The sequence below is a fragment of the Loxodonta africana genome, chromosome 23, assembly GCF_030014295.1.
Source record: "Loxodonta africana isolate mLoxAfr1 chromosome 23, mLoxAfr1.hap2, whole genome shotgun sequence".
NCBI classification, from domain to species: Eukaryota; Metazoa; Chordata; class Mammalia; order Proboscidea; family Elephantidae; genus Loxodonta; species Loxodonta africana.
The window spans coordinates 11,049,511-11,121,599 of record NC_087364.1 but is presented as its reverse complement, the minus strand read 5'-3'; positions in this window follow the sequence as shown (position 1 = coordinate 11,121,599).

The window sequence follows — 72,089 nt, the reverse complement described above, 5'->3', positions numbered from 1 at the left end:
GATTGTCTTCTGAGGCAATTCTGGGTGGATTTGAACCAGCAGCCTTGTGGCTAGTAGTCAAGCGCTTAAACATTTGCACCACCCAGCAACACATCCTTCATAAACACAGCACCAAAAAATGTGAACCTAACATTCCAGGTGTGGGTGAGCAGCATAAAGAGAAGTGGGGCCGTCACATTCTTTGGTTTTTATTGCTACTCTCCTATTAAAGGGACTTCATGAAGATTTTAGTGTATCTACCTTTTTTTTTTACCTTTTATTAATTTATAATGTCTCTATTTTCCAGATTGCAGTTGAAACTTCTTTGCTATCCAAGTTCCATAAAAATATCAATTGTTAGAAATAATATTCTGGAAGACTGGATGGCAGCTTTGAAAGCATGCTTTCCATTAGTCTGCTCTGTTTTTCTTCAAAGATGGTCCTCAAAACACCTGCACCAGAATCTTGAGTGGTGCTTGTTAAACAAGACATATCTATTTCTTTTCTCCACTTACTTAGTCAGAATCTTTGCAAGTGGGACCCAGCAATCTGCCTTTTGTAACCACACTCCAACACATTCTTAAACACGCTAAAGCTGTTTTTTATATGGTCCATTGGTTCTTTGGGTTAATTGGTTTATCGGGTCTTCAGTTTTCTTCCTATTTCTTTGTTCCTGGTGGGAAGAGAACCACCGCTTCTTCTTAGATGGCCACGCATAAGCTTTTAAGTCCCCAGATGCTACTCACCAGGCTAGGATGTAGAACATTATCTTTATGAACTGTGTTTTGCCAATGACATAAAGGTCTCCAGAGATTATAGTCCTTAGCCTTCATGTCCAGAAGTTTAGTCCTGATGTTAAGTAGTTTCTATAACTGTGACTCTTATACAGTCTATTATATACATGAGTATACATGCAGCATTTATAAATATGCATGAAAAAATATCCACAACCATACCTGTATATGTACACGGGTATAGGCCCATAGCTATTTAGCATATGTATTAGCCCATGTCCAAAAAGAAAAAAAAAAACAATCCATTGCCTTTGAGTTGATTCCAACTCATAGCGAACTGCCCTATGGGGTTCCAAAGAGCACCTGGTAGATTTGAACTGTCAACCTTTTGGTTAGCAGCTGTAGTTCTTAAACCACTACGCCACCAGGGTATCCACTTAGCCCATGTATCTACTCCCAAATTATTGATTATTATTATTACTGTTGTCTCAAGATTGTATATGTTATGGTTTTTACTGTAGTTGCCCTTTATTCTTGCATACCAGTGTCTTCCTTTGCAAGAACTATATGGTGCCCAGCTACCACTGCTGACTGCTCTAACTGGGATCACAGTAGAAGGTCCTGGGTAGAATGGGTAAAAAAAAAAGTAGAACAAGATTTATAAGTAAATAAATAAGATCAGACTTACTGGTCTGAAGAGACTGGAGGAACTCCCAAGACTGTTGCCCTAAGACGATCTTCTAACCTGAATCTATAGACGCTCCCAGAGGCTACCTTTCAGTCAAATAAAAAGTGAGGCTATAAAATCAACAGTAACATCCATGAAGAAGGTGCTTCTTAGAACAATCAACTAAATGAAACCAAAGGGAAACATTTGCACAAAACCAAGGATGAAAAGACTGGGAGGGACAGGGAAACTAACAAATGGACTTAGGGAACCCAAGGAGGAAATGGAGAGTCCTGACATATTATAGGGATTTCAGCCAAGGTCATGAAACAATTTGTGTAAGGATTATTGATTGGAAAATTAATTTGCTAAGTAAAACTTTTACTAAAGCATAATAAAATGTTACACACACGCACACTAAAGCTTAAGAAACATCGGTCTAGATTTTAACCTTTCCTATAGCTGATCATCAAATATTGTATACTGGGACTAAGTTGTTATCATGCCCTGCTGAGTTCCTTTCAGCAAAATGAGCTGAGTAAGTATACCTTCACCTTACTTCCAAGAACATTGTAAAGAATCACTTCCTGCTGTTAATGACTTCATTATGATAATACCATTGACAATATTGCAATTTTATCATTTAGCATCTCATTAAAATGAGCCAGACCATTAGTGTCCCAGAGCTCAGGGGTGCGAAGGCCTTACTTGCCCTGAGACACCCGTGTATGTGTGTGCGCATGTGCACACACACCTGTATACATCATAGTATGTGCACTGAGAGTTCTGTAATTGATAAGCACTTGAGTTGGTCATTTCTACTACTAAACTCGTGTACTTTAAAAATAGAAACATAGAATTTATTTTCATTTTCAAATGATTTATCTCCAGTGGAAAATATTCCTTAGCCCAGGAGGAGCAAAGCTCATATTAGGGATCAAATTTTTGAAAGTTTTAAATGTTAAAATAAGTCAGGTTGCTGAAGATATTAACAAATATCCATTCATATTGTTTTAGTTGAGAAAGGCAATCTCAAATTCAATCAGGAGTGGAAAAGTGGCCTCTTTGTGAGATCAGCTACTCTAGTCTTCTAAAAGGTCAACGGCATCTGCCCTTTTACAAACCACTTATACAACATGAGGAGGGAGGATAGCATCTGTGGGCTTATCTGGCTGGTCTTTATAAATAAATCATCTTATTAGAAGGCAGGGAAAGCAAAGAGTTTTTTATGTCAGCAGAGCAGAGATGATTTAAGACACTGTACAAAAAGTAAAGTGGGCCATTTCTAACGTGATTTCAGAAGTAGTCAAAATGGGGGGAAGTGAGGAATATTACTGAGCTTATATTTTCAGACATGTCATATTTTTAAAGGGTTTCATTTTCATTCATCACAATAATGCAAGACGCTCAGGCTGCTGGTGGCCATTTCAGATTATCTGAATGATTTCAGGTAGATGATGGGGTTTTGGGTTTGATAAGAAAAAGAAGACGGATTTTTTTTTTTTATTTTAATGGGACGTTTATAATTTCGGATTTTGTTAAGTGTAGACTATCGGAAAAGGTAGAGACCATGGAAACCTAGCCGGCTTACAGGTTTACTATCCCAAGAATGATTAGAAAATGCTGTAAAGTTGCTCAAAATCTCTGTTAACGTTGTAAAGTTGTTCAAAATTTTTGTTGTATAAATACCGTCAGATATGCACAGAAAAACAAAAGCAAACTGAAAATTGCGCATTGAAGCAAAAATTATATCCTTTTGATATAATTTAGAAAAAAATTCTTGATTTCTTGTGATACATATTGCCATTTTATGCGTTAACAATTAGAAATTATTCTGCAGTTGTGGAATAATTTCCTGATTTATATTTGAAATCTTGGCTTGAATTCCTTGAAATCATGTCTTCTTGAAGAATAAGAACACACTGTTATGGTTTTCTTTCTATTTGGAATGTTTCCTCATTTATTAAGTTTTGAGGTTGCACTAGGAATTTACAAACACACTGTAAATGTCCCTACTTTAAAAAATGAATGACACAAGCTTATTTCTTTAGTGTGACTACTGGAAATTTAGTCTTATGGTGCCCTATCAACACTTTGATATGTAGAATTTTCAAAAAATACTTAAAATCATTCGTTGTAGCATAATATAACAAATGCTAAACAATCATTATTACTTAGGAATATATCAATATAAAAATAGTGCCAATAAACAGCTTCTTTAAGGGATATAAAGTGAGACACTGCTCTGTGAAAGAGACCTTTCTGATAACATCAAAAAGGAAATATAGAAACAGTTCCTTATTGGCTATCAGAGCTAGCATTCATATAACTCTACCATACGCTGTATCTTTTTTTCTTCATTATGGTGTTATCCAGACAGACATGCTCGTGTGCACGTGTGTGCAAATAAAAAGCTTTGGTATTTTTACATCATTATAAATTCTGTAAAAGCAATGATTCTTCTTATTGTAGGAGTTGTATTTAAAATGATATTAACTGAGAAGCAAACAAACATTTTTCAGGATATACACAATTTAGTTTTCTAAGTTTATATGTTGGGGGGTTACTTTGCTGACATTGTCAGGTATGTGTGAGATAGGAATGGTAAATTGCCTGGTCAGCACACTAGTAAATACTGGAAAGAAGACTTCTGTTGATCAGAAGGTAGCTAGATTTCCATACCAATTTAATCTTTGACCTTTTAACTTGGTCATTGTTTTTATGATTCTGTGCTGTGGGCACCTGCTAACTTGGAATTCCATAGAGACTGTAGGTCTCCTTTCACTATCAATTGGGCATCAGATTGTAGCAATTTTTAGCTACTTTTAACAGAGGCTATATTCAAATTGTTGACCTGTAGGTCGGGGGCCTCTTACTATCCATGGAGCAATTCAGTCTCCTAGTTATTATGTGTCATTTAGTTGGCTTAATTCATGGGCCCATCTCCTAGCAACATCAATAAAACTTCTGTGTGGGGATCAAAAGTGATGAAGGGACCAGATTTTACTGAAAAAACACAATAGAAGAGCGGATTAGTTATGTGATTTGGAGACGTGATTATGAAGGGGGTATCTGTGTATGCGTTAAAACCAATGTGGTAGTACAAAAAATGGAGCATGATACAAACACACAGTTTTTTAAGAGTTTAGCACATGGGATTTTTTTCCACTCGCTAATGCAACCAACATATATATGTAAGTGTCTATTCAACTTTTAATCCTTATTTGCTGGAAAAGTTTTTCTATTTTAATAGATTTTTAGTAAACATCACTTTTCCAGTAATTGCTTTTGTAACAAAGACATTATTTATTCAGGTTAAATAAGACAGTATATTCCAGTTCCTTTGAGACTCCTTCTTTTGAGCAATAGGCATTTAGCGGCTATATGGATAGCTTTGGGAAAAGGCATTCTATTAGATTAGTTTTGTGTAAGAGGAGGAAAGTCACAGAATTGATTAAAAAGTAGAAATATACGGCTAGGAGGGTTTTTTTTTTTTTTAGGAGGGTTAGAGAGCAAAATGATTTACATTCAAGGCTATATTACAGAGCGACATGAGCAAACGTTTCCGTTTTCACAGAGATACACAGTGCAGGTCCAGTAAAAGACCTTAGACCCAAGATAGAATATGTTAAAGAAAAGACAGTTAAATGTCAGCTAATTAAATAACGGTAACAACAATGGCTGGCGTGTATTAAAGGTTTATTATGAGCTAGGTATTCAAAGCACTTAGTATGCATTAATCCAGTAAAGACTTGGAAAAAAAAAAACACTTGCCGTTGTTACTATTCTCTTCCCCAATTTTAAACAAGAGTCAGCTGAGGCACTGATGAGTTAAATCATTTTCCCAGAGTTATGTTGCCTTGTTTTGAACAGAAGCAGCCTGTTTCCAGAGCCTAAATTCTTAACCTCTACCTAAGAGGAGCCCTGGCGGCACAGTGGTTAAGAGCTCGGGTGCTAGCTGAAAAGTCGGCAGTTCGAATCCACCAGCCGCTCCTTGGAAACTCAATGGGGGCAGTTCTACTCTGTCCTATAGGGTCGTTATGAGTCAGAATTGACTTGATGGCAACAGATATGTTACCTAAGGAAGTCCTTTCTGCATTCTTTAGACTATAACTGAGAGTTGCCATGTAATCAGTCTCATCATTTCTTTCAGACTGACTTCCTAACTTCCATTTCTCTGTTTCGATTACCAGGTAATATTATAATCCTCAGAGTTACCTTCAAGTCCTTCTTGCTCCCTGAACCCTGCATTTAGTCATTCATAAAGTTCTATGCCTGACATATTCTCTGTCTATTCCTTTGTGTGCTTCCTTTTGCCACTTCTCTAGCCTCATTTTCATTATATTTCCCCTGGGAGGTTGCAACGTATTTTTGCGTTGTCTCCCTTCCTGAACCAAGATGAATCATTTCAAGGTTCAATTAAGTTTGTGTCACTTCTACGTTTAAAATTTTCAAAAATTCTCTATTGCCAGTAAAATAAAAAATAAAGTAATGGCTTAGCCCGAAATTTATTGTTCTTCATGACCTTCTAGACTCATCTCCCACTAGCCTTCTATATACTTTCTTTAATCAAACTGTAGTCTTCATACTTTTAGAATATGCTCTCAGTATTTCCATTTCTGTACTTCCACTCTTGTCCTTTGTATGAACTATACTTCACCCCGACGTTACTTCTCAAAATCCTTGCCATGTTTCTCCACTTTCCAGTGAAGCTCTTTGCCACTTCAGAGATCATGTGTGATTTTTCTGTTCTTTGACCTCCAAATGTCCAGTGTTTATAATCCGTTTACACTATAACCCACTTTTTTTTTTCATTGTCTGCAGTCTTTAAATGGAACCATAGACTGCTAGAGGAGAATACATGGAATATTAAGCTCTGTTTCTCCAAATAACCTGTGATCTTGCTGAAATTTCAAATTCTCAGACCTTTCCCAATATCTATCAAATGAGAATTTCTGGAATCTATAAGTCATCTCTCTTGGTAGGGCTTCATTCTTCCAAAGGGGTTACTTTTCTCTAATTTACATAAGGGCTAGCAGCTACCAGGGTGATTCCGTACCATTTTATTTGACAAGTGTTCACTGTCCCTTCCTACCTTTTGATTCTAAACTTGGTTTACTGATTTAAACACGGCCTGTGACAGGACAGGTAATAAAGCTGGCAACCCATGTCTCCACGACAATATTTAATTTACTGCATGATGTATCACAGATCATTTAATGGTTTTCCTCTTTGAGAAGTGTGGTTAATGAGTCACATTTTATTTTCCTACCACCATCCACACCCCCTCAGGGTCATTATTAGTGAAATCACATTTAGAATACAGATAGTAAAGTGGACCAAGAAAAACCATCCTCTTTTAACTCTAAGGCCAGACAGTGTGTTTATATTTATCGTGATTATTCAACACTGAACCTCTCATTCAAAAAGCCCATGCTTCTGATGTTTCCGGTACTGTCTGTGGACAGAGATGTCCCTGAGGCAAAATGTTGTTAGGGTTCCTGCTTTGGAAGTCTTCAAGCAGCTGAGTCCTAATTTAGGAAAGCAAACCTGTGTATGTAGTATAACTTGATGGGGTCCATGTTTTGGCTCCCGTATACAGGGTGTGTGCCTAATGGTTTCTTGATCTAAAGCAAAGGATCATGTACTCAAAATATGTGAATGGTTAATATTATATAATATAATGGCTTTTGGTGAAGCTAACTTCATTCTTTTGTTTACTTGAGAATAGACAAGAATAAAAACTCAGTCTACTTAGAACATCCAACACTTCTAATGTTCTCTGCTTACTCTATTTACATCTTCCCAAAGATAAGAGAAGGAAATGTTGGAAAGAGGGGATATGTGAAGACATTCTAGCAGTTAAGAAAACAGGGGTGAGAAGTGGTTTAGTATCTACAGCTTGGAAAAGATGGATGCAAGCTGACAACATTGGTATTTATACGGTTTCAACAGTAGTTAAGTCGGAGCTTTCCGCACACAGACAGGATTTCCTCTTTAATGCGGTTGATTGCATCTTATGATTTCAAAGTACTTTTTTGCTAAAATTTTATAGAAGAAATATAATTGTAGATGCAGATACTTCCTCTGATTGTATCAGCTGTCTAAAATGAATATGTTAGTGGCTTCATCTAAAAACAAACAATTTTCATCCCCAAATGCTTTCACATAAAATGAATTTTCTAGTAAACATAGGATGTTCCAGAAACTCTGGGTCTTTTAGTACTGAAGAAGAATATTAAACGATGTTCTAATCAACAACCAAAAAAGAACGTGGAGCATTTTCATCATTATTCTTATTGACTTAATGACAAGCTAATGGAGAAGGCAAGGGGTAAAAGATATCTGCCTCCATAAATATCATGAGTACCATGATAAGCGAACTGACTTGACCCTCTTAGTACACCATAGATGCACTGGAAATAGTGCTTGGTAACTTATAACCTTATTTCCACCTCACACAGTAACATGGCCACAACCAAAGCAAAAGTAAAAGGCACTTTAACTTGAGCACTGGCACTAAAGATATTAATTTCTTTTTATCAGACTAGGATATTGGATGGGTTCATTCATTATATTTCTTTTTATTACATGGGCTTATTGCTTTTTTTTTTTCTGCTGAACTTACTCATATTTTAGTTTCTGTTTATATTTTTAAGAGTGTGATGAATTTTAATAGTGCCCTATCATTTTAATGCCTTTTTATGAGTTTAATAGCAGAGGTACAGTATTAAATTATTTAGAAACTACCTGATGCTAAAAATTTTGTCTTGAGCAATACTGTTGGGCAGGCTAAGAAGCACTGAGTAAGTATGTTTTCTCGTGTAGAAATTGTTCATGCATCCATGTTTATTTACATTGTTTTTATTTGCCAAAGACAGCAGTATGCTATTTTTAATACAAATATTTTACTATCCACTTAATGCAGCAATTTAAACATTTTTCAAGCCAGCTATTTCTTTTGTCTGAGCTTGTATTTGAAAAAAAATTATCTACTGACTAGACGTTTATCTTACCTGCTTTTTAAAAATTTCATGAATAAAGCCACATCATTTCCTCTACATAGCCTCAGGGTGCAAATAAATATAAAGATATATAATGCCTGCTAATTCAATACAACAGGAACATCAGCGAGTCACAATGACTAAAACAGAATGGACGGAAGCTATCACACTCTAAGACCAGAGCAAACAACATGTTTCAATCGACTAACATGACAAACTCATACTATATATCACTTCTTTCCTTAACGGATAATATTAAAATAAAGCTATCTTTTATATAACTATTACTCATTTATCAGTGGCTTTAACAGTGGGTCCAAGCATAACAATGATTGTGAGGATGGTACAGGACCCGGCAGTTTTTCCTCCTGTTGCATATAGGCTTGCTATGAGTCAGAACCGACTCAAGAGCATCTAACAACAATAACTCTTTTATTCAGTAATTTCATCTATTGGTAAACCATTCAATTAACAAAAAATAAAGAGTAGATTGAGAATAAAAAAACAATTGTCTTCAAGTTGATTCCAACTCATGGTCATCTCATGCATGTCAGAGTAGAACTGTTCCACAGGGTTTTCAATGACGGATTTTTTCAGAAGTAGATCAGGCTATATCTATACAGGTTAGTGGACTCAAACCACCAGCCTTTCAGTTAGCAGCCAACTCTTAGCCCTTTGTACTACCCAGGGACCCTTGGTTGAGAATAACATGTCAAATAGTGATATATCATAAACTGTATTAAATTATTTTACTAACATTGGGTAGTTTAATTTATTGTTATTCCTCTGAATTTTGCTTTTCAATTTTTTTCCTGAATTGTAAGTTTTATATTTCCTATATTCCACTCAGTTTTTTACTTTAACATGGTTGCCACCCCAACATGGTGGCATCACAAAAACTAAAATTTCTCTAGTGATAGTTAGTACTTTGATTACAGTACAGGGGCATATACAAGTGAAAATGGACTATAATACTGAAACAAAACATTAAAAATTCAAAGTCAGTAATGTCAAATGTAAAATTCTGTATTTAAGTTAAAAGTCAGTTGCAAAGTACATATTTTAAATAAAAAATTTAAAGGATTTAAGATTTTTTTTTTTTACTCTGGTTAGACTATGCACTGACTGTGTCAGGATTAGCAAAATATTACTACAGTTTTAATCCATAATTAATAGGAGTAGAGCACACAGACCGAAGGGAAAGCTACCCTATGTTCTCCACTATTGAAACCATGCTCTGGATTTAGTGCACATTTTAAGAGAGTGCTGAAAATCCTGATAGTGAGCAGAAAGTGAATGCAGGTATGGTAGAGGATCTAGAAACAGGAAAAATGAGGAACATCTGAGGGAAGCAGGAGTGGAAATTTCCTAAAGAAGAGGTAGGATGAACATGATGGCTTCTGAAATGTTTCTGCGTCTGTCTGTTATAAATTATATTTACCCATGTAGATATTAAAAACAGAACTAAATGGAGAAATGGAAATTATAGAAAGACAAAATTTTGTTCATCTACAAAAAAAAAAAAAGATAGTGAGGCACCGGTGGTTCAGTAGTAGAATTACCACTTCCCATACGGGAGAACCAGGTTCGATTCCTAGCCAGTACACCTCATGTGCAGCCACCACTCATCCGTTAGCAGAGGCTTGCGTGCTGCTATAACACTGAACAGGTTCTGGTGGAGCTTCCAGACTAAGACAAACTAGGAAGAAAGGCCTGGCAGTCTATGTCTGAAAATCAGCGCTTGAAAACCTTATGAATCACAACAGCCTGAATTGCAGGAGTTCCTGGGCAAGGTGCAGGACTGGGCAACATTTTATTCTCTTGTGCCTGGGATCACTATGAGTCAGGTTGCTTAATTCCATGGCATCTAACGACAACATAAGAACTTCATTTTAATTAAAGTAATATAACCATGCGATGTGCTGTTTCCTGGGCGCCTAAGATCTTTGTCTCTGGAGACTAATAGTCTTAAATATTTCAGACGAGGTTCTTATATTGGGGGAAGAAGGTAGAGTTCACTTCCAAGATAACTTCAGTTTAAGCACCTCTGAGTCAAGCTTTGCTTTCCTTTGTCTTTCTGTTTATTTTTTTAAATTAATATATTTTTAACTATTTCTCACCATATTCTAACAACAGGTTTCTGCTCCTACCCTGGCTCCCTAACAGTTGATCAACCATGAAGTTGCCACAGTGAGTCTTTAAAAACTCTTAAAGAGCTTCCCTCCTATTTCTTTTACAATGGTCTACAATGTGCTTGAGGACCTGGATCCAAATTACCTCTTTAACTTCCTTTCCTGATTGTGTCCACTCAACTCACTTCATCCCACCCATGTTGACCTTCTGTCTGTTCCTCAGACATGCAGTGCCATTCCCATCTGATGCCTCTATACTGGCTATTCTTGACCCCTGGAATGCCTTTCATCTAGACAGCCGCATGGAAAACAACCTCACCCTTTTCAAGTCTTGGCTCATGTGTCATTTCCTCAAGGAGAACTATCCTGACCATCTTATTTAAAATTGCAATCCAGCCCCTTCCATTTCTGGCTGGCACTGCCCATTCACTTTACCTTGCCATACATTTTTATTTTTTCATAGCATTCATTGTCTTCTGGCATACTATAAAAGTTATTTGTTTTGTTCATTTTTTTCTTCCCTGGTAAGCAAAGATCATTTTCTTATTTGTTCACTCATGTGTCCTAAGTCCCCATAATAGCTTCCACCATTTAATCGGTGTCCAATAAATATTTGTTGAATAAATTATTTTTTTTGCCTTGTGAAAATGCCTTTGTCCCTTGAGTTTAATAATTTTGCAACTATATTCTAAGTGTCTTTACATGCATATTTTAATTATTAATTTCCATGCATATTTATTATTCATACAGCATGAAATCCACAGATCTTAAGTATACAGTTCAATGAGTATTGACAAAAGCATACACCCATGTGACCTATCACTCCAGCAAGTTTTAAAACATTTTCTTCATCCTAGAAAGTTGCCTTGTGCCTCTACTATTTAATCCCGAATGTTCAAACACCCCATCAGCACAAACACTGATTTGATTTTTTATCCCTTTTGATTAGCACATTGTAGAACTTCATTTAATCATATAATAAAATGGTACCACACTACTTTTTAAATCTTCTTTAACTCAGCCTAATGTTATTTATGGAAACCCTGGTGGCATAGTGAGTAAGTGCTACAGCTGCTAACCAAAGGGTCAGCAGTTCAAATCTGTCAGGCGCTCCTTGGAAACTCTATGGGGCAGTTCTACTCTGTCCTGTAGGGTCGCTATGAGTCGGAATCGACTGGACGGCGCTAGGTTTGGTTTAATGTTATTTATATATTTATTTATATATTTAACTCAACCATGGTGTTGTATGTATCCGTAGTTCATTCCTTGGGGCAATTTATACTTTTCTCATTTTTATTTTACTATACAAACAATGGGAGCCCTGGTGGCACAGTGGTTAAGCACGGTGGTTTAGTGCTTAGTTGCTCACCGATAGGTCGGCAGTTGGAACCCATCAGCTTCTCCGTGGGAGAAAGATCCGGCAGTCTGCTTCTGTAGAAATTTACAGCCTTGGAAACTCTATAGAACAGTTCTACTCTGTCCCATAGGGTCGCTATGTATCAGAATCCATTTAACAGCAGCGGGTTTCGTTTGGTCTTTGATATACAAACTATGGTTTGTAAATTAGAATTCTGGCCTTAAGATTTTTCAAAAGGATTTATTTACCCTTTGACTGCAGATCTTATATATGTATGCCATTTAGCATTTTTGATATAAGCAACATGCTGAAGGATAGGTACACAGACATAGTATTTGAGATTATCACAGCGTAGCAGTTTGCTTTTCTGTGATTACAAATTTTTCCACTTGTTTACATTTGTTCCATTCTTCAAAGGGATGATGGATGAAAATGTGCATGGATTTATCTAATCTGTCCCAGTGCTTTATGTCTTTTGATTACCTTAAAAGCTCTTGTTGCCATTTGCTCACAGAGTATCACCCATCCACTTCTTCAGCTTCCAAGGATCCTGGCTGTTACTCATTTTGTTTAACAAATATCAGTACTGACACTCGTATTTCCAGAAGCTCTGGCAATTTTACCCAAAAGAAGCCTACATAGTTTTAGCAACCTCACGTAAAGTGATCTTGAAAATTAATTTTCTATGTAACGTTTGCCATTCATGATCAAGTAGATTCAGGCTAAACTGATTTTTATCAAAATGCTTAACCCATGTTGGCCTCACTTATGTCCACTTAATTGAGGTTAGGTAGCAATGGAACAAATTTAAGGGGTAGAGCTTTGAAATGTAAGATTATTATTTGCTGATAACAATATATGGTGCTGTCCAGTCGGTTCTGACCCTGCGTACAACAGAAGGAAACACTGTTCAGTGCTTTGCCATCCTCACAATTGTTGCTATGTAGCCACTGTGTCAATCCATCTTGCCAGAGGTCTTCCTCTTTTTTATGGATCCTCTACCTTACCAAGCACAATGTCATTCTCTAGGGACTGGTCCCTCCTGATAACATGTCTAAAGTACTTGAGATGAAATCTCTGTATCCTTGCTTCCAAGGAGCACTCTGACTGTACTTCTCTCAAGACAGACTTGTTCTTTCTTCTGGCAGTCCGTGGTATATTCAATATTCTTTGCCAACACCATAACCCAAAGGCATCAATTCTTCTTTGGCCTTCCTTATTCATTACCCAGTTTTTGCATGCATATGAGGTGGTTAAAAATACCATGGCTTGAATCTAGTACACTTTAGTCCTCAAAGTAGATATCTTTGTTTTTAACACTTTAAAGAAGTCTTTTGCAGCAGATTTGCCCAATGCGATGTGTCTTTGATTTCTTGACTGCTGTTTCCATGAGCACTGATAGTGGATCCAAGTAAAATGAAACCCTTGACAACTTCAATCTTTTCTCCATTTTTCGTGATGTTGCTTATTGGTCTAGTTGTTTCGGTTTTCTTTATGTTGATGTATAATCCATACGGAAGGCTTTGATCTTTACCAGTAAGTGCTTCAAGTCCTCTTTACTTTCAGTGAACAGGGCTGTGTCATCTACATAACGGCGGTTGTTAATGAGTCTTCCTCCAATCCTGATGTCGAGTTTTTCTTCATATAGTCTAGCTTCTCAGGTTATTTGCTCAGCATACAGATTGAGTAAGTATGGTGAAAATATACAACCTCAATGCACACTTTTCCTGATTTTAAACCACAAAGTATGTCCTTGTTCTGTTCCAAGGACTGTTTCTTGTTCTAGGTACAGGCTTCTCATGAGCATAATTAAATTTTCTGCAATTCCCATGCTTTGAAATGTTATCCATAATTTGTTATGATTCACACAGTTGAATACCTTTTCATAGTCAGTAAAACACAGGTAATCATCTTGCTGGTATTATCTGGTTTCAACCATGATCCATCTGACATCAGCAATGATATCCCTTGTTCCATGTCCTCTTCTGAATCTGTCTTGAATTTCTGGCAGTTCCCTGTAGATGTACTGCTGCAACCATTTTTTAATTCTGTTCAGACAAATTTTACTTGGATGTGATATTAATGATATTGTTCAATAATTTCAGCATTCGGTTGTATCACCTTTCTTTGGAATGGTCACAGATATGGATCTCTTCTTGTCTGTTGGCCAGGTAGCTGTTTTCCACATTTCTTGGCATAGGGGGTTAAACACCTCCAGTGCTGTATCCATTTCTTGAAACATCTCAATAGATATCCCATCAAATCCTGGAGGCTTGTTTTTTGGCAATGCCTTCAGTGCAGCTTCAACTTCTTCCTTCGGTTCCATCAGTTCTTGATCATATGCAACCTCCTGAAATGTCTAAAAGTTGACCAGTTCTTTTTGATATAGTGACTCTGGGTATTCTTTCCATCTTCTTTTGCTTCTTTCTGCATCCTTCAGTATTTTGTCAATATAATCCTTTAATATTTTGACTCAGGTCTTGAATTTTTAATTCAGTTCTTTCAGGTTGAGAAATGCCAAGCATGATTTCCCTTTTGGTTTTCTAATTCCAGGCCTTTGTACATTTTATTATAATACTTTACTATGTCTTCTTGATCCATCCTGTGAAATCTCTTGTTCAGCTCTTTATGTCATCATTTTTTCCATTAGCTTTAGCTACTCCACTTATCTGTCAGCTTGTCATACTGTGGCTGTTTTCATGTTGTTGGAAACCAGGCCACCAGTATTTCAAATGCCAGTAAGGTCACCTATGCTGGACAGGTTTCAGTGGAGCTTCCAGGCTAAGACAGACTAAGAAGAAGAATCTGGTACTCTACTTTTGAAAAAGTTGGCCAATGAAAATCTTATGAATAACAGTGGAATATTGCCAATATATAAAGTTGGCCAATGAAAATCTTATGAATAACAGTGGAATATTGCCAATATATAGGTCTTTATAAATATTCCTTTCTCTGCCATCAAATACAACACTTTCTCATATTTAACCACTTCAAACAGATATTTTTGAATACACCATGATGTCACTTTTGGCAAAAGTAGTGTTGTAAATAAAAACACTATTTAAATGTAAATAAAATGACACTATTTTAAATAGTTAAATGTAATTATAGGGAATTGATGTTTACTACTGTAATATCACTTAAAAGCTTTTTCTTGGTACTAAAAAATGATTCATAGAGATAAGTGATTAGGGAACAACTTATATTTTCCCAAAGCCAGATTTCAAGAAATTGCTCATAAGAGTCTCCTTTTTCTTCCTTTATAGTTGATTGAACAAATACAAAATAATCTCTCAGCTAATTTTCTCAGTAGTAAATTTAAAGACTTTAGAAGTGACTAGAAAAATATTTGAATAGAGGCATACATTTTTATTGTCAAGAAGACTTGGCAAAATTGCTCATTTCAGCTGTGTTGGACCAGAACAGAGAAGAGGTTGAACCATGGGATACTCCTCCATTCAAACAAATTTGCCAATTGGGAGGATTACTGAAAAAGTTCTTGAAGCCAAGTTGTACAAGTGTATTACTCTAAGTAGTTTTGAAAACAAGTGCCATGATGGAAAAGACCAGTTATAAAGTAAAGATTAATGTAAGAAGTAAGAGATCTAGGGAAGCTGAATCATTTGGGACACAAAACTGGAAGACTTGGTATAGGTAGAAATTTAGGGAAACAATGCCAAAAGACTACAAGATGCAGGAAGAATGAGTCAAGTTGTGAGCAGTTTAAGGGCTATCTCAGCTACTACGGGTTAAGGGCTGTCTTAGTTACTTTAGTTACATTTCGCTTAGTTACAGACAAAATACCACAAAGTGGGTGGCTTTAAAGAACAGAAACTTATTGTCTCAGAGTTCTAGAGAGTAGAAACCCAAATTCAGGGCATCAGAGGGCCATGCTTTCTCTCTGTCCACTCTCACCCGTCCTCTTTTTTTCAGCTTTTGGTAGGCTCCGGCATTTCTGGGCAGTCCTTGACTTATAGATGTATCTTCACATGGCATCTACCCCTGTGTGTGACTCTTGCTCCCTGTCTGTTCTCCCCTTTTAGAAAAGACCACTCAAAAGGGATTAGGATTAGGGCCCACCCTACTCTGGTAAGGCTTAACTGATAATGTCCCCAAAGAAAGACCCTATTCCCCCAAACAAGATTACATTCACACGATTACATTACATTCTTTTGGGAAATGTTATGGATTGAATTGTGCCCCCCCCCCCAAAAATACGTGTTGTAAATCCTAACCCATGAACATAATCCCATCTAAGAATAGAGTTTTCTTTGTTACTGCAATGAGGTCATATCCGTACATGTCTAAAACCAATCACTTTCTGAGATCTAAAAAAGCAGACTGGGTTCAGAAACAAGCAAGCACAGAGGGGAGAAGACAGATAACATGCCACATGCAGATCACCAAGGAACCCAGGAACAGAAGCTGAAAGAGGCTAGGATTTTACCCCAGAGAGGACAAACAGAGCTTTCCCCTAGAGCTGGTGCCCTGAATTCAGACTCCTAGCCTCCTAAACTCTGAGAAAATAAATTTCCGGTAAAGCCACCAACCTGTGGTGTTTCTGTTATAGCAGCACTAAGAAACTAAGACAGAAAAAAAAAAGAAAACATAGCCATTGAGTCGATTTTGATCCAGAGTGACCCTACAGGACAGAGTAGAACTGCTCTACAGGGTTTCCAAGGCTGTAATCTTTATGAAAACAAACAGCCACATATTTCTCCTGTGTAACAACTGGTGTGTTCCAACTGCTGACCTTTTGGTCAGCAGCTGAGCACTTAACCACTGTGCCACCAGGACTGCTTAGAAACTAAGACAGGGGCACAATTCAGCATATAACAAGAGCCAATTCCCAAATCCTGAGGGCAGGACCATACACTTCTTCTTTTGAACACGGGCCTAAAGTTCCTATGTCATACCAGGCAGTACCTGCTTCATTCTTGAGTGTTGGATGTCTTACACACTGCTGTTGGGATATTGTGGGTAAATACGGTAAATGGCGCATTTCCTTGCTAGATAGAAAATTGCCACAGTGCTTACTTCACCTTAGAAGCTATTTTGGGATGTACTTTGCTGTCTGTCAGGTCCTGTTTGAATCTTGGCTCTCCTTTTTTTTGACATTGATTCTTGCATACAACAGTGATCCTGCGTGGTGAAGCTCATGGTTTAATAAATTCAAGGGGACGGTTCTGCCATTGCAAATTATCCAATCAGTTCAATTTCTACTGTAAGGCTAAACCCATTTCTCCCTTTACTTAAATGCGCTACGTATTATGCAGATCCACAGGAGAAAATATACGCTTATGTCCAGAGATAGATTCTCCCTCAAATGCCAGTCTTCAGGTTGACACACAGTGCCATACAGAGGTGGGCAAGCAGTGTGGCTATTTCGCGTGCGCTTGGTAGTGACAGAAGAAATTGAAAAACAGTCTATAGGGACCCTGCAATTTTCCTTCTGATAACATGTTCTTTAGGGTCTTAGGTCCAGATCTGACAGTACATGTTTCAACAAACTAACTCTTCAATATTTTTAAAACAATGGAGAAAGAAACTACCCTTCCTACAAGCATAAACGTGAGCCCACTGTCAGTGAACAGTCATTTTGATCTCTCTCCTATTCCACAAAAGAGAAAAAAAAGGCAGGGTTTTTACAATGCAAATAGTTACATCAAACGTATTCGTTTTTCTCTTCATTTGTCTTTCAATATTTCATTAACTGAATACCTGCCTCGGAAAATGATGGTGAACAGATCTTTTTCAGCTGCTTCTTTTGGGTTTGTATGTTAGAAAGGGCAACTATACATAAAACATCTCCGTTTTGCTCTTTAAGTTCAATTAAACAGCATGTTCTAGAAGCCGTAGCTATCAGTTACCCTTCTATTTATAAAGAAGTAAGAAAAAACATACATTGGTGAAAGGGCACTAGCTTTATTTGAGATTTATAAGCATACCTTAGCCTCAATCAAAATATGCCCCTTTTAAAAGTCCATTTGACATTCTATTATCTGAGCATGTTTTCTGAGTATCATGTTGCCACTTCGTCAGTGGGAAGGGCCGTCTTGACAGTGTGCCTTTGTGACAGATTTCATTAAAAATAAAACATTCTTTAAGGAAATGAGCAAAATAAAGAAGGGACACGTAGTGAGGGGGAGGGTTGAACAGGTGGAGCACAAGGGATTTTTAGGGCAGGGAAAGTGTTATGAACGGTACTCTAATGGCAAACACATGACATTATACAATTAGTAAAACCCATAGAACAGTGAACCCTAAACTATGAACTTTAGCTAGTAGTAATGCACCAATACCGCTCACCAATTGTAACAAATGTACCACACCAATACTAAAAAAACCCCAAAAAACCAAAAAAACCAAACCCAGTGCGGTCGAGTCGATTCCGACTCATAGTGACCATATAGGACAGAGTAGAACTGCCCCATAGAGTTTCCAAGGAGCGCCTGGTGGACTTGAGCTGCTGAACCTTCGGTTAGCAGCCGTAGCACTTAACCACTACGCCACCAGGGTTTCCAATACTAAATATTAATAATTAGAGAAACAGTGTGCTGGGGGAAGGGGATGTATGGGAATTCACTGTACTTTCTACACGATTTTTCCATAAACTTCAAACTGCTCTTAAAAATAAAGCCTATTAAAAGAAAAAAAGAAACTAAAGCAACACTGTGGTTTTGGGATGAGAGTTGGAGGTCTTGTGGTAAATGCTTGGTCTTCAATATAAAGACATAAATACGTACTTTTTTTTTTTAAATAGTACAAGCCAAGTAAATGACTTCTCCTGAAAGTCAGAGAGCTTTCTTTCTAAATTACTCAGTTTTCCTGATGACACACAGGCTGTGTGTTCGTTTTGTAAAGACCAAGTGTTTCAAATGAAGTCGCCTCCTGGAATTACTCTGCTCCTAGGTGTCCGTGGCAATGAATAGCAATATACACGCATATGAACAAGTAAATGGTGTGCACAAAATGGCCTTTTACATCACTGCCTAGAGTTATTGTAAAATATTGACTTTCTGGCAACAATAAGCCACTTTTCGGGTTCTCAGCCACCATCTGAATCCCAATGTAATGTAAATGAAGAAGCAAAGCTGGGTGATTGGCATTCTTGTCTGGCTGCCAGCCTCTCACTGGGCACCCACACATAGAATGCCATTGATTTGTATGCAGTGCTAAATCATGGTACCCACCAGCTAGCTCTGTGGCAGCTGTGTGTGACCACAGCCTCTGATAGGATTCAGTAAGTAATTTCTTGTTGAACTGTTTACTCAACTGCTTAACTTTTGGACTGTTTGCTAATAGCTCTGCAGACTGAGGCTATAAAATCTACCCAACTCTTTTCCCATTCTCAATTTTCCATTATAATTCCTTCAGGCACGTTGTGGACAATTGCTTTTCTTCCTGTAACAGACATGAATTTGACATTTTAATTTTTAAAAAATAGATAGGAACACAAAAATATGCTCCACCTTTTTTTTTTTTTTTTGATGACCATCTTTTATGTTACGGTTTCTATAATGTATAAAGGAACATCTTGGTTTTACCTAAATGTTGACAATGAATAAAAGATTAGATATTACTACTTTTACTTAACCTTTATAGACAAAATTTGCAGCATTTGCTCTGGTGAAAAATTGTAATACAAGAACAATAAAGATACACAAATACGGTTGTAACCTTTGAAACACTGAAGATGTTGCAGATAGCCTGTGATCATTAACTGCCAATGAGTTAGCCCCTACTCATGCAAACCCACGCACAGCAGAATCAGACAGTTGTAATCCATAGGGCTTTCACTGGCTGATTTTTGGAAGCTGTTAGCCAAGACTTTCTCCCTAATTTGTCTTACTCTGGGAGGTCCTCTGAAACTTATTCAGCACGACAGTAACACGCAAGCCTCCGCTGACAGATGAAAGGTGGCATAAATAGTCTATATGGAGGTAAAAGTAACGACCAAGTGTTGGATATTACCTTTCTTTCTCTAAGATGAGATGGAGCAGGTATATTGATTATTTTAACTTATTCCTGTGGAAAGTGTAGAGAATTTCAGATTTGCTCCGTTGAACCAATGTAGTGTATGTATTTACTCTTCTCTTAATTGATCAGATTTGGCAGAATTAGTGGGGGATAGGTATTAGACACTCAGAAAAAAATTTTTTTTGATTTTCAATTTACTTTTGACACTTAAAAAAAATTGAAGATAACGCTGAATAAAGCAATTATTTCTAGAATTTCCTTTGCAATGTATTAAGACACATATCTCCAGCAAACCAGGTCCTCTATGTGCTCAGCGTATTTCATGGTTGAAAGCCTCACGAGAAAGAGGCTTTAATAGAAAGGCTAACTCTTTAAGTTTGTCGTAGTGATATTTATACCAAGCTCTTTAATCAAAAGCAAATTCACAAAGGGAACACAGAAGGCTCTATCTGCACAAATCCATGACAGAGCTGGGACTCCTTGAAAAGAAAGTCCAAAGTCCAATAACAAATCTTAGGGTAAGTTTTCACATAATGGCAGGCACCCTAGGAGCTTCAGTTGTTAACAAATAACAATATATAGCTTAATGACTAAAGAAATGACCATTAGTTGTCTCCTAGTGTTCTCAGTCATTCTGGTAAATACAGTTTTGTTGTCAATTTTGAATACGTAAAAGAGCAATATACTTCCTCATCCATTGTTATATATCAGTACTGCACTATACTAGTATGCTGTGACAGGAAAGTTGCTATTATTTAGACTGTGTGCATCTGTAGTGACACGATTGATACTTGGGGCAAATTTCATAACTAGTTTCTGTAATGTATTTGGATATTTTAAAATGAGGGAGGCTTCTTTATTCGTCAGACATAACTGAGTATTTCCTGTAAATGAGTTAGTATATTTAAGTTTCTTAGAAGCACATCCAGTCCACAGTAACACTGTATGAGTCTTGGCTGGGATCACAACTTTAGGTCAGACCATGAGGTTGGTAGATTTTCCCAGGCCTCACCACGCTCGTAGTCTAAACAGAGATAAATAAATTCTCCCCCAGTAACTAGTTTAGTCTTCTGATTCATCCTAAGTTCTATCTTCCTCTTGAGCTGTAGCAATAGTCTTTGGGATAAACAATCTGATATCCTAGCTTCAGAGCCTGTTGACTCTTTCAAATGTAATGACACTCACTTCCAGGCCTCTTCATCTATGTTTCATTGAAACAATAAGCCGGGTTTTTGTTTGTTTCTGTTTCAATTTTTTTAAATGAAGATAAAATTTAAGGTCCTTGAGTTCTGACAAGTGTATAGACTTACTTGACAACCACTAAAATGTGAATAGAGAACATTTCCCAGAAAGTTGTTGGGTGCCCCCTTTTATTTAATTTCCACAACCTATTGGTAACCACTGTTCTTTCTAATTTTGTCTCTTCTTCAGATAAATGAAATCATAAAGTGTGTGCTTCATAGAGGTGAAATCAAAAAGCATGTATTCTTTAGTGTCTGGCTTCTTTTGTTCAGCATAATGTTTTTGAGACATAGGCACCTTGTTCAATGTCTTTTATTTTTTGTCAAATATAATTCTTTTGAAAGAATATATCAACATTTTTCATATATTCTTTGGTAAATATGAAGAATATATTCTTTTTTATTGTTGTTGTTGATAGACAATTATGTTGACTCCAGTTTTTGGTTATGTGGTAAAACTTTTTTTTTCAAGCAAGTCATTTTGTTGATACATATTTTCATTTCTCTTGGATAAATACCTAGGAGTGAAATTGCTGAGATACAGGCTTAATGCATGTTTAACCCTTATAAGGAACTGCCAAAGACTTTTCTAAAATAGTTACACCATTTTATAGTCCTAGAAGCAAACTACGAAAGTTCCAGTTGCTTCATATTATGACCAACATTTGATATGGTAATCTTTTTTTTTTAATTTTAGCCATAAAAAGGTTTAATTTGCATTTCTCTGGTGAATAATGGTGCTTAACCTCTATCATGTGTACATTCATATCTTCTTTAGTTAGGAGTCTATTCAGAGCTTTGGATTCTTTTTTTGTTTGGTTGTATGTCTTCTTATTAATAAGTTGTAATAATTAATTCATGTGTTCTAGATACAATATCTTTCATATTAATGCGTTGTGCATATTTTCTCCCACGCTGTGGGTTGCCTGTTTATTTTTTATGGTGCCTTTCAAAGATGATTTTAATGAAGTCCAGCTTTATCAACTTTTTCCTTTATGATTCAGGGTTTTTGTGTACTAGCTAGGAAATCATTCCTTAACCAAGGCTGCAGAGTTATCCTCCTATTTTTTTTAAGAAGCTTTATAGTTTAGTTTTCTATTTAAGTCTATAATACATTTTGGATTTACTTTTGCATATGGTGTGAATAAAGTCTTTTTTTTTTTTTTTTGTAGATACCCAGTTGTTTCAGCATCATTTATTGAAAAGACTTTCCTTTACACATTCAAGTACCTTGGAACCTTTGGCAATAATCGATTTATTATATACATGCAGATTTATTTCTGGACATTCTATTCTGTTCCTTTGATTCATTTATTTATCTTAACTCCAATATCATGCTGTCTTAATTTCTGTAGCTTTAGCTTTATAGTAATTCTGAAATCAGGTGGTATAAACCTGCCAACTTTGTTCTTCTTTATAAAATGTGTTATGCTTATTCTAGATCTATCTACTTTCATGTACATTTTTAGAATTAACTTGGAACATCTACAAGAATTCCTGAAGGAATTTTCGTTGAGATTGAAGTGAATCTAAAAAACAATTGGAGAGAACTTGCTTTGGAACAATATCAAGTCTTCCACAGTATAATAAATATATATCTCTGAAATTTTTAGTTTGTTATTTATCTCAGTGATTTTCCGTAATTTTCGATGAAGAAATTTTGCAACCATTTTCTTAAATTTATTCCTTAATATTTTATTTTGGGGCATAATAGTACATGCCACCTGCAAATAGAGACAGGTTTGCTTCTTTTCGAATATGTGTGCCTTCTACCCCCTTTCCTCCTTGGCTTATTACAGCACCTAGGATCTCCAGGAAAATATGGAATAGAGACAGTGAGGGGGAACAACTTTCCTTGTTGGTGAATTTAGGAAAAAGCATTCAATACTTAACCGTTAATTATGATGTTATCTATAAGTTTATATGGATCCCTTTTTATCAACAAGTAGAAGTTTTCTTCTATTTCTAATTTGCTGAGTTTGGAACAAGATGAAAGAATTAAATTTTATCCAGAGCTTGTTCTGCTGCTATTGCTGTTAGGCGCTGTTGAGTCAGTTGTGACTCGTAGTGACACTATGTAAAACAGAAAGAAACACTGCCCGGTCCTACGCCATCCCTATAATAGTTACTATGCTTTAGCTCATTGTTGCTGTCACTGAGTCAATCCATCTCCTTGAGGGTCTTCCTCTGTTTCGTTGACCCTGTACTTTATTAAGCATGATGTCCTTCCCCAGGAAATGGTCCCTTCTGATAACATGTCCAAATCACATAAATGAAGTCTCCCTATTCTCATTTCTTAGGAGCTTTCTGACTGTACTTCTTCCAAGACAGATTTGTTCATTCTTCTGGCAGCCCATGCTCTATTCTATACACTTCACTAACATCGTAATTCAAAGGCATCAGTTCTTCTTCGTACTTCCTGATTCATTGTCCAGCTTTCACATACTTGAGGCAATTGAAAATACTATGGTTTGGATCAAGCACACTTTAGTTCTCAGGGTGACATCTTGCTTTTTAACACTTCAGAGAGGCCTTTTGCAGCAGATTTCCCCAGTGTAATATGTTGTTTGATTTCTTGACTGCTGCTTCCGTGGGCATTGATTGTGAATCTAAACAAAACTAAATCCTTGGACAACTTCAATCTTTTCTCTATTTATCATGATGTTGCTTGTTGGTCCAGTTGTAGGGCTTTCTTTTTCTTTATATTGAGTTGTAATCCATGCTGAAGGCTGTAGCCCTTGATCTTCATCAGTAAGTGCTTCAAGTTCCCTCTGTTTCAGTAAGCAAGATTGTGCCATCTGTATATTACAGGTTGTTAATGAGTCATCCTAACAATCCTGATGCCCGTCTTCTTCATATAGTCCAGCTTCTCTGATTATTTACAGACTAAATACGTATGGCGAAAGAATACAACCCTGACACATACCTTTCCTAACTTTAGGTTCTGTTCTGTTTGAATAACTTGTTCTGTTCGAATGACTGTCTTTTGGTCTATACACAGTTTCCTCATGAGAATAATTAAGTATTCTGGAATTCCCATTCTTCACAATGTTATCCATAATTTCTTAAGATCCACACAGTCAAATGCCTTTGCAGTCAATAAAACACAGTAAACATCCTTCTGTTATTCTATGCTTTCAGCCAAGACTCATCCTACATCAGAAATGATATCCTTCTTTCCACATTATCTTCTGAATCCAGCTTGAATTTCTAGTGCAATTGAAGAAATAAGCATATGATTTCTTTTCTTATCCTTTCTGTTGTTGTGTGCCATCAAGTTGATTCTGACTCATACTGATCCCGTATAGGATTTCCTAGGTTGTAATCTTTAAGGATGCAACCCCAGGTCTTTTCTCCCTTGGAGAGCTGATTGGGTTGAAACTGTCCATCTTTTGGTTAGCAGTTGAGGGTTTAATTAGTTTGATGGATTTCCAAAAGTTAGATAAGCATTTTTTTCAAAGTACTGCTTTAGTGCCATTTTACACATTTCGATATGTTGTATTTTTATTACAGTACAGCTCAAAATATTTTTTAATTTCTTCTTTGACTCAGGTATTATTGAGAAGTGTGTTGTTCAATATCTAAATATTTCCAATATTCTAAATACATTTTATAAATTTCTTATAGTGTTGATTTCTAATTTATTTCCAGATAGCACACATTGTGTGGCTTATATCGACTGACACTTGTTTAAGAGCTCAATATATTGGTCTATCTTAGTGAGTATGGAACCCTGGTGGCACAGTTTGAATCCACCAGCCACTCCATGGAAACCCTACGGGGCAGTTCTACTCTGTCCTGTAGCGTCACTATGAGTCGGAATCAACTCGAAGGCAACAGGTTTGGTTTTGGTTTGGTTGGTGAATATAACCAGGTGAGCTTGAAAGGAATGTTTATTCTGCAGGTTTTGAGTGCAGTGTTCTATAAATATCAATTAAGTCATTCATATTTTTATAGACATTTTGTAGATATTTTATTAACTGCTTAGAGATGAGTGTTAAAATCTACTATGATTTGGGAATTTTATGTTTCCCCCTTTATCTTGTTCATTTTTGTTTCATATATTTGGACACTGTTATTAGGCAAATCTGCATTCATGACAGCTTTGTCTTCATGATGAACTGATCCTTGTATCATTATGTAACGGTCCTCTTTGATAATACTCTTTGTCTTTATGTCTAATTCAGCTGATATTATTATAGTCACTGCAGCCTTCTTATGCTTATGGTTTGCATGATCTAATTTTTTATCTATCTACTTTAAGCCAGATGTAATTACATTTAAAATGCATTTATATGAGTGGCCTATAGTTGTGTCTTGCATTTTCATCTATTCTGATAAGTGTTGCCTTTTAACGAAGTATTTAGTCCACTAAGGTTGAATATTGTTTATCACATTATTATATTTAGGTCTACTAGTTGGTTAGTGGGGCCCTGTTGTCCCCCTCCATTTTTTGTTTTCTTCTCTTCTGCTTTCTTTTGAAGTATTTGAATGTATTTTAGAATTTTATTTTATCTCTTGATATTTTACCCTTTGCATTCTATTTTTGGTGATTCTGCTAAGGATTACATCCTTACATTTTTTGCAATCTACTTACAGTTAGTATTATACCACGTTATTTTTTTTTTTTTATGTAATATATACAAAACTTGCAACCATGTGGAAACCCTGGTGGCATAGTGGTCAAGTGTTACGACTGTTAATGAAAAGGTCGGCAGTTCAAATCTACCAGGCTCTCCTTGGAAACTCTATGGGGCAGTTCTACTCTGTCCTATAGAATCACTATGTGTCAGAATCTACTTGATGACAGCAGGTTTGGTTTTTGGGTTGTAACCATGTAGGTATATTGACCACTCCACCATCTTTAGGTAGAGTTATCATACACATTGCATCTATATACATTGAAAACTCATAAGAAAAATAGTCTTTTATATTTGCCATGTATTTACCATTTCTGATGCTCTTCGTTCCTTTCTGAAGATACAAGTTCCCTCTGGTATCGTTTCCCTTCGGGCTTAAATATTGCCTTTAGGATTGTGGTGTGGGTACGATGGCAGTAAATTGTCTTTGATTTTCTATATTTGAAAATTTCTATATTTTGCCCTCATTGCTGAAGGATGTTTTCACTTGACAGAATTATGAAGTGATAGCATATTTTCTACGATCTCTGCGGGTCATAACAAGTTATAGATAACATTGCAAAGAATGGGAATTCAGAACACGTAATTGTGCTCATGTGGAGCCTGTACATAGATCAAGAGATAGTCATTAGAAAAGAATAAGGGTATACTGCATGGTTTAAAGTCAGGAAAGGTGTGCTTCAGGGTTGTATCCTTTCATTGTACTTATTCAATCTGTATGCTGAGCAAATAATCTGAGAAGCTGGACTGTATGAAGAACAGGGCATCAGGATTGGAGGGAGACTCATTAACAACCTGTGTTATGCAGATGACACAACCTTGCTTTCTGAAAGTGAAGAGGGCTTGAAGCAGTTACTGATGATCACAGACTACAGCCTTCAGTATGGATTACATCTCAACACAAAGAAAACAAAAATTCCCACAGCTGGACCCATAAGAAACAAAATGATAAATGGAGAAAAGATTGAAGTTGTCAAGAATTTCATTTTATTTGGATCCACAATCAATATCCATGGAAGCAGCAGTCAAGAAATCAAAAGATTCATTGCATTGGGCAAATTTTCTACAAAAGACTCCTTAAAGTGTTAAAAAGCAATGATGTCACCTTGAAGACTAAAGTGCACCTGACCCAAGCCATGGTATTTTCAATCACCTCATATGCATGTGAAAGCTGGACAATGAATAATGAAGACAGAAGAAAAATTGATGCCTTTCAATTGTGGTGTTGGCAAAGAATATTGAATATACCATGAACTGCCAAAAGAATGAACGAATCTGTCTTGGAAGGAGTACAACCAGAATGCTCCTTAGAAGCAAGGATGGCTAGACTACTCTCACATACTTTGGACATGTTATCACCAGAAATCAGTCCCTGGAGAATAATATCATGCTTGGTAAAGTAGAGGGTCAGAGAAAAAGAGGAAGACCCTCAAGGAGATGAACTGACGCAGTGACTGCAACAATGGGACCGAGAATAATAACAATTGTGAGGATGGATGACAAAGGACTGGGCAGTGTTTTGTTCTGTTGTACATAGAGTTGCTGTGAGTTGGACCTGATTCAAAGGCACCTAACAACAACAACAACTGAATAATTAAGGTTTCTAGATGGCACAAAGGAGCTCTGGTGGTGTAGTGGTTAAAATGCTCAGCTGCAAACCAGAAGGTCAGTGGCTCAAACCTACCCGCTGTTCCATGGGAGAAAGATGTGGCAGTTGGCTTCCATAAAGATTACAGCCTTGGAAACCCTACGGAAAATTTCTACTCTGTTCTATAGGGTCACTATGAGTTAGAATCGACCTGACAGCAGTGGATTTGGTTTCTGGTTTAGATCGCACAGTTTGTATTTGACTGCTAACCTAAAAGTTGGTGGTTCAAACCCACCCAGCAGTACTGCAGAAGAAAAGTCCTGGTAATCTGCTTCCATTCAGATTACAGCCAAGAAGGCTCTATAAAGCAGTTCTACTCTGCAACACACAGGGTAGCCATGAATCAGAATTGACTTGGCAGCAACTAACAAAAACAACAATAACTAAACTAGAAGGAAAATGCTATTTGGTAAATATGTGTAAGTTATTATTATTATTTTTTAATTCCACTTTATTGCTTAGAAGTGAAACAATTATGGAAGCTTATTTGTATGAATGTACATGTGTTTTTTGGGGGTTATTCTATTAGTACAAAGAATTACGTGCTTCATTTGAGAAGGTGGGGGAAGCATTTGAAAGGACAAAAGGAAGCATTTTACAAAGTTTGATACTTGAGTGCTGTAGCTTAGTGCTTCACATAAAAATGCTATGCGCTACTAAATATAATAGCTGAAGCGTATGTGATAAACCATACAACAAAATCAAATGAGGTATAGAAGGATTCAGGAAGAAGTGCTATTTAATCTGGGCCTTTAGAGATAAGTTGATGTGAAAATGGCATGGTGGTGGCCTCTGACCTCCTGTAACTTCATGAGGGGAGAGGGAACCATTATCAGCATTAACAGCCCAAGGCTGATTCCTATGAGGGGCCGGACTTGCCTCTACCTTCCAAACTTTTTACCAGTTCTGACACCAACCACCCCTCCCACGGCACTCTCTACTTCTCTGCTGGGTTCAATAATTTGTTGCAATGGCCACACAGAACTCACAGAAAGTACTCACAGTTAGGTGATTTATTAGGGACGTAACAGGTTACAGTTCAGCTTCAGGAACACTAAGGATACAGTTTTTCCATCAGGGCAGTCTTTTCTCAGCCCTGCCCACAGGCATGCCTGTTTCTAGAGCTTCAGCCTCTGTCCTGCTGGGGCAAATGTTACAAAGCTTTTTTAGCTCTGCCCTTAAGTGCCCAGAGGCACCCCACTCTACCAGTAAGCCTCGGCTCAAAGGTGCTCAGTTCTAGCTCCAGGGGGTCAGTGAGCTTAGTTCCACCAAATGCGTTAAGGCATCCCACCCCACTAGGAAGCCTCCTGCCTGAAGGCACTCAGCTCCTTCGCTGGGGTGGCATACCCTCTGTAACCAGCTTGCTCCATGGGCCAGGAGGCTCAACACACTGTCTCCTGCCAGTCTCCTCATTTGGCTGCCTCTCTCTGCTGCCACCATTTCTTTGCCACTGCTTCTCACTGTCTATCACTATCTCCAGTGTTATAGCTCTCTCTTTCTTTGTCTCCTAGGTCTAGAAGGTCTCAGTGCAGGTCTTATTTGTATGGTCCCACACCCTCTAGGTTGTCATGCACCTTATTTACAGTATTAGCAAGGTATACAATCCCTTTTGTGGGTTGCAAGCACTTAATTTGCATAGTCCCACCTAGTCCCACCCAGTCATTTGATGGGAGTTACAAAAACTGGCTAGAAGGGCCATATTAAGAAATTTACTGTACTGCAGTAGATTTTCAAAAAGTAGCCATACAAGGTGAGTGAACTGGCAAAAGCATAAAGGAAAGAAATAGGAAGAAATAGCAGGCTACAATCAAGAAATTGTGTATAACTTCTGGCACGATTTGGTAGGTAATGAAAGATAATTTAGAGTCAGATTTTAGAGGCCTTGACAGTCAGGCAAGGAGGTTAAACCATGTTGTCCAGGTATCAGGTGCTCTCAGAGGGTCTTGGACAAGGCAAGACTCACTCCAACTTACACTATAGAGGGTGGCATGATTGGAAATACATAGGACATATTGAGAAAAGAGGGTGTATGGAAATCTATTGTCGTACATATACGGAGTAATGTGGATGTGACCTAGGGCTTTAGCACTAAGAATGGAAGAGGGATATTTTCCAGTTCCTTCCTCCTAATAGCCTCACCTCATGTATCAACATTCAGAACATTTTGCAAGCCCTTAATTTTGCCATGTTTTCTCATACAACCTTGTCCATTTATATGCTTTTCAGAGCATCAGGAAGGCCCTTTTCTTCTATGCACCTTGTCAACCTCTGTTTATTATTTAACACAGTGCAGTTGTCATCTCTGAGAAGACATTCTCTCCGCATCCCACATTATTAGATACATTTCTGTGCTTTCTAGAAAAGAACACAAAGCAAACATAATTTGAATTTAATTTCTACGGAAAATCAATATTATTCAGCTATAGATTCAAAATTCACACTGCAATTCATGCAAGCAACTCATTTAAAAAGATTGCAATACTGAAATTAATTGGAAGGTTCAGCAGAATGCACCAACTATGAAAATACCATTGAAGTAGTTCATTACAGTTGGAGCCAACTCAGTGGCAACTAACAACGAGAATTCTTTATACAAAAGAAACAGAAAGATGAACTGTTTATGCCTGTAAAAAACTACTATATTTTCTGTGCCGTTGCATAGTAGAGTTACTTTTTACCCCTTACAGAATCTAGCACCTACTTCTGTCTGTTCTTTCTTCAAGACATAACTTGGCTTTTTCATTTCTTCTATGTACCATCAGCGTTCTGTAGTACGGCTAATGAGACCATAAATACAAACAAGCATAAATAAGTGCACTAAATATTGAGAAGAGCCCTGGTGGTGTAATGGTTAAGAGCTTGGCTTCTAACCAAAAGGTCAGCAGTTCGAATCTACCAGCCACTCCTTGGAAACCCTATGGGGCAGTTCTACTTTGTCCTATAGTGTTGCTATGAGTAGAAATCAACTCGATATGGCAATGGATACTATTGAGTGGCTGCACCTGGTCATAAATCTGTTTTAAATTATTGGTAATATACTTCTGTTGGTTTTCCACATAGTTATTGAAAGTTGTGGAAGTATAAAATTTTGAAAGCCTTACAGAGAAATTCAAAATCCATGAATATGTGTCCACACATCCCAATGCAGAAACAGTGCTCCATAACAATCATTTTAAGATAGATACTCTTCCCACAGAGTGTTTACTGTCTGGTAAGAGACATACACAAAAGGTATTGACTGCCTAGTTTTGATCATGCTGGATTGTAGAAAGCTTTGAAAGGATGCAGAACAACCAAACCTGCAAATGTAGGCAGGACTCAGGTCACTGGGGACTATGAACACCAGGCAAAGCAGTCTTATCTTTTTAGTGAATCAATGGGAATCCACTAAAGATTTTGAACAGTGTTTCTAAAAGTTTGTAATAGAAATGTTGTATATCATGTATTTGAGTGGGATAAAAAACTAGAGATATGGAGACCAGGCAAAAGGTCAACTAAATTCTAGGTATGAGAGTATAAGACCCCAGGTTAGATTACTGAAAACCCAAAACCAACCTCTTGCCATCAAGTTGATTCTGACTCATAGCGACCCTATAGGGCAGAGGAGAACTGCCCCACGGAGTTTCTAAGGAGCTCATGGTGGATTCCAACTGTCAACCTTTTGGTTAGGAGACGTAGCTCTTAAATCAACAAGCCTTAGCAATTAACTGGATATAGCAACGTTAATGTTAAGGTTCCACATCAGGAAATTGGATAAGTGATTGGGTACTGAATTCGTGTTCTATTGCTGTTTTAAAAAAATACCATGAACTTAGAACTCTAAAACAATGAAAATGTATTACCTCACAATTTCTGTAGGTCAGAAGTCTGAACTGATTTTTCTGCTCAGGGTCTCACTATGTTGAAACAGAGGGACCAATCACAGTTGCAGTTTCCTCTGGGCTCAAGATCATCTTCCACACTCACGGTGTTTTCGTCAAATTCATTTCATTGTGGTTTTGGGACTGAGGTCTCCACTTTCCTTCCAACTGTCATCCGGGGATGACTCTTAGTTTCCATAGGCTACCCTCTGTCCCTTGCTGCATGGGCAGATGGCAATTCACAACAGGAACGTTGGCTTTTTTCTGGACATGCTGGAGTACAATCACTAGTTTCCTCATCCACAAAAGATTCTCCAGTTTCTCAAAAAAAGCCCAACCAAACCCGTTGCCCTCAAGACGATTTTGACTCATAGCAACTCTATAGGACAGAGTAGAACTGCCCCATAGAGTTTCCAAGGAGCGGCTGGTGGACTCAAGTTGCCGACCTTTTGATTAGCTGCTGAATTCTATAAGCACTGTGCCAAAACTCTCTGCTTGTAAATGGCTCATGTGATTAGACCAAACCCACCTGAATAACCTCCCTATCTTAATGTCAACTGATTTGAGATCTTAATTACATCTGAAAATCCCTTCACAGCAGTACCTACATTAGTGTTTGATTGAATACCTTTGAGAAGCTGTGTGTACACCAAGGCCTGGGTATATTGGGGTGAGGTGTGGGCAACAATGTAGAAGTCTACCTAGCACAGGTACTTTAAGAGAAATACAAAATGTAGATGGATGGGCAGACATTCCCAAATAGTAGCTATAATTTTTCAAACATGGGACACAGACTCAAGTAATTATGGAAGGTCCACAGATAACGCAAATGAATAAAGCAAATTGTGTTAGGAAGGTATAACAAATGTAGAACGGCAGAGAAAGGACGGAATCTCAGTGAACCCAAGTGCCCTGAGTTTACACAGATTCACATTAGAGTTGCCATGAAGAAAGAAAGCCCAGCGTGCCAGATCTTCACAATTTTTTTAAAAAGAAGCCCCAAACCCAGGTTTTTATATATCTTCTGATTTTTAAATGTCAGCAACTATTTTGAAAGACTTACAATGTTGGACACGTTAAAATTACATGGGCCAAACAAAATGTATCTGAGGGCAAATTCTGGCCTATAGCCTGCCAGTTTTTGCCCTCTGCTCTACAATAATAAGACTTTTTTTAAATTGCTTATTAAATCACTCTCATTAATGTGTAGTCAGTCATACCTCTGGCTGATATTCAGAGTAACTCGGACTTTTCAGACTAATTGCCAATATTGAGATTCCTCAGATTCCACAGCCTGTGAGCCAGTGGCCTGAAAATTTCACTTTCCTACCTCCCTAAGTTAATTTAAAATGCCCTAAATATAGGTGGAAACCCTGGTTATGTAGTGGTTAAGAACTATGGCTGTTAACCAAAAGGTCGGCAGTTCGAATCCACCAGTCGCTCCTTGGAAACTCTATGGGGCAGTTCTGCTGTGTCCTATAGGGTCACTATGAGTCAAAATCAACTTGACGGCAACGGGTTTTTTTTTTTTTGGAATTATAGGTACTTCGCTATAGAAAACTGAAATTTAGAATCTTGCTGTTTTTTAGAAATTATGAGGAAGTCTCTGTATATTTAATTTGATCTGTGTTGCTGGTAATTGTTGATGAAAGTAGAATTGTAGAATTTGTCATACGGTTTAATTCGAATTTATGAATCTGTGTGCCAAGAGCAAGAGAAACAAGCTAAACCTGTAGCTATACATCTTGCTTTGTTTCAAAGCATTGTTCCATAACAGGGATTTGGCACACACTTCCTAACATCTGAATTGAGGTACAATGCATTTATGTAATGGGGTATACATAAGTGTGTGTGTGTGTGTATATGCACATATATATACTTCAATAGATATGGATATGGTAGAATATATACTGCCATGTTACAGTGATTAAGAATGAAGACCATTGAGTGAGACTAACTTTACCATCTTTCAGTCCTGACTTTGAGCAATGTCATTAAACTGTCTAATCTTGTGATGGTGAAGGTTGTGTGTCAACTTGGCTGGTGCATGATTCTCAGTGGTTTGGCAGTTACGATGTAGATTAGCAATTATATAATGATAAAACCAACTCCATGATGAGATTTGCTCTAGCAGCCAATCAGCTGAAAGGAAGTTTCTTTGGGGTGTGGCCTGCCACCAGTACATAAACGGATGTTCCAACAAGGCTCTCACTCTGGATCCTGCTTTTGGCTCTTCATCCTCTGACTACTGGTTCTTAGGACTTGAGTTAGCAGCTTATATGCTGATTTTGGAATTTGTCAGCCTCCACAGCCCGTGAGCCAGTGACCTGCCAGTCTGACCTGCCAATATTGGCTTCATCAGCCCCTGCAGCTACATGAGCCAGGAGACGCCTCCAGCCTGAAGCCTGACCCATGGATTTTGGACTTTCCAGGTTCTGCAACCACCTGAGCCGTTTCATTGAGGTAAATCTCTCTCTCTTTCTATATACATATACTTCACTGATTCTGCTTCTCTAGAGAGCCCACCCTAAGAAAAACTTCACTTTACTCATCTGAAGAAGTTGCTGATATTACCCATGTTTTATAGTTTAAATAGTGCATTACATCTAAAGCACTTAAAACAGTGCCTAGTCTGTAGCAGCAATCAACAAATATTAGATAATATAAATGCACATAACTATGTATATTCATGTAGATACATACATTTTAACTTATGAAAATACAGTTATGCTAATAAGGTATCATTTAGTCCAATTACCAGTGCCAGAGAAAATATCCTAACTTTTTTATCACTTTTCATATTAATATAAACATTACTATGTTAGCTCTTTTGATTAATGACCACAGCTAGGAAAAGAACATTTGAAGGAGAAAGACTGTTTTCAAGGTCATCATCAGTAATATTTATTGGAAAACCAGTATCGAGGGCAGCATTCAATTATGTAGAGTACATAACAAGAAATTTCATGCAGCATATATGGATGGGATCTCTGCAGACAATGACATCAGGGGACAAAATTCAGATGTAGAACAATGTCTTGGTGTATAAAAATCACAAAATAACAACTTCCTTTATGGAATATCACACCTATTGAGTCATTAGAAAAGGCATAATTTTTAAGTGTCAATAACAAGGCATTCAGGACATTCGCTTTCCCAGCCAAAGTCGATAAGACATCATATTTGCCCTTGAGAGGGAGCAGATTGGCACAAAGGTGAAATCAAATAATATCTAGGATGGATGATCTAAGTCTTTGGCACAGTGCTCAGGCTCTTTCAGGTCAAGGTTTTGCAGCAGTAAAATGTCAATTTCTGAAAACCTTTTCCTGTTGCATTTTCCATTACTGCTAAGTGTGATTTTTTTTTTTTGAAGAATTAGTACACTTGCATTATTCTAAGACTTTTTTTTTTTTCCTGCTTTTCGTATCCATTATTATTTTTATCCATTCTCTCTCTCTAGTTCAGGCCTTTATCACATACTACCTGAGTTTCTACCTGAGTTATTTCAACAGCATTATAATTGATTTCCCTGTCTCCAGCCTTTCCACTTTTAAATATGCCATTCTCTCTGCTATAGGAAGCATCTTTCAGAAAACAGAGATGACGAGGCAGGTCAATGCTCCTGCACCCTCAATAGCATTTTACTGTCCACATGATATAAATAAAGTCAGATTGCAGTGTACTCCTCTTGCCATTTACTTTGTACCTCAATCATATCAGGCTACTGAACTTATCCTGAAGATTCTGACTCTATGGCTTTGGACATTCTGGTCTATCAGCTTAGAATACACTTGTAATACATGATATACTTGCCTGCAGAAAGCTCAAAGTCTGTGTCACGTGACTTGTTCACTCCTTGTCCACCCTAATTCCCTCTGTCAGAATTTATATACGCTTCTTCTCATGATAAATCATCATCTATTACTTTATAAAATGCTATGTATCAGGCACTTGACTGAACACATGAATTGTCTTTATTTTAATCTTCATAACCATTATATGAGGCGATATTATTTCTATCCTCATTTTATTTCCCAATGTGGAAAACATACTCTGGAGATAGTAATAATATGTCCAATGACACAGAGTTAATAAATGGCAAAACCAAGACTTAAATTCAGGCCTGTTTAACAGTAATGCCCTGCTCCCACAGTGTAAGATGTGGCTTCCATCAAAATTTGTGTATCTCCTAAACATATTCTGCTTCATCCTCTTACCCTTTATTGAACGTGTACGGGCCTATCAGTCTCTCCAATTAAACCATCTACCTTAAAGATAGAAACTGATCCCTTTGTTCTTCCCTTGCATACAAAATTGTGCTCAATATTTTTTAAATCAATTATGCCAGGTACATTTTTATATCATCTTATATTAAAAGATGGAGGCAATATGAAAACCAGTCCATAATATTAAACATTTTCTTTAGTCTGGCCTTTAATTTTGAAAGTGCTACTCTATATGTTATCTTTCTGATTCTTATTGTGAGATAAACAACAGATGTTATCATGCCATTTAATAAGAAATTAAGGTTAAAGGATGACGTGTCCTTTCCAAGTTGCCATAGTAAGTGGTTGAGCAAGGATTTCAGTGAGATTATTTTGTTTTCTAATATAATGCTCTGTCATTTATTCTGAGCTTCTTCTTATTGCATGCCAAGATTCTATACATTTTAAATCATCTAGATATCAGAATAAAAAATGTCCCTGTTGTTAAGAATTTTGACAACACAAAGCTGGAAAGGAGAAACATTTTATACCTGGGGACTACAACTTACCCAAAGATCCCTATACAATGTTTAAATAAATCATACATTCAGAATTTATTTGTTTTTCATATGTTTCTTTGTTTAGAGAGAATAAATTTGTTCAGACCCCAGGTCATCTATAAATATGAACAATTTTAGCAAATAGATGTTAAAGAGCCTTTCAATTGAATAAGATAAATTAGATTCTATGTAGTTAGAATGGAGCAGAGGGCCAAATCCAACCCCAGGGTTACTCTAACATTTAAAAGTGGTTCAGGAGAGGAAAAGTTGGTATACGAGACTGGAAAGAAGTGTCCAGAGAGAAAGGAAAAAATGAAAGTGGGAGGCATGATAGAAGCCAAGATACATGCTTTCTTCAAGAACGTAGGGATGGCCAACTGTCAGTGCTGTTGAAATATAGAATAGAATGGGAGCTATGATTCAATAATTGTATCTGACTTGACATAAACTATTAGTAAACTTGGCAGGAGTAATTGTAAAATAGTTAGGATGGAAAACATTTTTAAATGGATTAAGAAGACTCTGTTGTTGAAGCATTTAAGAAAGAGGCCACCAGACAATTTTTAAGAAGTTTTACTCTTCAGAGAAGCAAAAATGATGGAATAGCCTTAGAAACATACGGTGTCAAATGGAGAATTTTTTTTTTTAATGGCTTTTATTAAAGCAGGAGGTCCCTAGGTGGCATAAATGGTTTTGTTCCTCTACTAACCTAAAAGTTGGTGGTTCAAACCCACCCAGGGCACTACAAAAGAAAGGAGTGGGGTTCTAATTCCATAAAGATTACAGCCAAGAAAATCTTATGTATCCATTCTACTTTGGAACACATGCGGTCACCAGAAGTCAGAATCAACTAGACAGCAAAAGGTTTGGTTTGGTTTATTAAAGCAGGATGTAGTAGAAAGGGGAAAATTGAAAATATGAAAGTGGGGCACAATTACCCAAGCAAAAGCCCTTGACTAAGTGAAAGAGGATAAGACCCAGGGAATGAGAGTGAAGACTTAAATTTGGAGAAAGATACTCAGGTAGAAAGATAAAGAAAGTCATTTATGCAGAGAGACTTAACCAAAAAAAAAAAAAAACCAAGCCCATTGCTGTCAAGTCAATTGTGACTCATAGCGACCCTATACGAAAGAGCAGAATTGCCCCATAGGATTTCCAAGGAGCGGCTGGTGGATTCGAACTACTGACCCTTTGGTTAGCAGCCAATCTCTTAACCAATGCACCACCGGGGCTCCAAGAAAAACATAAGCAGAGATGAAACAAAACAAAAGTTAAACTTTATTCGAGAAATACCTGCATCATTTTTTCTGTTAGGTTATTAATACTCAAGACCATCTTGTTGCTTTTTTCGTAACAACGAGCTTGCCTCCAGGGTTGGATAAAATAAAGTAGCGGAGATGTTCATTCTTCAAGGTTACCACCATCGGATTCAAATTTGCGGTTAAAATGCGAGAATGCCAAAATAATGCAGCTTCATGTCTTGGACAACATGAATAAATATTCATGTATATTTATAATGCACTATAGATGACAGAACTCCAATAAAAAATTTTACTTCCTTTGAAATGCCCCAAGAAAAGCATTGTTGCTGCAGCTTCTCATAGTTGCCATTGAATCGACTTTAATAGCAACCCTGTATGTTACAGAGTAGAACTTCCCTACAGATTTCCCAGGCTATAATCTTTATGGAGGATCCTTGGTGGCACAGGGGTTAAACATTCAGCTGGTTAAGCGTTCAACTGCTAATCAAAAGGTCAGTGGCTCGAATCGACCAGCTGCTTCTCAGGAGAAAGATGTGGCAGTCTGCTTCTGTAAATATTTAAAGCCTTGGAAATCTTATAGGGCAGTTCTATTCTGACCAACAGGGTCACTATGAGTTAGAATCGACTTGATGACAATGGGCTTGGTTTTGGTTAGGAATCTTTATGGGAGCAGATTGCCAGGTCTTTCTCACCGGGAGCCACGGTGTGAGTTATAACCAAAACCTTTTGATTAGCTGCTACTAGGGCTCCTTAAGACAAGAACAGACATTCTTATATTGTGTCCATTTAGAGGCATTTATTTTACGTAGCATTTGGTAAACCAACAACAATTAGCCTCTTTTTCTTTCTTGGCAGTTTTCAATTTTGTGAAATGTGAACATTTATATTTATTAACTACCTAAACTATTACTTTTCTTAGAATAATTTTTTCTCTTTTCTTGCTCTTCGGTCTTGGTCAAAAGAATGATCTCATTCAACCCAAGAACGATAGTCAACATTATTGGTTCTTTCAATGGCAGATAAGTTAGTCAGTTTAAGGGAATGAAATGCCAGTTCAGCTGTGAAGTGGTGTGATGTGATGTTGGAAGCTTCAGAGCATATTTTATGCTTGACAGTAATAATATTGAATTAATATGTTACCACAAGGCTTAGAAAATCTGGTTCAAATTTAGCCCAATTTATCAAGGTTTGGCAGAGTTATAAGAATTAACAAATCATGCTGTGACTTAAAATTAGCATTATGAATATTTAGAAGCTGTTAAAACTGTGGGCTAAATATATAAAATGTCACTGTCATTATATAAAAATACAGTTTCCAACATAAGAGAGACAGGCTTCTTACACAGTCCAGTGTAGTGCAAAATGCATCATTTGATTTTGCTTTTGACATAAATGTCTATAAGAATGTTCTCTTTTTAGTAATAAAAAGTCATCCACATCTGCTTCAAACATGTCAGCTCAGGATGTCTTTCCGTCCTCCGATTCTGGTCTTCCTTTTCCTTAGAAAACGCACAGTGACAATCCTCCCTTTTTAAAAAGCAGAACCCTTCCGGAGGGTGTTTCTCCCTCGTGTTATCGTAAAGTCTGTGGAGAATTAGAAGATTATATGCAGTTCTGTGGCCCCTCGGTCACTGGAGTTTAAAGTAAGAAATTTTTGATAAGTAAGTACATATGACATGCACTTGTGTCCTGAAAGTCAATGACTGACACATTGATACCAGCAAATTTTAGAACTTTTTTTTTCGTTTTACTTCTTCAGTCTTGAATTTAAAATGAGAAAAATAAAAAGGTACCCATGTGTAAAAAAAAAAAAATTATTTCTGTTCAGCAAAATGGGACCAACTTGAATGAAGTAATAGATACATTGTTACTTCCATAGAGAGCTTGTTAAAGGTTACTTGTGATAGGTAATGAGGATTGAGAAGCTTCTGGAAAGTGGATAACTTTACTTTTCAGTTGGGTTTTGTTCTTGTGAAGTTTCCCTATTTTATGAAGATAAAAATGAAGCTATTAAGATATTTTTAGACAAAAAAAAAGATGATTGCCTGACCGTTTCAAGCAAAACTCTTCTTTTTTCTCCATCTAGTCTGATATAAGTTATGTTACCATTTCATATTTTGTACATTTTTTTTTTAAAAAAAAAAAAGGTACATGGTTTAGCACTGCTTAAATTCTGATTTTTTTTCAAGCATGTAAGGAAAACTACTATGTAAATTTCAAACCTTGGACTTTGTAGGTGACATCAACTGTTATTGAATCTTTTGAAATTGCTCCTCTTTGGAAACACAACTGATGAGAAATCTTTGTTTGGTTAACAGAAAGATAAATAATAAGAGAAATGAAGTGAGGCAAAATAAGTTATGCATTACTATAAATGTAGTTACTAAAGAGGCAGAGTGACTTAATACTAATCGCAATGAGACATTTAGACCTATTTTCTGAAATTGTCAAAAAATTATGACCTATGAAGTTCAGTGCTAATGAATGGAATAAAACATGTAAAAAACAAACAAACAAAGACCTCTTCATAATCACTGAAGGGAATTAGGACACAGATCTAATTTTTTTTTAATGGAAAGTTTTTTTTTTTTGTTTGTTTGTTATCATTTAGCTGTAGCCCAGCCCTTGTGCAAGGGAGATGGATAAAAATGCCAGAATTATTTTCCAGTCATATCTAATTTCTTGGGTGATTAAAAAAAAAAAAATTACTGTCAAGATGATTCTGGCTCATGGTGACCCCAAGTGTGTCAAAGGAGAACTGCTCCAAAGGGTTTTCTTGGCTGTAATGTTTACAGAAGCAGCTATCAAGCCTTTCTTCTGTGATACCACAAGGTGGGTTCAAACCACCAACTTTTAGAGTAGTAGTGGAGTGCAAACAGTGCAGTAGTTAAGCGCTCAGTTGCTAACCAAAAGATCAGTGTTTGGAATCCGCCAGTCACTCCGTGGGAGAAAGATGTGGCAGTCTTCTCCTGTAAAGATTACAGCCTTGGAAATCCTATGGGGCAGTTCTACCCTGACCTACAGGGTCGCTATGAGTCGGAAATCCACTCCTTGAGAGTGGGTCAGTGAAAAAAATGAGGCAGCACCTTGGACAGTGCCAGGGCAGAGGCTTGCTTTCTAATTGTCCTGGTCTGAGGGGCCCAATTCCATGGGGAGAGAGGAGAAACTTGCAATCAAATTACAGAGTCTACTTTGCAAAAAGTGATCTGAGACCTCCGCTGTGGACCTGACCGAGTCTCTCTTTCATGGCTGTATCCCCTTGCCTGAGGTCTCTGAATACTGAAGGGGAAGTCTAAATATGTCAGGGAAGTGTCCCTGTTCTCTAGACACAGAGGACAAGGTATGGTAAAGGTATGCAGGTGCCATATTTACTCTGAGTATGACCTTGATTACAGTAGGAAACAAACTGTGTCTTGTCCGGAGGGGTTGAAATTATTTATTTACACTGACATGTGTTGTGCGAATGCCTTGTCAGATAGCGTACTGTAGATCTGGGAGAAATCAGAGGTTCCCAATATTGTCCTCCTGGGAACTTGAGCCAAAACCAGATTCACTATCAGCACTTGATTATTTGTGATCAATAGTGCTCGATTTTAAGCCCTCCAACACCTATCTTTTTTTTAAGATAGGTGTTGGATAAAATGAAATGGTTTGTTACGTAATAAGCCTATATTTGACAAAGGTTGATTTATATATTTCTTTATAGCTTGTATGTAGTTTTAATTATTAAGCTTGCAACCAAATGCTAGTTTAATTTTAAAGATGCTTTCTATGGGGGGGGGCATTTCATAGCACTCAAGTGATACATTCAACACACCAGCACAACATTTGCACAGCAGGTGAACACAGACTACTTGCATGGTAGAGCAGAAAAAATTGAGGTCTGCCTAGAGATGCTAAAACTAAGTCCAGGGAAGCAGCTTTCAAATATAATTTGTTCATTTTGCCTTTAGTAGATCTTATTTTTTTATGATGAGTAAATGGATTGGGAAATTTGCCACCAAATGGCCTAAAAGAATATCCAATATTTCCTTATTAGTGGTTTCAAATGCTGTCCCTTGAAACATCCAGAATGCTCTAATTTTTAGCATTGTTCCGTGGGATCTATTTTGTCTATACACTCTCTAATGTTGGGGATCAGATGCATGGTCCAGATAAAGAAGAGTGTTTACACAACTCTGAAGTTTCGTACCTCTATCCAAAATGTTGGCAGTCAGACAGATACCCGACAAGCTGGATAAAACATGGGTATATTCTGATTAGAAGAATGCCTCTGAAAACATTTTGCATGAGTTCGAGTGAAATTATTTTTTTAATGTGTATGCAATTCTCCAAGAGAAATCTAATTCAGAAACTAAACAAACAAAAAAACTCACAAATTATCTGTTGTGTATGTTTCTATAACCGAACCAAAAAATCCCATTGCCATCAGTTGATCCAACTCATAGTGACCCTATAGGACAGAGTAGAACTGTCCCGTAGAGTTTCCAAGGAGCAGCTGGTAGATTCGAACTGCTGACCTATTGATTAGCAGCCAAGCCCTTAACCACTGTAGTGATCCCAAAGCATATAAGGTATAAGTCACTATTATGTTTTCAATATACATATGTGTAAGCACAAATAATATAAAATAATAGAAACCTGTCTACCTTTGTGAGGTTGTCTGACATTAATTACAAGTCATTAGGCACTGCAATTAATTGATTATGTCATTAGAAACAACCGAGGAAGTTATTTAGAAAATTTCTGGAGTTAGGCATAGAAACAGAGGTATGTGAAGAGTGTGGTAAACTACATTTATGTTGACTTTGACCTGACATACTGTGATAAAAGAAGATATAATGCAGTTCATCTCTGTAAAATAGCCTTAAGACATAAATCTAAACAAACTCCTAATTTCTAACCTTCAAAAAAAGATGTATTGCTCTGCTGATCTCTAACCCTGGAGAGAAGACTAGTCTTTGAAATCACATTGGCCCTTACCATGTGGAGCCGAGGTGACAAATTCACATATAAACCCTAAATTTCTGCTCACTCACTGGGAAAAGGCAGAAGGAAACTCCAGGTGCCTGATAAGACTCTGATGACCACCACCGACCACAGACCCTAGCTGCCTAGCTATGAAGGACCACCTCCAAGTCCAAGCCATGGTTAAGCCATCCTCCTGAGACCGCTTGTAAAATGCAAAAGCCTGAAGCCTAAAGATTTGGACTCTACTCATTGGACTAACACTGTGATTGTTAATTGTGATTCTCCTGTTCTAAATGAATGTCTTGAGGTCTTACTAACGAGCCTTGCCATGACTACCTTGCAATAAACCAAACAAATTCATGCATGACAAACCTGAGCATCTATTAATTTTCTAAGCTAAAATCCTATGTGGCATCATGATAACTACTATTTTATGCTTCCGATGAGACAGACGCAGTGTGGTGTAGTGGGACAGGGATTGTTTTGAAAGTCAGGTCTTTATCACGAACATGCTGCATGGCTTCAGTGACCTAATTTACCTTTGTGGCCTCCAAGGTATTGTCTGTAGAATAAAGGGATTTGGGATCAGATAAGCCCTAAGTAGGCTCAAGGCCAGACTCAGGCATACTGCAGACATTATTGTCATTTCAGTGTGAGAGAAAAAAAAATTATATACAACGGGTTTTATATGTATACATACATATATATATGTATGTATGTATCTCCAGGAAAGAGTGACTTAAGAAATTGTATTTTTTTTTACTTCTTCAATGTGTTTAACTATTTTGCAAGTGGGTTAGGCAAAGATAATGATGGAAAACTAGCAAATGTTTTATTTGAAAACAGAATTGGAATTTCTAGTCTTTCGTGTCTGTTTTAGTTTCTGAATAAAGTCTGATCACTTTTGGAAGTGTACCTAACTCAGCCTCAGAATTCATGCCAAAGACAGCACAGCCAACAAGGAGATGATTTTAGAACTGGAAGGAAAGGGGAGGGAAAGAATTAATTGGTGGAATCCAAGCATGTTTCTGGGTCAGAAACAGTGTTAAAGTTGGATGCTTTGCGAGGCAACAGTTCAAACAGTATGGAGTCAAAGGGGGCAGATCACCAGGATGATGAAATGTACCCACCCCAAACCCACTGCCGTTGAGTCGATTCCAACACATAGCGACCTATAGGACAGAGTAGAACTGCCCCATAAAGTTTCCGAGGAGCACCTGGCAGATTTGAACTGCCAACCTCTTGGTTAGCAGCCGTAGAACTTAACCACGACGCCACCAGGGTTTCCAAATGTAAATGTAGTTCCAACCTAAATGTACAGTGCAGAGTTCTACATTTACTTAAACGTGAATTTTGGCAGCTTTTCTTTTTTTTTTTTAATTTCTTACCCTATAGTTTAATATTTTAGCCCTAGTTTCCTAAACTTCCTTGATGCAGCCTTAAAAGAATGCCATAGAGATTAGAAAATAATAGACTCAAAGATGTAAAATTGACTTCAGAGAACTTCTAGTCTAACTTAATCTTTCTGGTTATCATGTTGTACAATTTTCCAAGTCAATGACTCCTATTTACAACTGCCTCTGCCTACATATGGGAGCCCTGATGGTGCAGTGGTTAAGAGCTTGGCTGCTAACCAAAGGGTCAGCAGTTTGAATCCACCAGCTGCTCCTTGGAAACCCTGTGGGGCAGCTCTACTCTGTCCGTACAGGGTCATTCTGAGTGGGAATTGACTGGATGGCAATGGGTTTGGTTCTTTGGTTTGCTGCCTAGATATACCATCCATTGCCTAAAATATTCCCAATTGACGTTTAACCACATCTCTCTTTGTTCTTGCTACCAAAACCAAACCAAACCACTGTGACGCAGTTGATTTCAACTCACAGAGACCCTTTACAACTGATGTGGAATTTTGTTCATCAACATATTTCACAGAACACTATTACTGCCTTTCTTACGTAAAACGCAAAAACAATGTTGTCATTGGCTTTGTATTAGAAGAATGGCCCTTGAGAGTTCCTGTAACACTTGTTGACTAGCTTTAGGGAAATGTTAGCTTACAGTATTTTTGTTTGTTTGTTTGTATTTTCTAATCCTTTTTGTAATTGCTACCACTTTCTTTTGAAAGCGTCCTCCATTTTTTTCCATATTGAGAGATCAGAGTCGTGCCAATTGACTTAAGAAATGTGTAACCCTTTACATAATATTTGCAAAGAGATCAACCTTTCCAAAAGAAAGCCTTGTCCTTCTTTAAATTCTTTCAACTATTTTATGCTACGTATTTACATTTTACTCCCTGGCTTCTTCTAGAAAAGAAATATGGTCGCTCAGTTGCACAGCTAGCAAATTCAACATCAGATTTCTCTGTGGAAGCCTGCAGATGCACAGAAATTAAATACAGTAGAATTATGCAGGAAATGAATGATCTGAAAATTCATTGGAAATACCCATAGGTACCCCTTCCAAATGGGGTAGTTTTAGTGATATGCTGCATTGATTTTCTTGTATGTCACATTACATTGAGTTTGCACATCTCATTATGCGATGTTATCACTTTGTGGTGCTATGGCTTACGTGGTGACGCTGTGAGCATAATGTAATGTGATGTGCCATGCCCGTGAAACACCATTAAACTATGACACTCTAGAGAGTCAGTGAATTATGCCATTTCACTAGCGCATTTTCAGAGGGCTGAGAGAACTGCAGGAAGCATCCGCCTTATAGGATTATCTGAATCTGTTTATCTCCCTCATTTGAGTCCTGTAAAGATATCCTTTGGTAGAATTACCAGTTCCACTGGATATTGTGTTGGAATTTGCTACTAGGAAACTGACCTGTCTGTAAACTGCGTTGTCATTACACTGTTTCATTTTTGCAATTGTGGAGAAATAATGAAAGAAAGTGTCTTATGTTGTCCAACCCAATATTTCTCTCTTGTTACACAAAGAAAAGAGAACAGCTCTTTTCTCACGTGGTGCTTGCAGGTGGAAGATGGGGCACAATGTTCTAGGGACGATTCAGTGGCTTGCGATTTCAATCTCTTGCTTTATCATGAATCTTCTAGTCCAAAGAGACCTGCAAAGTAGTATAACCTTGGGTTTTTCCTTCTTTTGAGGCTCCGCTGCAGTGGTTTCTTGCCGGAATAATTCTCATGTCACAGATAACACTGACTTGGAATAAGATACGTAACCTTCTGTGCTCATTGACGGTCTGGGCATCTTAAATTAAAAGGAAGTACTCCCTTAAAACCAATTTTTATTAAAAGCCTTTCAAAAGACGGGCTATACAATACAAGGAAGGTCAGCCTAATTGGACTGGACTAAAAGCAAAGAGGGTTCCAGGATAAAATGAAAGCTTCAAAGGTCATCGAAGCAGGGGCTGGGGTCTGGGGAACATGGTTTGAGGAGACTTCTAAGTCAATGGGCAAAATAATTCTATTATGAAAACATTCTGCGTCCCACTTTGAATTGTGGCACCTGGGGTCCTAAATGCCAACAAGCGGCCATCTAAGATACATCAATTGGTCTCAACCCACCTGGAACAAAGGCAAAGGAAGAACACCAAGGCCACACGACAACTAAGAACCCAAGAGACAGAAAGGGCCACATGAACCAGAGACCTACATTATCCTGAGACCAGAAGAACTAGTTGGTGCCTGGCCACAATCGATGTCTGCCCTGCTAGGGAGCACAACAGACAACTCCTGAGGGAGCAGGAGGCCAATGGGATACAGACCCCAAATTCTCATAAAAAGACCATACCTGATGATATGAATGCGACTAGAGGAATCCCAGAGACAATGCTCCCCAGAATTTCTGATGGCACAGGACAGGAACCATCCCCGAAGACAATTCATCAGGCATGAAAAGGACTGGTCAGCGGGGGGGAGAGAGATGCTGATGAAGAGTGAGCCAATTAAATTAGGTGGACACTGGAGAGTGTGTTGGCAACTCTTGACTGGAGGGGGGAGGGGAAGATAGAGAGAGAGGGAAGATGGCAAAATTGGCACGAAACGAGAGACTGAAAGGGCTGACTCAATAGGGGGAGAGCAAGTGGGAGAAGGGAGTAAGATGTATGTTAACCTACATGTGACAGACTGATTGGAATGGTAAATGTTCACTTGAAGCTTAATAAAAATTAATTAAAAAAAAAAAAAAAGACGAGCTACTGTATACATCCCCTGGTAGTTGCTATTTATATCAAAAAAAATTGATGGCTGTGGCTTAATTTAGAGGCTGAATAATTTAAAAACAGCCACAAAGGTGATATGTGAAGAATTTTTAAGACATCACTTCGTATAAACATAATCTAATTTAATGCTCAGAACAATCCCACTCAATGTATATACACGATTATTTGTATTCTATAGATGAAGCATCTACATTTCTCCTAGATTTATTTATTCTTTTCCCCATTGGTTCTGTTTTTTTCCTCTTCTAGGACCACATTCTTATTGTCGATGCTACTTTTCCCTGCCAAAAATTCTTAGGGAGGTTTTTCTACCTAAGTACGCACTTGTACGTTTGCCTTAAGTGTGATGGCAGCAAAGTATTCACGTGAGATCAAAAATATCAATTTGATGCATTTGTATAAAACAATCCAATCAGAGTAAATGTTGTCTAAGTTTGTTTTATCATCTAGCTGCAGGAAGTGTTCAAAGCCCCTGAAAACTATGTGTGTTTTATAAACCAGTGAAGTTACCAGCCCTTATTTTAAACTCCTTTCGGGACTTATGTGTGAAGGGAAGCACTTGGAGATCAGGGGAAACTCAGAGGGGAGATTTATCCTAATGTAAATTCTTCTCTCCTCATCAGATGTGTGCAAGTTTTCATTTTGCTTCCACTTTTGTTTCACAGATAGCCCACTTTACTACCTACAGAAATTTAAGGATAGTTCATCTTTATTTCTTTTTTTTAAATAATTTTTATTGTGCTTTAAGTGAAAATTTATAAATCAAGTCAGTCTCTCACACAAAAACCCATACACACCTTGCTACGCACTCCCAAATACTTTTAATGAGACAGCCCGCTCTCTCCCTCCACTCTCTCTTTTCGTGTCCATTTCTCCAGCTTCTAACCCCCTCCACCCTCTCATCTCCCCTCCAGGCAGGAGATGGCAACATAGTCTCAAGTGTCCACCTGACCCAAGAAGCTCACTCCTCACCAGCATCCCTCTCCAACCCATTGTCCAGTCCAATCCACGTCTGAAGAGTTGGCTTCGGGAATGGTTCCTGTCCTGGGCCAACAGAAGGTCTGGGGGCCATGACCACCGGGGTCCTTCCAGTCTCAGTCAGACCATTAAGCCTGGTCTTATGAGAATTTGGGGTCTGCATCCCACTGCTCTCCTGCTCCCTCAGGGGTTCTCTGTTGTGTTCCTTCTCAGGGCAGTCATTGGTTGTAGCCAGGCACCATCTAGTTCTGGTCTCAGGATGATGTAGTCGTTGGTTCATGTGGCCCTTTCTGTCTCTTGGGCTCGTAATCACCTTGTGTCCTTGGTGTTCTTCATTCTCCTTTGATCCAGGTGGGTTGAGACCAATTGATGCATCTTACATGGCTGCTTGCTAGCGTTTAAGACCCCAGAAGCCACTCTTCAAAGTGGGATGCAGAATGTTTTCTTAATAGATTTTATTATGCCAATTGACTTAGATGTCCCCTGAAACCATGGTCCCCAGACCCTTGCCCCTGCTACACTGGCCTTGGAAGCATTCAGTTTATTCAGGAAACTTCCTTGCTTTCGGTTTAGTCCAATTGTGCTGACCTCCCCTGTATTGTGTACTCTTTCCCTTCACCTAAAGTAATTCTTATCTACTATCTACTTCGTGAATAACCCTCTCCCACCCTCCCTCCCTCCCTGCTCTCGTAATCACAAAAGAATGTTTTCTTCTCAGTTTAAACTATTTCTCAAGTTCTTATAATATGGTCTTATACGATATTTGTTCTTTTGCAACTGACTAATTTCACTCAGCGTAATAGGTTCCTCCATGTTATGAAATGTTTCACAGATTCATCACTGTTCTTTATCGATGCGTAGTATTCCTTTGTGTGAATATACCATAATTTATTTATCCATTCATCCATTGATGGGCGCCTTGGTTGCTTCCATGTTTTTGCTATTCTAAATAGTGCTGCAATAAACATGGGTGTGCATATATCTGTTGGTGTAAAGGCTCTTATTTCTCTAGGATATATTCCAAGGACTGGGATTGATGGATCATATGGTAGATCTATTTCTAGCTTTTTCAGGAAGCGCCAAATCGATTTCCAAAGTGGTTGTACCATTTGACATTCCCACCAGCAGTGTAGAAGTGTTCCAATCTCTCCACAGCCTCTCCAACGTTTATTATTTTGTGTTTTTTGGATTAATGTCAGCCTTGCTGGAGTGAGATGAAATCTCATTGTAGTTTTGATCTTCATTTCTCTAATGGCTAATGATCGTGAACATTTCCTCATGTATCTGTTAGCTACCTGAATGTCTTCTTTAGTGAAGTGTCTATTCATATCTTTTGCCCATTTTTTAATAGGGTTATTTGTCTTTTTTGCAGTTGAGTTTTTGCAGCATTGTGTAGATTTTAGAGATCAGGCGCTGATCAGAAATGTCATAGCTAAAAACTTTTTCCCAGTCTGTTGGTAGTCTTTTCACTCTTTTGGTGAAGTCCTTGGATGAGCATAAATGTTTGATTTTTAGGAGCTCCCAGTTATCTAGTTTTTCTTCTACGTTCTTTATAATGTTTTGTATACTGTTTATGCCATGTATTAGGGCTCCTAACGTTGTCCCTATTTTTTCTTCCATGATCTTTATCGTTTTAGATTTTATATTTAGGTCTTTGACACATTTTGACTTAGTTTCTGTGCATGGAGTGAGGTGTGGGCCTTGTTTCATTTTTTTGCAGATGGTTATCCAGTTATGCCAGCACCATTTGTTAAAAAGACTGTCTTTTCCCCATTTAACTGTTTTGGGGCCTTTGTCTAATATCAACTGCTCGTATGTGGATGGATTTATGTCTGGATTCTCAATTCTGTTCCATTGGTCCATGTATCTGTTGTTGTACAAGTACCAGGCTGTTTGGACTACTGTGGCGGTATAATAGGTTCTACAACCGGGTGATGTTAAGTCCTCCCAATTTGTTCTTTTTCAGTAATGCCTTATTTATCCGGGGCCTCTTTCCCTTTCATGTGAAATTGGTGATTTGCTTCTCCATGTCATTAAAGAATGTCCTTGGGATTTGGATCCGAATTGCATTAAATGTAGAGATCGCTTTTGGTAGAACAGTCATTTTTATAATGTTAAGTCTTCCTATCCACGAGCAAGGTATGTTCTTCCACTTATGTACGTCTCTTTTGGTTTCTTGCAGAAGTGTACTGTAGCTTTCTTTGTATAAGTCTTTTACATCTCTGGTAAGATTTATTCCTAAGTATTTTATCTTCTTGGGGGCTACTGTTAATGCCATTGATTTGGTGATTTCCTCTTCGATGTTCTTTTTGTTGGTGTAGAGGAACCCAACTGATTTTTTTGTATGTTTATCTTGGATCCCGATACTCTGCTGAATTCTTCTATTAGTTTCAGTAGTTTTCTGGAGGATTCCTTAGAGTTTTCTGTGTATAAGATCATGTCATCTGCAAATAGAGACACTTTGACTTCTTCCTTGCCAATCTGGATGCCCTTTATTTCTTTATCTAGCCTAATTGCTCTGGCTAGGACTTCCAGCACAAAGTTGAATAAGAGTGATGATAAAGAGCATCCTTGTCTGGTTCCTGATCTCAATGGGAATGTTTTCAGACGCACTCCATTTAGGGTGATGATGGCCATTGGCTTTGTGTAAATGCCCTTTATTATGTTGAGAAATTTCCCGTTTATTCCTATTTTGCTGAGAGTTTTTATCATGAATGAGTGTTGAACTTTGTCAAATGCCTTTTCTGCATCAATTGATAAAATCATGTGATTTTTGTCTTTTGTTTTATTTCTGTGGTGGATTACATTAATTGTTTTTCTAATGTTGAACCATCCCTGCATACCTGATATGAATCCCACTTGGTCGTGGTAGATTATTTTTTTGATATGTTGTTGAATTCTATTGGCTAGAATTTTGTTGAGGATTTTTGCATCTACATTCATGAGGGATATAGGTCTATAATTTTCTTTTCTTGTGGTGTGTTTACCTGGTTTTGGTATCAGGGATATGGTGGCTTTATAGAATGAATTTGGTTGTATTCCATCCTTTTCTATGCTCTGAAATACCTTCAGTAGTAGTGGTGTTAACTCTTCTCTGAAAGTTTGGTAGAACTTTGCAGTGAAGCCGTCCGGACCAGGGCTTTTTTTGTTGGGAGTTTTTTGATTACCTTTTCAATCTCTTTTTTTGTTATGGGTTTATTTAGTTGTTCTACCTCTGATTGTGTTAGTTTAGGTAGATAGTGGGTTTCTAGGAATTCATCCATTTTTTCTAGGTTTTCAAATTGGTTTGAGTTTAGCTTTTCATAGTAATCTGATATGATTCTTTAAATTTCAGTTGGGTCTGTTGTAACATCACCCATTTCTTTTCTTAATCGGGTTATTTGCTTCCTCTCCTCTTTTTCTTTTGTCAGTTTGGCCAATGGTTTATCAATTTTGTTGAGTTTTTTAAAAAACCAGCTTTTGGTCTTGTTAATTCTTTCAACTGTTTTTCTGTTTTCTATTTCATTTAGTTCAGCTCTAATTTTTATTATTTGTTGTCTTCTGGTGCCTGTGGGTTTCTTTTGTTGCTCTCTTTCTCTTTGTTCAAGTTGTAGGGATAGTTCTTTGATTTTGGCCCTTTCATCTTTTTGGATGTGTGCATTTATTGGTATAAATTGGCCTCTGAGCACCGCTTTTGCTGTGTCCCAAAGGTTCAGATAGGAAGTGTTTTCATTCTCATTGGATTCTCTGAATTTCTTTATTCCATCCTTAATGTCTTCTCTAATCCAGTCTTTTTTGAGCAGGGTATTGTTCAGTTTCCAAGTGTTTGAGTTCTTTCCCTGCTTTTCCTGTTATTGATTTCCACTTCTATGGCCTTATGGTCAGAGAAGATGCTTTGCAATATTTCGATGTTTTGGACTCTGCTAAGGCTTGCTTTATGACCTAATATGTGGTCTATTCTAGAGAATGTTCCATGTGCACTAGAAAAGAAAGTATACTTGGTTGCTGTTGGGTGGAGTGTTCTGTATATGCCTACGAGGTCAAGTTGGTTGATTGTGGCGTTTAGGTCTTCCATGTCTTTATTGAGCTTCTTTCTGGATGTCCTGTCCTTCACCGAAAGTGGTGTATTGAAGTCTCCTACTATTATTGTGGAGCTGTCTATCTCACTTTTCAATGCTGATAGAGTTTGTTTTATGTATCTTGCAGCCCTGTCAGTGGGTGCATAAATATTTAATATGGTTTGATCTTCTTGGTGTATTGTGCCTTTAATCATTATATAGTGTCCTTCCTTATCTTTTCTGATGGATTTAACTTTAAAGTCTATTTTGTCAGAAATTAATATTGCCACTCCTGCTCTTTTTTGATTGTTGTTTGCTTGATATATTTTTTTCCATCCTTTTGAGTTTTAGTTTGTGTCTCTAAGTCTAAGGTGTGTCTCTTGTAGGCAGCATATAGACAGATCTTGTTTTTTAATCCATTCTGCCACTCTCTGTCTCTTTACTGGTGCATTTAGTCCATTTACATTCAGGATAATTATGGATAGGTATGAATTTAGTGCTATCATTTTGATGTCTTTTTTTGTGTGTTGACAGCTTCCTTTTCCCACTTGATTTTATGTGCTGAGTAGCTTTTCTTTATATATTGTCTTTTCCTCATATTTGTTGCTGTTGATTTTGTTTCTGCTGAGTCTGTGTTTCTCCCTCGTATTTTATTTTGATGAGTAGGATAGTTTGTCTCCTTTGTGGTTACCTTGTTATTTACCCCTATTTTTCTAAATTTATAACTAAGTTTTATTTCTTTGTATCACCGTGTCTTCCTCTCCACATGGAAGGTGTATGATTACATTGCTTAGTACCTCTTTATTATTTTAATGTTGTCTTCTTTTATATAATAACATTGCTGTTACTCTGTGTTGGGCTTTTTTTTTTTTTAATCTTACTTTTTTTGGGATTTCCCTGTCTGGGTTGACTTCTGGTTGCTCTGCCCAGTGTTCTAGTCTTGGGTCGATACCTGATATTATTGATTTTCTGACCAAAGAACTCCCTTTAGCATTTCTTGTAGTTTTGGTTTGGTTTTTATGAATTCCCTCAACTTGTGTTTATCTGGAAATGTCTTAATTTCACCTTCATATTTAAGAGACAGTTTTGATGGATATATGATTCTTGGCAGGCAATTTTTTTCCTTCAATTTTTTAAATATGTCATCCCATTGCCTTCTTGCCTGCATGTTTTCTGCCGAGTAGTCCGAGCTTATTCTTATTGGCTCTCCCTTGTAGGTGACTTTTCTTTTATACCTCGCTGCTCTTATAATTCTCTCTTTATCTTTGGTTTTGGCAAGCTTGATTATAATATGTCTTGGTGACTTTCTTTTAACTTCTACCTTATGTGGAGTTCGATGAGCATCTTGGATAGATACCTTCTCATCTTTCACAATATCAGGGAAGTTTTCTGCCAAGGAATCCTCAACAATTTTCTCTGTATTTTCTGTTATCCCTCCCTGTTCTGGTACTCCAATCACTCATAAGTTGTTTCTCTTGACAGAGTCCCACATGATTCTTAAGGTTTCTTCATTTTTTTAAATTCTTTTATCTGATTTTTCTTCAAATATATTAGTGCCAAGTGATTTATCTTCGAGTTCAGAAATTCTAGCTTCTACTTGCTCAATTCTGCTGCTCTGACTTTCTATTGGGTTATCTAATTCTGTAATTTTATTGTTAATCTTCTGAATTTCTGATTGCTGTCTATGGACTTGTCCAGCTTATTAAGCTTTTCATTATGTTCCTGAATAATCTTTCTGAGTTCTTCAGTTGCTTTATCTGTGTGTTCCTTGGCTTGTTCTGCATATTGCCTCATTTCCTTTCTGATGTCTTGAAGGATTCTGTATATTAAACTTTTGTATTCTGCATCTGGTAATTCCAGGAATGCACTTTCATCTAGAAGATCCCTGGATTCTTTGTTTTGAGAGCCTGTTGAGGTGATCATGGCCTGTTTCTTTATGTGACTTGATATTGACTGCTGTCTCCGAGCCATCTATAAGTTATTGTATTAGTTTATGCTTGCTTACTGTGTCATAGCTGCTTGCTTTGTTTTGTTTTGGTATTTATACCCCTATGGGTTGCTTGAGTGAGCTAGCTTGATAATTTTCACCTTCGGAGCTCTGGTGTCCTGTCCCCAGATGGCTAGACCTGTTATCAGGTATATCAGTCTAGGAGTCTATTCAGTTTTCTTATATGAATTCAGCTCAGGTTTCCAGGTAGCTGATCATCAAGTGTGTGGTACAGGCTCTGTCCTACAGTCTTAGAGGGGCAGGGGTGATTGGCGTATATACCGGTATCTGATTGCAGCAGGGGGTCATGCTCTGAACAAGGCAGGGGGCTGAGAACTGAGCCCCAAGTGTCTCTGAGGAAAACGCATCTCTGTTCCCTAGAGCATGCTGGTGGGTGGGCTCTGCAGAGGGACCACGGGCACCCAAAGATTTTGTCGTATGGACTGGGAGGTACCAGTTATCCTTGGTCCCCTGTCGTGGGTGGCTGGGCTACCCATGTGGAGCCACCAGTCCTTAGGTCCCTGTTTTGGGTAGGTGAGGACCTTGTTTAATAGGCAAAGCAATGTCAAAAGTCAAACACCCACCTCTCCACTGCACCGCTGAAATGGTTGGAGTTTGCCAACAAGGGCCTATTCTCCCAAAGTAGGCCCACACAGGTCCATGCAGAAGGGAAAGGTGCTCAAGGTCCATGGACGGTTTATGCCTGGACAGGAGCTGCTTCTGTCCTGAGCTCCCCCAGTTAATGGAGCTAGCAAATTATCTTTTCCCCCCAGTTGCAAATTTTTTCCTTCCCCAAGGCCGGGAGGACAGCTCCAGGTGCTCACCAGGGTCTACCTCAGGGCTAGGGATTCAGCCGCTGAAGCTGGCTTGGGGGTGGAGGGGGCAGTAAAATATACGTAAGTCCTTAGCTTTTGCCGAGAGCACAGTTCTCCTCAGGTGTGAGTGGGCTGTGCGGCTGGCTGCTTCTCCCTGAGGAAACTGCGGCCCAATGCTAGGACCAGCCCGCTGCTGCTGCCGCTCCAGGGATGGTGCCTGAGGGCTCCCGTGATTCAGGTCTGGTAACTCCTCTCCGCTTCTGAACTGTCTCTTCCTCCCCCTGCCCCTCAGTTCGTTGTCTAAGCTTGCCTTTGATGCTCAGGGCTCCCAGCTTGTCACAAATATACCCGTTTCACTTGTTTTTTCAGGTTTTTGTTGTAAAGAGGGCTCGATGGAAGCGTCTGTCTATGCCACCATCTTGGCCCTGCCTCCCTCTTTTCTCTTTCTGATTATCAGGCTAAATGACTTTGTTTTATCCCTATATCTAATTCCATAAATGATATATTTTCTGAATCAATTAAAATACTTTCTATGCCTTTGAATAAAAATGTAAGGTATAAGGCGGTCATGCACTCTTTTAAAACCTGACCTTTACTTGACCATTATTCCGTTTCAAGAGGCTTTTTCCTAAGCCCATTTAATTTGATGTTGCATTTTGTCAATGAATAAATGCATCCTAATTTTTCATGTTGACTTTCACATGCTTTTAATATTTCCTGTGACATAAATAACTTTAAAACATTCATATTGCATCCAGATTACTGGCATGATAATCTATTGTAGGAATATTGCCAATTAAAAGGGTTCCTACTCAGTTAATTGGTTGAATTGGATCTCATTTATCTCTATAGGATATAGAATTCCTGAATGAAAACATACAGTCAGTTGTAAAATTTTAGTAAAATAAATATAAAATTTTTTCATAGCTGTGATTCATTTTGTTCACCTATGAACCAATATGTGAGCTTGTGTGGGGGCGTTGCTATCTTTGTCAAGTCAGATAATAGGATTGTAAAGAGAGGTCTATCATGCCTAACTGGTATGAATCCATGACCCATGGAACTCCTTCATGTCACAGCTTGATTTCATAACCCTTCATGCATTAAATAACCAAGGTTTTACTACTACTTTTGTTGTTGTTAGGAGCCATCCAACTGCTTCCAACTCATAGAGACTCTATGTACAACAGAACAAAACACTGCCTGGTCCTATGCCATCCTCCCAATCATTGTTATGCATGAGTCCATTGTTGCAGCCAATGTGTCAATCCATTTCATTGAGGGTCTTCTCTTTTTCACTGGCCCTTTACTTTACCAAGCATGATGTCATTCTCCAGGCACTGGTCCCTCCGGATAACACGTCCAAACTATGTGAGAGGTAGTCTCGCCGTTCTCACTTCTTCTGAGGAGCATTCTGGCTGTACTTCTTCCAAGACAAATTTGTTCATTCTTTTGGCAGTCCATAGTATATTCAATATTTTTTGCCAACACCATAATTCAAGAGTGTCAATTCTACTACTTTAGGGACACCACTTATCTTACTGGCCACTATCCCTACATTAGTTTTCTATTGCTACATACCCAATTACCACACACTTAGTGGCTTAAAACCACACACGATTATTATCTCACAGTTTCTGTGGGTCAGGAGCCCAGGCTGAGGTTTTCTGGTCTTCTATTCAGGGTCTCACCAGGCTGCAGTCAAGGTGCTAGCTGGACAGTGTTCTTATTTGGAAGCTTGACAGGGGAGGAATCTACCTACAGGCTCATTTAAGCTGTTGGCAGAAATTCTTTGCAGCTGTGTGACTGAAAGTCTCAGTATCTTCTTTTTTTAATATAATTTATTTTATTTTTGTTGTTGAAAATATACATAGCAGAACATACACCAAATCAACACTTTCTATAGGCACGATTCAGTGACATTGATTACATCCTTCAAGTTGTGCAACCATTCTCATCAACGTTTTCTGAGTTGTTCCTCCCCAATTAACATAAATTCACTGCCCCCTAAGTTTTCTATCTAATCTTTAAAGTTGCTGTTCTCAGTTTGATCCCATATAGATAGATCTTAAAAGAGTACAATGCTAAAGACAGACATTCTTTACTAGTTAAGCTAAACTATTGTTGGTTTTAAGAAGACTTCAAGGAATCTTTTCGGTTTAAGGTTTAAGGATTTTTCTCAAGGCAATAGTTTCAGGGATTCATCCAATCTCCATGGCCCCAGAAAGTCTGACTTCCATTAAAATATGAAATTCTGTTCTGCATTTCCCCCCTTTTTATCAGGATTCTTTCACATAATCATTGGTCCAAATGTTCAGTTTCTTACTGGCTGTCAGCTGCAGATTACCCTTAGGTCCCAGAAACCTTTCATAGTTTCCTGCCATATGGCCCTCTTCCTATATCACAGCTGTTTGCTTCTTCAAAGGTAACAACAGAACCCTCCTCCTCAGTCTGTGAAGATCCAGCCTTATACAATTGGGTGACATATTATCTTTGCCATATGCTATTGGTTAGAAGCAAATCACAGGCCCACCTCCACTTAAGGGATTCACCTAAGGAAATGTCCCCCACAATCCCTCTTCCCTTGCTGTGTCAAGGAATTCTATCAACTTAAAATACATAAAGTACCAATTTTATTGACATTTCTCTGTGTTTTATATGGGAAGCAGGTTGGCCTTAGCTTACTGTTCATGCTGCTATAAAGAAGTCACTTTCTAAAAGGAAGCAAACCAGGCTAGAAATGTGGAGGCTTGAGAACACTAATCCATTTTTTTGGTTAGTTCTTTTTGATGCCTCGCTCTAGCACATAATTAGTATTCTTCAGAATTTCCTAATTTTATTTGCATAGATTTGAGTGGCTTATATTTTCTCATATGAAAATAGTGATGATGATAATAATAGCAATATAATTTAGTATTATTTTCTCCTTGTCGTCCTTCTTCATATTGTTATTTATTCTTTAGAGCAATGCTGAAATGAAAGCATCACATTACCCGTTTTCAGAGATAAAAAAAACTAGGACCAGGTTGTTTAGTGTATTTGCCTAAAGGAAAAAGCTCATCATCAGCCAAAAGAAAATTTTAACTGAGGCCTTGCTGAAACTAAGGAGCCCTGGTGGTGCAGTGGCTAACCCTTGACTTTTAACAAAAGGTTCATGATTCAAACCCACCAGCTGCTCCGTGGGAGAAAGATGTGGCAGTCTGCTTCCATAAAGATTACAGTCTTGGAAACCCTATGGGGCAGTTCTACTCTGGGTTGCTATGAGTCAGAACTGACATGATGGCAATAGGATTCATGCTTATTAAAGATGTTTTGATGTGATACAATATAAATTTTCCTTAGAAGCAAATCATCTTTCTTTAGCGTTTAAAGAAATTTTTCTCAATATTTTCAGAATCCAGTGCTATGGATTGAATTGTGTCCCCCCAAAATGTGCATTAATTGGCTAGGTCATGATTCCCAGTATTGTGTGACTGTCCACCATTTTGTCATCTAATGTGATTTTCCTATGTGTTATAAATCCTACCTCTATAATGTTAATGAGACAGGATTAGGGGAAGTTATGTTAATGAAGCAGGACCCAATCTACAAGATTAGATTGTGTCTTGAGCCAATCTCTTTTGAGATTTAAAAGAAAGAAGCAAGAAAAGAGACAGGGAGATCTCTTAGCACCAAGAAAGCAGAGCCAGGAGCATAACACATCCTTTGGACCCGGGGTCCCTATGCAGAGAAGCTCCTAGACCAGGGGAAAATTGATGACAAGGATCTTCCCCCAGAGCCGACAGAGAGACAAAGCCTCCTCCTGGGGCTGGTGCCCTCAGTGCAAACTTTCAGCCTCCTAGACTGTGGGAGAATAAAGCCATCTGCTTGTGGTATTTCTGTTCTAGCAGCACTAGATAACTAAGACATCTAGTATTTTTCTTTTTGGCTTTAGGAGCATAATCAATATGTGCCATTCTGGAATTCCGGAGCTATCTGTAGTAAAGTCTCTCAACCTGAGCACTTTCAACATTTTGGGCTGGATAATGTTTTATTCTGGAGACTATACTGTGGATTGCAGGTTGTTTAACAGCATCTTTGTCCTCTACCCAGTGTAACAACCAAAAATATCTCCAGATACTGACAAATGTCCCCGGATGTGGGGTAGGATGGGGCAAAATCACTCTTGGCTGAGAACTACTTGTCTGTGGTGAACTTAACCACTTTAAAGCTCATGATTTAGCTCTAAGCCCTTCTACCTGTGGGTAATCTTAAGATTATGTTTCTCTGAATGTGACATACCTGCAACTTTTACTTTTTATCTGTACCTTTTCAAAAACAATATTTTTCAACCATTGTTCAATCTAACTTGCCATTTAACTACTCATATATTTATTTGACAGATATTTAAGTGACGGTTTGAAAACTCAGTGACTTTGAGATCTGAAAATCCATCCCTGTAAAGACAAAACCTTGGACCTTCAGAAGAGACCTCTCTGTACAGACTGGGCATGCACCCCCATTTTCTGCCATTTTAGCAGTCTTTCCAGATTTGTCCCAAAACTGATTTTTAGACTCCCACATGTTGGCTGTGTCAACAGCTGTTTTGCAAATTTCATATCTGACCTGGACTCAAAAATAATTTTTGTTTTATCAACTGAGTCTGTGAACCCTCCCCGAGCTTGCTCTGCAAAACTACTTTAGTCCCAACCTTAGTTTTTGCTTACTAACTTTGTTTCTCCATGGTAATATTACATTGAACTTGATTGGCTCTATGAGGGTGGAGAAGATCGGTGTCATCTAGATGGAAGTGAGAGAGCTGGCCTCCCTGAGAATGTCTTCAAGTAGGAACCTCATTAGCTTGGACCTTACTAATTTTATTTCCTATCTAATCTGAAAGATAAATCTCATTATTTGTGGGTAGATGCCATTCTGCAGTTTAAGCTTTTAAAATCAAATGAAAAGAATTAAAAGACAGAATAAAAAAAAAAAAAAGCATTACGGAGTTTAAAGGAGAACTGTATGATTCACAAACTTAGAGCTTTCTCAGTGGTCACTTTTCAAAGCATATATCAAAGCGATAAATGAGATTTTATTGGGAGTTTTTCTTCATTCAGAGAAATGAGCATTTAGTTCTATTCTTCACTTACTTTGTCCCCAGCATTTCTTTAACCAAAACAAAATAGCTCCTTTTTTCCCAAATTTTATGCTAATTTTGTATTTTTTTTTTATTATTTATTTCAAGTAATGTTTTTGTTTTTTGACTATCCTTCTTTATCATGATTATTTATTTCTTTGGTATGTTAGCTAAGCAAATTATCCCTTTAGAAAAATTAAGTCAGGTTTTTTATCTTATTCATCTTCTTGGAGAAATAAAAATGTGTATTAATTCTGAAAAGCTGGATAGAAGCTTTGCCTTTGTACTGTTACTGAAAAGAGGAAAATCGCTAAGAGATACTAATGTAAATCAGATTATATTGGGAATATTTCATCTCTTAAGAGAAAGCAAATATAAAGAGCTTGAATATAGTGATAGAAAAGAACTGGTTGTTTGTTTAGATGAGTCGGTAGATAAGGGAGTTACAAGTCAATACTCACCTGTGAGCCTAAGATGAAACTTGTCTGAGAAAGGCTCCAGTTACTTTCGATAGAATTCATAAAATTAACTATAAAATGAATTTCAATTTTGAGAAGTTTTAATGTTATTTGTCAATGTATTTCCAATTCAGAAAGACCTTCTCCCGTTTAACTTGTACTCATTGCTTTTCTGCGTGTGTGTGTAGGTTTTTATATACATGTAAATAAAAAGTAGAAGAGGGAATCCTGTGTTTGTGGTTCTCACTCTTTTGCTATTTGTGCAACCTAGGTAGAATTTAAGCTTAAATTCTAACCCATGTCATTATTTTATTTCCATAGTCATGCAAAGATTTCACCTAGATTTGCCCTTCTATTTGCAAGGTCAGGTCACATTGTTATGTAGCTCTGGCTCTTATGTTTGATCTAAAGTTTTAATTCTAAAAAGGTCATATCTCTCATTTCTCAGTATGATATCAACCTGTGTTTCTTCATCCTTATTCCCTTCTCTAACATACCCATAGCCTGCTATAATATGATTAGAAATTGAGCTTCAGGATATTTTTATCAGTCATGGGCTTGGTTACACTCTGCTGAAAACAATCATCTCCTAAACTCAGTAGCTTAAATTAACAAAGGTTTTATGCTTGTTCTTGTTGTGCGTCTAGCAAGGGTCAGTTGACGGTCTCATCTACATCACTGCCACTGTGGATCCTGCACTGGAGGAATAGCTGCTATCTGGAATATAGTTTGTGTCTGTGGCAGAGGAAAGAGACAGTGGTGAATTGCTCCTGGCTCTGAAACTTTTCTACCAAAAGTGACATTCACATTTCACTGGCCAAAAAAGTTAACTGGCCACTACTTATTTTCAGGGCACAGGAAGCAAAATTATCTTTTTCCCCTGGAGGACTGTTAGAAATATTCACGGACACCATTGTGAATTCTTGACTTCTACTTTCCAACTTTCAGGTCACAAAATTTTAAGTTCACTCTCGTATATACAGAACATACTAACGTTGCATCAAGGGAGAGAGCCAAAAAGTCCCATCCAGTCACTGAATCCAGCTCAAAGTCCCAGAGTTTTAAATTATGCCTAACTCATAGAAAGAAATGATGAAGTAAAAGAGCTGAATGGAATATTTCAAAGGGCAGCTCAAGAAGACAAAGTAAAGTATTATAATGACATGTAGGAAGACCTAGAGTTAGAAAAACAGGAGGAAGGAACATACTTGGCCTTTCTCAAGCTGAAAAAACTGAAGAAAAAAATTCAAGCCTCAAATTGCAGTACCGAAGGATTCTACGAGCAAAATACTAAACTGTGCAGAAGACAACAAAAGAAGATGGATGTACCAAAGAGAATTGGGCGATGTTCAGTCATTTCAGGAGGTAGTATATGATCAAAAACCAATGATATTAAAGGAAGAAGTCCAAGCTGCACTGAAGGTGTTGGTGAAAAATAAGGCGTCAGGAATTGACAGAATACCAACTGAGATGTTTCAACAAATAGATTCAGCACTGGAAGTACTCACTCATCTGTGCCAAGAGATTTGGAAGATAGCTACCCGGCCAACTAACTGGAAGAAATCCATATTTATGCCTATTCCAAAAAAAGGTGATTTAACTGAATGTGGAAATTATAGAACAAAATCATTACTATCACACATAAGTAAAGTTTTGCTGAAGATCACTCAAAAGTGGTTGCAGCAGTATATGGACAGGGAACTGCCAGATTTTCAGGCCAGATGCAGAAAAGGAAGTAAAATGAGGGATGTCATCACTGATGTCAGATGGATCCTGGCTGAAAGCTGAGAATACCAGAAAAACCTTTACATGTGTTTTATTGACTGTGCAAAGGCATTCGTGTAACATAACAAATTATGGGTAACATTGCAAAGAAGGAGAATACCAGTACACTTAATTGTGCTCATGAGGAATCTGTATATAGATCAAGAGGTAGTCATGCAAACAGAACAAGGGGAAATTGTATGGTTTCAAGTCAGGAAAGGTATGTGTCAAGGTTATATCCTTTCACTATACCTATTCAATCTGTATGGTGAGCAAATAACCTGAGAAGCTGAACTACATGAAGAAGAACGGGGTATCAGGATTGGAGGAAGACTCATTAACAACCTGCATTATGCAAATGACACAACCTTGTTTACTGAAAGTGAAGAGGACTTGAAGCACTTACTAATGAAGATCAAAGACTACAGCCTTCAGTATGGATTACACCTCAACATAAAGAAAACAAAAAGCCTCACAACTGGACCAGTAAGCAACATCATGACAAAAGGAGGAAAGATTAAAGTTGTCAAGGATTTCATTTTACTTGAATCCACAATTAACACCCAGGGAAGCAGCAGTCAAGAAATCACATGACACATTGCATTGGGCAAATCTGCTGCAAAAGACTTCTTTAAAGTGTTAGAAAGCAAAAGATGTCACTTTAAGGACTAAGATAAGCCTGACCCAAGCCATGGTGTTTTCAGTTTTCTCATATGCATGCAAAGCTGAACAATGACTAAGGAAGACCAAAGAAGAATTGATGCCTTTGAATTATGGAGTTAGCAACAAATACTGAATATTCCGTGGACTGTGTTTCCATAGTGTAGTGGTTATCAGGTTTGCCTAACATGTAAAAGGTCTCTGATTTGAAACTGAGTGGAAACAAACAAGTCATTCTTTTGGAAACCCTGGTGGCATAGTAGTTAAGAGCTATGGCTGTTAACCAGAAGGTCAGCAGTTCAAACCCACCAGGCACTGCTTGGAAACCGAATGGGGCAATTCTACTGTGTCCTATAAGGTCACTATGAGTTAGAATCAACTCCAGGGCACTGGGTTTGGTTTTTTGTTTGTTTGTTTTGGCTGGAAGAACGGACAAATCTGTCTTGGAAGGAGTGCAACCAGAATGTTCCTTAGAGGCCAAAATGGTGAGACTTCTCACGTACTTCAGATATGTTATCAGGAGGGACCTGTCCTTGGAGAAGGACATCATGCTTGGTAAAGTAAAGGGTCAGCGGAAAAGAGGAAGTCCCTCAATGAGGTGGATTGACACAGTGGCTGTAACAATGAGCTCAAGAATTACAATGATCATGATGATGGTACAGGACTGGGCAGTGTTTCGTTCTGTTGTGCACAGGGTTGCTACAAGTCAGAACCGACTTGATAGCAAGTAACAACAACAGCAGCTCATAGGGGTGTCCTGTAGGACCTGAGACCCTTCAACTAAGGAGACAAGAAAAGTACTCTCCCCACATTCACTTCATAGTCTCAATATGCGTTGTTAGAACAGGTACAGGATGACTGCAATAAATATTGTCATCCTAAAAGGGAAAAAATGGAAGGCAGCTATTATTAGCTCATAAGAATCTGGAGTGTCACTGTAATGTATTTGTGCCCCCTGCTGCAAGGATGAGGAACATTCTTGAAGACCTGGTTGCTCTTCAAGAGGACTTCCTACCTCATTGTTTTTCAAAGCGCTTTCTTTTCCATTATCCTGCTTGCCCTCATGCCCTTCTGGTGGCTGAGCAGCTTTATCAGTTTCCTGCTTATAGCTTTGACAGTAGAACACTACCTGTGGCTTTGACAGTAGAACACTAATAAAACTGAGTCACCTTCTTATTGATTTGATTCTAGTTCAGCTGCAAATAACAATAGGTACACCCTTAGTTTCTTTCTAATCATTTTTTCATTATTTCCTATATTTCTGACCTTTCTTGCCCTGTGTTACTCTCTTTTTATTCAATGGTGGGTAGCTGAGCTTATCAGTCTTTGAGGAGAGAGCTGCAGGCTTGTTTCTTTTTCCAGGAAAAGAAATTTTGTCCAATTGCAATGAGTTCCTGGACGCCACTCCTTTAATTTCATCTGTACCCAACATCTGCTTGAGGATTTATTGCTTGCAACTTGTGCACCTATTTTGAATACCATTTCCAAGAACAAAAGCTGATTCTGGCTGATTAAGCAGAAATGTTGTCTATTAAAAGAATATTGGGTAGCTCAAAAATTTTGGCATGAGAGAACTAAGCTTCAGGCTAACTTTCCAGGAATATTGCCAAAATCCTTACTGCAGAGTTCACCTGATGAGATATTACTGATGCAGTTGCCACCCTGTGGAGCAATGTCAGAAGCCACCATAAACACCACTGCCTCACTGAAGACAAGTCTGTTTCGGGGACTTGCAATCCCTGTTGCCACCATGATTCATTGCCTCTGGCAGTACTACCCTCAGTGACAAAATTAATTTCGGATGAGCGTACATTCTGAAGTTTTTAACTTCTGAATGGAAGTTCTTGAGCAGTTTTCTAGGCTCTGCCTTGAGGAAGCTGACTCATAAGTCTAGAAATTAACCAAACCTAACAAAGATGTTCAGAAAATGTCAGGCAGTCTTCTATACCCATGATGGCATTTTGTTTTCCACAGTTGTGCTGAAGGTGTTACAGATCCATATTAACACTGCAAGAATTTCCAAAAGCCTACATGCAACTTCTCAAGTTTGACAAGAATTTCATTTATTAACTAACTGTTAGGTCTGAAATTTTCAAATTAGAGTCATTTGTAATGGACATCCATTGCTGAGCATGGTAGCAACACTATTAATACTGACATTTAATAGGCAGAAAGCTTTTTCCATATCTACTTTCTCATTTCATCTTTACTACAACTCTGATGTTAGTGTTGTTATATCATTTCCACTTAACTGGAGGAAATAAATGCAGAGAGGATTTGTGATTTGCTCTGAGTCCATTTCTACTACACAACAGAGCTGGGAATTGAATCCAGCCTTTGGATTTCAAAAACATGTGCCACGAAAATCAGAATTAGTACTAGAAAAAGGGTTGGCTTCAGATGGAATGAGATAGAGGAGAACAAAACTTTAATATGCATGTCAGTAAGTTGTTGCTGTTAGGTTCAGTCAAGTCAATTTTTGACTCAGCAACTTCACGTGACAGAGTAGAACTGCCCCATAGTACTTTTAAGGCTGTAAATCTTTATGGAAGCAGACTGCCACATTTTTCTCCCATGGAGCAGGTGGTGGGTTCAGACAATGGACCTTTTGGTTAGAAGTTAAGTGCTTAACCATTGTGCCATCAGGGGTCCTTGTGCCATCAGGTGAAGAGGTAACAGTGAGATAGTAGGAAAAGTCTGGGGCATGGATAACTTTTGTTCTGATAGAGTGTTGAGGAATTTGAACTACTTATAGTGTAGGTCCATGTGGTTGTTGTTAGGTGCTCTTGTATCCATTCCAACTCATAGCACCCCATGTGACATAGTAGAACCGCCTCATAGAGTTTTCTAGGCTGTAACCTTTATGGAAGTAAACTGCCAGGTCTTTTCTCCTGCAGGGCTGCTAGGTGGGTTTGAGCCATCAACCTTTTGCTTAGCAACCAAGTGCTTAACAATTGTGCCACAGGGCTCCTTATAGGTCCAGAGAAGGGTGGGGGGAAGGAAGAGGGTGACGAGAGGGATGAAATAAATTAACATTATAGACCTGGTAATTAACCAAAGATTTCTGCGTACCATTTTCTAGAACCACACATTTTCATAAAACTTGATGTGACACATTATTACACTCACTCATCTTCCTAAAAGACATGTGGACTGTTTCCTCAAAATTCACTTTCCCCCCTACAATACTAATTGGTTGTCTATATATTAGCATTGTATGATTGTAGAATTTGGTGGCAGTTTTAAATTCATTCGAGTTTGCTACACAGTTGAAAACATGGTTTCAAACATGTTTTACTTTGTTAACACATTTTGCCCAATAGCACTCTTGTTACGTTCTTGGTTTCCAGTTATATTCTCCAACTATTGCTGCATTGTGACCTTTCCCAAATAAATCTTTGGTTTTCATAAAAGGCGTGTAATGCTTCTTGAAAAATGAAGTGAAAGAAGGTGAAAGTATTAGTTTCAATGTCAATTCATTTCTCAGATATAGTACACTGAGTAGAAGTTCAGCCATTTGAATTTATTTTTTGCTTAAGAAAATTGAGGACATTTGCAGTCAGCCAGCTCTGGTCACCACCTTCTCTCCTGACACTGAATCATATATTGATTTTGACTTGCCTAGTTCAGGTTCTACAGCCTGTATTGAAATTTCCACAACGTCTTTTATCACCAAGATAACGTAAGAGTAGCACAAAACTACCATCACAGTGTCTTAGTTATCTATTGCTGCTATAATGGAAATACCACAAGTGGATGGTTTTAACAAACAGAAATCTATTCTCTCACAGTCTAGGAGGTTAGAAGTCTAAGATCAGGGTGCTAGCTCTAGGGGAAGATCTTCCCTCTCTGCTGTGGCGGAAACTCCTTACCAGGCTTCCCCTTGGTCTAGGAGGTTCTCAGTGCGGGCACCCCAGGTCCAAAGGACATGCTTCACTTCTGGCTCTTCTTTCTTGATGGTAGTATGTCCCCTTCCTCTCTGCTCTCTTCTCTCTTTTATATTGCAAAAGAGAGTGACTCAAGATACAACCTAATTCTATAGATTGTGTTCTGCCTCATTAACATAACTGCCTCTAATCCTACCTTATTTATATCATAAATCTGTTGCCGTTGAATTGATTCCAACTCATAGCAACCCTACAGGGCAGAGTAGAACTGTCCCATAGGGTTTTCAAGGAGTGGCTGGTAGATTCAAACCACAACACATAGGATAATTATATCAGGTCACAAAATAGAGGACAAACAGAATACTGGGGATTATAGCCTAGCCAAGTTGATATACATTTCGGGGAACACAATTCAATCTATAACATTCCACCCTTTGGCCCCCAAAATTCATATCCTTGTCACTTTCTGCAAAAATTCTTCTTCATCTGTGAAATCTAGAATTCAAGTTATCTGCTTCCAAACTACAATGGTGGGATAGACACAAGGTAGACATTTCTATTACAAATGGGAAAAATTTGAGGGAAAGAAGAGATGTTGGGCATTAAGCAAGTCCAAAGCCCAGCAGAACAATTAACATTAGCTCTCAAAGCTTGAAAATAATCCTCTGTTCTCTGAGACCATCTGGGCAATGGCCCTGCCCTCTAGTCTCTGCATGTTGGTCATGCTCTCTGGACTCTGGGTGGAGGCCCCTTGGCTCTAGGCTTTAGCTCTGCCTTTTAGGCCCACTGGACAGCAACTCAGCTCCCTCAGCATTTGGTGGCCCCATTCTTCTAGTCCAGCTGAGTGGTGACCCCACCCCCTCAGCTTTGTCCAGTGGCTCTAGCCCCATTCCCCTGGCATTTGTGAGTGGTATCCCCACACTCCAGAATCGAGTTGGTGAAGATTTGACTCTTTGAAATCTAGGATTCTGGGCACCACCCTTTGAGAGCCAGTAGGCCATGGGTCCACCCTTTGAGATCAAGGTGGCTCTGCTTCCTGAGCTCCTTGTCTCTTCAGCTTCTGCTTCCTTGTTGCTTGGCTTCTTGGCCCCTTGGGCCTCTTGGGCTGGCCCAGCATCTTCCCTTCTTGGGCAAGGGTTACAAAGCTTTTTAGCTCTACCAATAAGTACCCAGAGGCACTCCACTCTGCAAGTGAGCCTCGGCCCTAAGGTGGTCAACTCTCTTGCTTCTTGAGTTGGCTCCTGCATGGTCTCTCACCAGTCCCCTGGTTGTGCTGCTGCCTTTCCTCTGCTGCTGTTTCTCACTGTCTGCACCATCTCCAGTGTTATTGCTCTCCTCACTTCCTTCTGAACCCTCACCAGAATTGCCTTTGATGTCCATAATACCACCAACAGTCTCTTCAAGGAAATCTAGGCTTTTTCTATTAGGCACTTTAAGGATAATTACAGCAGATCACAAAATTGAGGACAAACACACAACACTGGAAATCATGGCCTAGCCAAGTTGACATATATTTTGGGGGGGCACGATTCAGTCTATAACACTTGGTCTATTTCCAGTGAAGCTTTTGTGATAGCTCATAAGAGATCCTGTAGCTTTTAAGATCATTTGCATTACGATTTTATCAGGTAGTTATGCCTTTGATAATGCAGGGATCCTCCTGTCTTCAGAAAATTAATCAGGTTCTTTCTCTTTTTCAAATCCACCTTGTATTGAAATAGAGATGTAACTACATATTACAGTATGATAGTTTCAATTTGTGTGTCATATTGTATTCCTTAAATTAGATTCACTTAGAATTTGGGATTAGATATATCAAGTTATGATTTAAATGCCAAATTTAATTTGGTCCTGAAAAGATTTCTTATCTCAAGAAGAAGCTTATTATGTTCATTATGTTGACATTACACTGACCTTTTCACTGCGTGCCTAAGATTTTTATTTCTGTTTATTCCTTAACTGTGATTTCAGACTCAAGGTGTCTTGAAATTTCAGGGAATGTCTGAAGCACAAGATTAAATGTTTATGTGTGTGTGTATACATGTGTGTGTACATAGTACTTCCATGTTGAAATTTTACCTTACTTAATGGTCACCTCTGCTTTTGTTTCTTTAAATTTCACAAGTTCCCTAGTCATATTATTGAGCTTACTCACTAGAGCCTTTCCCCAGTATCTATGCTTCATTTGATTATCTTATTTACCATGATGATGCATTGTCTTTTTTTATGCAGATGATATACTGATTTATCTCTTTCAGTGAACTTTTCTGCAGCAATTTCAAAGTTGTCAGCCTGGCAGACTAAGATTAAAGACTAAAAGACTCAGCATTTCTACAACAAAGTATATACAAACACCACAGCCAGCTAGAGATCTTCCCTTAATTTAACTATCTTTTTTTTTTTTTTTGGTTGTGACTCTTTTTTTTTTATGAAAACACACTTCCATAGAAGTGCAAAACCAAGGTCATGATGCAATCGGCTCTAGAGATATTCTAGGGAGATGTTATTCACTGGTTGCTTAAATGTTTCATTTAACTTCTAAGGATCATTGATCAACCATGACTACTGTTCTCTGGAACTGATTTATAAGTACAGGAATTGTCCAAGAGCACCACATCACTAGATTAAAAATCACCAAATGAGGAAAATGTTATGAGAAGAAAAACATGAACATTCTGTGACCAGAGATATCTAAACCTCTGACTTTCTTTCTTTTTTTTTTTTTTAATTTAAATTCTTATTCTTCATCTTCCCTCCAGGTTGTCAAATTCATTCTTTTTGCTTAAATGCCACCAGTATCTTCTAATGCCTAAACTTATATCCCATACCGTGATATGTTTTTTGAGACACATCCTTACACTATGGCTTATTTGATTGAACATCACACAGAAACATCATAGCGTCGTATGTGATGCTTTTGCTTGCCTTTAGTCTCATGTTTCCTATCTCGATAAATGGCACTTCTAGCCACTTAATTGTTCTAGGAAAACACCTAAGAATTGTCCTTGGTACTTCACACATCTCATAACCTAGCAAGTTGATTGATTCTACCTACCAGATATTACCCAAATAATCTGTTTCTCCTTATTTTCAATGCCAACTCTCTATTCAAAGCACCACAATTTCTTATCTAATTTACTATAATGGTCATTAGTTTTCCATTTCATTCTTGCTGCACTTCATTCTATTTGCTACATAATAACCAGAAACACATTTGGAAAATTTTAGACATGTCTTGCTATTTCACTGCTTAGCAATCCTGTGATCACCTCTGTTAAACTTAGAACACAAACCAAAACCCTTTAAGAGTCAGTAAAGCATAATTGTTAATAGTGGTAACAACAGAGATTGACTGCATGGGCTCAATTTCTTGTTCTGCCACTTATATTTGTGTGAAATTCAGCATGTAATCTTGTTGTCCCTTAGCTTTCTCATTCTTTGGAATGGAAATGCTAATGATGAAAATGCATTTTGTGTAAGGTTGTTGAGAAAATTAAAGGAGTTAATTATGTAAACAGAATAGTGTCTAGAATCCACGCAAGGATTTGCTGTTACCATTACTTGACCATCCAAACCTTGCATGATCTCTGCCTTTCTCTTCAGTTTCATGGTGTACCACTCCCCGGTTCACTAAGAGCTAGCCACATTGTCTTTTGTTCATTTATTTTTTTATTTATTCAGTTTCTCTCATGAGCCAGCTTCTCCCCCATTTTCCTGCCTTTAGGACTCAACTTAAATATTATTTAAACATTACACCAAAACATAAAAAACAAACCAGTTACCATCAAGCCAATTCTGACTCATGGAGACCCCAGGTGTTCTGGAGTAGAATTGCTCTATAGGGTTTTCTTGGCTGCTATTTTACGGAAGCAGATTGCCAGGACTTTCTTCTGTAGTGCTCCTGTGTGGGTTTGAACTGCCAACCTTCAGGTTAGTAGTCGAGTGCAAACTGCTCCACCCAGGAGCTCTCTCTCCCTCCCTCCCTCCCTCTTTCTCTGTCATATATGTGAGTGTATATATACATACATGTATATACACATGTATATATACACGCATATATATACATATATGTGCTCACACACATTATACACATATATCATACCGAAATAATAAAAACCCACTGCCGTCGAGTTGAGTTTGACTCCTAGCGACCCCATAGGCTTTCCAAGGGTATAAATCTCTACGGAAGCAGACAGCCACATCTCTCTCCTGCAGAGCCACTGGTGGTTTTGACCCCCCAAACGTTCAGATAGCAGTTGATTACTTTAACCACTGTGCTACCAGCACTCCTCACATAAGTCATAACAGATATTATCTGCCATTTAAGCAAAGCCATTGAAACTTTATGAACTACAATTATCCCATCTTTAAAATAATAATAATTGTGACTGCGGAGCTTCTGTCAATGGCCACGGTGATGCTCCCGTGCAGGATTCTCTCTTGTCAATTCTGCACCATTCTATTCTTGCCTTTCTATAATCACAGGAGACACCAGGAATTCCGTTTCCCTAAAATCTTTTGATTCTTGAATATCATAGAGAAGAACTGAATGAGGGAGACTGCAGCCAGTTTAAATCATTGGTGGTGGCTTCTTGGGACTTAGCAGTTTCTCCTGAACCTCTTGGGTGTTGCAGGCATGTGGAGTCTTCAGATGCATCTCCCTGTAATTCCTGAAGATTCTTACTTCCTAAAAGCAGTAGGCTGGCCTCCACTCCCCCAACTCTTCCAATTGTTATAAACTTCTGATTGTGTGTTAAACCTGTCTCCAGAAATAAACACCTAGAATAACTTTGATTTTGTCAATCTTACTCTGATCAAAACACATAAAATCAGTGAAGTTTATACCAGGCAAGAGTAAATATTAAGCAGCTGTATATTTTCTCTCTTCTGTCACTTTTCCTCTGGAGAAGGGGGAATCTCATTTCTCATTTGACTTGCTATGCATTTTCCTTTTGTATTACCTTTCTAAGGCATAAAAAAAGAATGAGAATAAAATACATAAAAAGAATTTTTCAAAGTTGTATTATTTATGTTGTGCAGCTATACTAGCTTTTTTAAGATCACAAACCTGTGTATAGGAAAGGAGACAGCTTTCTTTGAGTATAATAAAGCATTTGTAGGTTTGGGTTATTTCTTTTTATTGCTGTTTTGTAATGTTCTGGTAAGAAAGGGTGTTTTTAAAGTAGGGATCCTATTGCAATAATGTCACTTGTCAAAAAGCTGTCATAATATGAAAGGGATTTGCTCATTCATTAAACTGCATTAGGTAGACTATCTGACTAGCTTGCTATAGATCTCTTTTAAAAAAAGGTTACTAATGAGATGGAAAATGAAGCTTATCATGATAAAGTACCAGAGACTCCACGGCAAAGAATGCCCAGGGCATAAATGGCCAGAATCTCTCTCAGAAAACACAAGACAGAATACACCATAGTTTGGAAGGTTTTAATGAAATGAACATTAATAAGGAAGATGGAGAATGAAAATACATCTAAATTGGTACAAGAATAAGAGCCTATAGAGAAAAGTGATGCCAAGTACTAAATTAACCTTGTGACTTTTATTACAAATCAGGGCTACTTTTCCTGGAGGGCATCATAAAGGCAGCTCTAGGCTACAATGAGACAAGCTATCCAATTCCCAGAGAAGCCAAAGACTGGGAAAATGATAATAAAAGTTTCTAATGTTTATTGCCTGGGGAAAGATTTTCAAAGATGGCATGAATCCAAAAATAAATTACTTTTGAAACAAATCCCTAAGTGTTTGCTCTCAGTTGCTTCCCTTTGGTATCTTGTCGAACGTTTCCAGTCTGCTAGCCCATTTCATACTGAGATTGGTGCATCCATAAATTGTCTTGGGAATGGCCCGTGATTTTTTTTTTTTATATCCCAATCAGGAATTTTCCTTAGCTATAACATCTATACTGTTAGCAATATCCAGATTTGTAACGAGTAATGAC